This window comes from Molossus molossus, unplaced genomic scaffold, assembly GCF_014108415.1.
Source record: "Molossus molossus isolate mMolMol1 unplaced genomic scaffold, mMolMol1.p scaffold_m16_p_16, whole genome shotgun sequence".
Taxonomy (NCBI): Eukaryota; Metazoa; Chordata; class Mammalia; order Chiroptera; family Molossidae; genus Molossus; species Molossus molossus.
In genome coordinates, this window is record NW_023425351.1 from 59,468,155 (window position 1) to 59,540,243 (window position 72,089).

Sequence of the window (72,089 nt, forward strand, 5' to 3'; positions counted from 1 at the left end):
CAAAGATGAGTAAGACAGTGACCTCCCTTAAAAAACACATGTTCAGTGGAGGAGAGAGGCATGAAAAACACATGTTCAGGGGAGGAGAGAGGCATGTAAAACACATGTTCAGGGGAGGAGAGAGGCATGAAAAACACGTAAATTGCAAGTGGAACTACAAAAACATTAGCAGAGCACAGAGGACTCAGATTTTCCAGTGTTAATGTGTTTATTATATTCATGACACATTTTCAGAGTCCTATTAGGGAAGAAAGAAAAAAAAATAGAGCTGAAACCATTGATTGTTGGATTCAGTCAACAGATATTTGCTGAATGACTCATTCTGTTACGGTGCCAGGTGTCAGGGATACAAAAGTGAGCAAACAGTAAATGATAAACTTCAAAGGTCAAAAAATTCATTCTAACAGCCCCAGGAGCAGTAGTTCACCGCGATTCATACAGCACAGTGCCCGGATGGTACAAGGTAGTCCTTAGTCCTGTGGGGTAAGGCCGGAGAGCATTCTGTGTGCATAGATGGGAGTAAGCACTTTAATTTGTGGCTTTGGCTACATGGTGCTAATTCCATTTTGTTTTGCTAAAGTGAACAAAGATGCATGAAAAAGGAGACGTGTTTATGTAAGGCAGGTGGCTCTGCTTGCGTGGACAGTGACCTGGCCTGCTTCAGAGTTTCCTCAGGCAAAGATTGCACGAGTCAAGTCAGCCTTCTGCCTTCTCCGGCTACTGTCCCAGGCAGAGGGACATCGTCCTTGTTGGGGCTGAGTGTGTGCAGATTTAATGCTATGTGACAGCAGAGCAGAGGCTGGTGATGAAAAGTCAACGAACCACCATAAAGCTTGAGGGGAGGTAGATTTAGTCGTTTTCTTTCTAAGGCAATAATGCGGCCATTCGAATCCTAGAGATTCTAGGGAAAAGCAGTTTTGGACAGTTCTTTCTTTCAATCCCCATGAGGAAATATATTGGGCAATGAGGTTGTCTCTCTTCTCATCATTTCTTTTATTCTTCCCTCTAAATCAACTGGAATAATTCCATTCTTCTCACCACAGTGACTGGTTCATTGGCAGCCCAAGAGGCCTGCATGGAGGAGGAAGATTGAACACAGAGTAGAACTTTGATAAGTGTTCTTCACTTTTGAAAACAGAAATATACCAGGTTTGTTCAGAAACTGTGAACAAAGCTTTTTAACTAAAGCAACATGGTACATTGTCTTTATTCACCAGACCTGCCCAGGAGATTAAACTCAATTCTGATATTCAGTAAGCAATTATTGAACAGTGCATAGTACTGTATTAATAGAGTTCAAAAGAACTTATACGTGTAGGGTGAGCAACTCCCCTACAAAGATAAATGCATTGACTTTAGAATTAAAAAGGCTTAAAACATAATCTGGCATGACCCATTTGTTTTCAAGTATAGAAACTGAGGCCCATGTCATTGAATTGATTGAAAGCAAGGCATGCAGGGAAAAGTACCCGTGGCCAGAAGTCACTTAAACCCTCTTATTTTAATTTCCATCCCCGGAAAAGTGTCAGTAATAGCACAAGAGGTGATTGTTGTGATTCTGGGAGAGAGCATATACAAAGTATCATGCACACAGTAGATACTAAATGAATATTCCCTGTCTCTTCTTTCTTCCCCTTATTGATAGTAACATAATAACTGTATGGCAGAGGTAGGATTTACTCCACCTGGTTTCCCAGGAGAGCTTCCTCCTGCACAGCCTGGCAGCCCACTGATAGAAATCCGAAGAGAACAGACCACAGGGGCCTCCAACTTCCTCCCAACCCGACCAGATATCATCACAAATTCTGTTACCTTGTCTTGTGCATGTACCAAGCTCATTCTCTTCTCTAGACCTGTGAACACCTTGATTCCTAATCTCTACCCCTGTAGGAATATCTTTCTTCCTCTTTTCCACTTGTCTCAATTCCTCTCATTCACTTCTTTTTTTTTTATCCTCACCCGAGGACATTTTTCCATCTTTTGTTCAGATAGAGCGGGAGGGAGAGAGAGGAAGAGAGAGAGAGAGAAACATCGATGTGAAGGGACACATCGAGTGGCTGCCACCCGCACGACCAACCAGGGCCGGGGACAAACTGCAACCGAGGTACGTGCCCTTAGCGGGAACCGAACCCGGGTCTCTCTGTACCGCAGGCCGACGCTCCAACCGCTAAGCCAAACCAGCCAGGGCTCATTCACTTCTTTATTCACTCAGACAGTCAGTCTGAATGGAGTCCGGCAGTTATTAAACATTTATTGAACACCTACTGTGTGGCAGACACTAGGACAGGATTCATGACTACAGCAAAGTTCTGCCTTCGAGAGTCTAGCTGGAGCACAGATATGCTCACTCCAAGGAAGTTAGGGGGTAAATTTGTGGTTATGAGCGTGATATCTTGGGAACACCAGGAGAGGGAAGACTAAGTCTGCCTGAAGGATCCCGGCCATTATTCTACCCCAATATCATCCATCGGCCTCTTTTCTGCCTCCTGTTATACTATTACATACAGAGATGGCCACACATCGTCGGTCCCGAAGTGCACATACTGCTTCCTAACAGTGCAGTGATGCTAGGACGTGGATAGGTATCAGGTGTATCCAGCCAAAAAGGACCCTGGCAACCCAATCCAGCACAGTAGGTCAAAAGGTCCCCATGATTTATCTCGGAAAGCAATGGCTCATGCCCAGGTATAGAGGATGGATAATCCCTTCACAAACACACTTTACTAAGGGCCGACTGCAGTGTCTCTCAGTCTTGGTTGGACATCAGAATTATCTGGGGAGCATTTGTAAACTACAAGTACCTGGCCTCTATCCTAGACATAGGGAAACAGGATGTTTTGGAATAAAGCTTAGGCATATGGATTTTTAAGTAACATATGGTTGGTCCTAATGGTTAATTAACAGAGGTTAGGAAGCGCTGGTCTATTCTGTGCCAGGCATTTGCAGAACACTGAGAAGAGAGACATGAGTAAAACCCAGCCAGTCCTATTCCTGCCTTAGAAGACAAGTCTCTGTTCTAGGAATACATATAGTCAGGTGGCAGACACTGGCACGCAAAGATTCACCATCACCCAGATAAGATCTTTGATGAAGTTTGGTAAAAGGGGCGTTGGAACACGGTGATGGGCAGGTCTAACTCACTCTTAGGAAGGGAAAGAAGATTTTCAGTGGATATTGTATTTGAGATGAGAAGTAAGGAGTCTCTCAAGTGAACGGGATGAGGAAGGACACCCCAAGCATAGGATTGAGCCTCCAAATGGCATGGGGCTTAGTCAGCAGGCCGGATGATCTGTGAAAGAAGTCTGAGAGGGAAGGTTTGGGGCCCTTGTGTCCTGGGACAGGGCTCGTAGGTATGTCTGAGGTGGAGACGGTGACACTCATCCATTGTATCACTGGTTTCTAACTGTTTTAAATGTCATTTTTTGTTCTTTCAACCAAATATTTACTGGGTATCTTGGACCTAGGAGACAGTTATAAACAGAATTTGCATGGAAATTCACTAAAGGTACAGCACTTCTCTCAAATTTAAAGCCACAGAAAAGATTGCTGAGAAAGATGATCCTGAGGGAAGTCAAAAGAATTAAATGGGCTTATCACCCAAAGGGAGAAGGGCAGAAAGGGGAGAGTCATTCTGCAAGTGCACAGCGTGGAGATGACAGTGGACTGAGCACATCCAAGGACCTTCAAGTTCAGTGTGGCTGGAGCAAAGCATTGTGGGAGAGAAGGTGGCTGTGGATAAGATGGGAGGAAGGCATGTGCCAAAATGTCCGGAGTGTGCTCTGCTGGAGCCTAGCTTCATCAGCCGGCACTGGGGAACACCGGGTATTCCATGCAGCGCGGTGGTGACTGAGCCTGAAAGGTGACTGAGCCTGTGCATATGTCCTTCCTCCAACAGAACTGTAAGCAAGCTCTTAACAGGGATCATATCTTCACTTTTTAAAAATCACCAATAGCACTTAGCAGAGTAAAGGACATACATTGAGAGGTCAGTCAGTAATGGATTCATTAAACAACTGAGAGGCACAAACCCCTGCTCGAGTTCATGCTGTAATGTGGCCACTATGTTCTCTGTGGTGCCCTGTATTTAGAGAGTTCAGACACTCTTAGGCTGCGCTTCTTCGTTTTCACATGCACACAGATCGCCTGAAAAGCTTGTTCAATGGAAATTCCAGTTCATCGTGTCTTGGGTGAGGCCGAGATTCTGCCTTTCCAACAAGCTTCCAGATGCTGCTGTTGGGGGTATAGATTTGCCCATTTTGAGTGGCGAGGATCAAGTTCAGGAGCCTTATTTGGGAAAGTTCTGGTGGTGAGATCAGCTGTGAACTGGGGGGCTTTCCACAGCGATTATGGAGATGGAGAGGCTTCACCATGAGAAAGTGAGTTCCTTGGCTAGGACTCGACACAGCTCCTTTGGGGTTGGTGTTAAAGGCAGTAGCATGTCTTTGAGGCCCCTTGGGTAGACAGTGAGGTTATTTGCCTTCAGGGAGTTTCTGACGCTGCTGCCAGCTCCTCCGTGTGCTTCCCAGTGTGGATTCCACCAGAAAATCCACGAGTAACGGTGGAGCTGATCCAGGAACAGCGCTGAAGGTCAGAGGCTCTGGAATGCTCATGCTGTCCGTGTGCAATTTGTTTAGGGTTAGAGACAACATGGTCTCTTCTCGGGAATTTTCAGGTTTGAAGTTTGATGATGGGCCAGTCTGTGAACTCTTGATATTTTCCTCTTTTCTCTCTTCCCTTTCACACACTCGTTGTCATAGGACAGCGGCCTGGGTGTCCTTAGGACCTCACCAGTGTGTACGCGTGCAGACAGCCACGTGGCCGAGACCAGTGGTTTTCAACCGGTGTGGTGTGAGAATTTTTAAAATGTGCAAACCCGGACTATTTAGTCAGGGGCACGGACCTCTTTTCCCTTAGACTGTCAAATAGAAAATGTCAACGGCCAACACAACAGTCACCATCCAGTGTGAATGAATCAAAATTACGCCTTTTGTTTTTAGTGTCAGATCAGCAAAAAATGTGTCTGTTGGTGTGCCACAGAATCTCAGTAATTCGTTTATGTGCCATGAGATGAAAAAGGCTGAAAATCACTGGGTCAGGCTCAGTTCTCACTCATTACTACGAGCAGGAGCTTGGTCTTCATTTTCAGGGGCCCTGGGTCCTCTCGTAGCTCTCAGGGGAGCCCCGGGTCACATCTCTCGTCACCCTCGATATCCACATGGGTTTGGGCCTTGCATTTCTCCCGTCATTCAGCAATGGACCCACAGTGGCTTCTCCATCTCAGACAGCTCTCCAGGGCACTCTCTGAGGACACTGTGCTTGGCATCCACTCCGTGTATGGTGTGCCCGCTGCTTGCCTGGACCAGAGCTGCTACCCCCTGTGAGCATAAGCTGGGAGGTGGTTCAGGGTAGCAGCTAAGAGAATTTTCTATGGAGACTGAATGATGCCTGTCAGCTGTGTGAATTGGGCAAGTTATTTAGCTACTCTAAACCTCAGACACTCTACCTGTAAAATGAGGTTAATCGGAGTTCTGTATTCTCAAAACTGCTGAGAAAATAAGATAATCCACTAAGCTCCTAACACTTCATTACTGGCAGGAGACATGCTCCATCGTGTTAACCGCTATTCTCTCTCGGTCGCTCTTGGTCGCGATGGTCCTTGCCTGGGCTGGTTACATCTTCATTTCCTGCTGCACATCCGGGACCAGTCAGTTAATAAGATTTCCATGACAGGCTGATGGCTCTGGGATAAGAGAAGGGACTGAAAACTACTATTTATATGGAGACTCTCAGAAATAATAAGTCCAAGGAGGTCTCTGGGATCCCTTGCAGGGACCTGCCTAAATAAATGCCTACAGGACTGCCTTTCATGTTAGAAGACATTTTCCCACGTGTCAAAAAAATGACCTTGAACTTACCTGGACTCCTCGGCATGCAGGCTCAGAGACACGTTTTGTCATCCTGGGCTCCGTTTCCTTTCCCAGCACCAACTTCTTCTTCGGGTTATTGATGGTAGGAAGCTCCACTCCCTTCAAAGAACCTTTACCTGGCTCAGGGGTGCCACCTTATCTTGGAATGGAGGCCCCGGTCTCTGTCCCCTTCCCAGTCTTGCCCCGGGATGGACCCTCTTTCCTTTGAGAACGCTAGGCTCAATTCATGCTCGGTCTCTGCTCAGGTCCGCATGAGTGATAACCTCTGATGATAGCAACAGCAATCCATGTTTCTCTTGTTCTCCTTGCTCCCCTGCCTCGAAAATATTCTTTCCAGTATATGCTTCTTTATTATTTCACATCCTTATGAAAGCCATTGCCCCTCAACCCAAGAAAAATTCTGCAGACAAAAATTTTATTAGCCTAAGAGGCTCTTTGTATGCGCTGGTCTTCCCTCCGGAGATGCCCTTTTCTCCTTTGGTTTCTCAGAGAGGCACATCCATCCAACCTTCACGGTCCAGCTGAAATCTGACGTCCTCTGTGGGTTCTTTCTAGAACCCGGCTGGCACCCCATATCCCCAGTCATCAGCCAGGCTCCTCCTCCAGGCCCCCATGACACTCCGCACACAGCTCCATCACACTGCAGCCCCTAATGATTCGCTTCCAGTTTTGCACCCCTCCCCCACCTTGAAAGAAACCTTGTGACAGCAGTGTTTATCATAAGGGGAATAAACTAACATTTACCTTGCACGTTCCCAAGCTCCTTTTCCTCCACCATTTTTTTTTTCCTGGTCCTTCCTATAGGTTCGTGAGGTAAGTAGAACAAGTATTATATGATCTGCACTTGATATATGAGAAAAGGAGGTTCTGACAGCAAGGTGACCAGTCTGTAGTCACAAGTGGGAGAAGAGAACAGAAAACTCAGACTGAGTTCTTTGGACTTTAATTCCAATACCCCCGTCACTACTGTTTATAGCGTCCTTTTGATGGAAATTAACCCTGGTAGGAAAAGCATAAGATCTCAAGGAAGACAAGAGCCATAAGGCCAAGGAAGACGGCGGGCAGATGGCCACGTGTGGAGAGACCTCAGCTGCAGAATCACTAGGGCTCGCAGGGGGAAGCCATTGGGCACGATGAGAACCTGGGCACACGGGTGACTGACTTGGAGTTAAGGAAGATGCTCTCCGTCTGAAACAAGGTGGGTGGGAATGAGGGTGAAAACAACAACAGTAACAAAAAAGCAGATTCCACTTAAAATCTGCGCCACCTCCCGGGGTCATTCCGTCAGCAGTCCTCGGGGCTGCTCTAAGTGGTGATGGGCAATTTCATAAAAGTCCGGGACAGCTGCTAAGTCTCCTTTCTAAAGCTGAAAGTAAAACAAACAAGCATGACGTCCCACAGAGCCCAGCGCAGCGAGAGCGGCGGAAATAGTTTCTGGGATGGAGACGGAGATCACAATGTACCTTGTTTCAAACCCCACAAGCGTTGTCACTTCACCCACTTGCACGTCCTGTGGGCAGTCTGAGCTCCGCTGAGGGGGTGGCGGGAGACGCAGGATGGGAGGCTTGGAGCTATTTCCGTCTCAAGGCCGACGTCCACGGAGACCTTGAGTCCCGTCACTGCCACTGTCTGGACTTCAGGCCCCTTGTGCCAGATGCGGTTTCCAGAAAAAGGATCCGCCGCATATTTGGAAGCCCATCAACCAAAAGTCGTCTCGTCACTTTCTGCATGAGATCTTTTCATTTGTGAAGAGTGTATTATTGTGCTTAATTATGGGCTTTGGGAGATGGTGCAGAGCAGCGGAAAAAGCATGAGCTCAGTGGCAGAGGCCTGGGTCTGAATCATGGCTCTGCCCTCGCCAGCTGCGGGCCGCTGGCTGCCCGCCTCAGTGCCCTTGTACATGGCGGGCACTGCTCGTAATAGTCACCTGTGCTGTAGGGCCGCCTTAGGGTTAGATCGTTACTGCACATCAAGAATGTGACATTGTTCTTCTGTTCAGATATTTAATAGTCAGTAGTTAGCATTAATAAAGTGACTTTTATCACAATAAGGTCTGGCAAATGAGATTTCATTTTCATTCCAGAAGTAGTATATGTGCAGTGGTATGTTTATACATATGTGTGTGTATGTATGTGTGTGTGTGTGTACATATACATATATATATATTAATATGTGTGTGTATGTATATACATATTGCTTTTCTTATAGAAACTACTGCTTATATTAAATTTCTATTTCCCAGTGGAACTTTCCATGATTCAAAAATACCTCACTAAGCCTTCTTTTCCTGGAAATATTTTTAGATGAAGTCTTACTGGTACCCTATGGATGCTGATTTTCATCACCTTGAGAATTTATTGTTTTTAAAAGCCAAGTATAATGTTTTTAATGGTTTATTAGATTTTTTTTTAGAGAGAGACGGAAGGGAAAAGAGAGAAACGACGATCTGAGAGCATAACAGATTGGCCGCCTCCAGCACACTCCCTACCAGGGATGGAGCCTGCGACCTGAGCATGTGCCCTGACCAGGAATCGAACCAGCAACCTCTTGGTGCACGGGGTGATGCCCAAACAACTGAGCCACGCTGGCCAGGGCAAGAGAATTTGTTGTTTTTAATTATTTATAGCTTATTTTGTAATCATCTATGCTATGGTTAATTCTACTTTTGTTAAGGAAGGAGTGATCCAGAACATGGATTCGATAGAAGCCGTTTTCTCTGTCACTGAGTCACTCACTGCCTAAGACCTGACTCTTCATCTCAAGAATGGGGATAATATCAGACCCATGTACCTTAAAAAGATTTTTCCCCTGAAAAGAAACCAAATAAGATCATAAGTGGGAAAGGACTATATAAATTAAACAAGATACATAGATTCAAGTTATAATGATTTTTGCCATAGATCCTTTTGCAACAGATGGGAAAGTTCTCTGTGCTATGACCACTTGCCCAATGCTGTCACCTGGCTGGCGTTTGATGCCTGGGAGTCGCCTGGAGGTTACTTAGAGCCTGTCTCCACCACCGGATGCCAGGAGATTGGGCAACATTCTTGAGTAATTGTCTCCTCTGACTCATGTTCCTTGCAGCCCCCATAATAACCTGTGCACTATTCAGGGTGAGCAAGGAGTTTCCTCTCTAGAGTTGTTTAAGGAATTGCCCCAACTTTTGGTTTAGTCTTTTTTTATATCTCTTCCGATACTACCTACCCGAGTTGCCGCAGAACAAATCTGTGCTGCTCTGGATTCAGGTTTGCTTAAAGGTATTTGGAACAGGTACTCTGGGAAGGGTGCAGAATCTCCACTCTCCAGTCAGATTACGTGCAAGGATACCTGTGTTTCCTTAAAGGCCTACTGGGGGTGAAAGAGCATAGTCTTACAGAGAGTGAGACCCAAGAAGAGGTCAAGAGATACATTTTAAGTGTATGTGACTATTTTTCTCTGTTTCTGGTTTCTCCTTCTTCCCCCTCCTTCTTTTTTCTTACTTTCCCTTTTCTAGACTCTCTTAAATAGACCCGCCATGGCCTCCCCAACCATAAGTCATTAGCTTCATTAGAAGTAGTCCAATGCCACAGTTGTGGCATGTGGTCCAGATTTCAGATTCTCATCCCTTGCTGTGTATTGTTGTTCCCTGGAGAGCTACAGGAAACTGATGCTTGGGCCGCCACTGCATTAATATCTCTGGGGGCAGCCTCTGGCACTGGTAATTGTAAAAAGTTTCCAAAATGATTTTAATGTGCGCCCAGGTTATACTTGGAAAAACAAAGATATGAGCAAACTCTTCTAAAAATAAAATGATAAAAAGAGTTACGGCTCAAAGAGCTGCAATCACATGGTTTGGCCACGGTTGCTTATTATCCACCAATCAAATAGCAAGCACTTTTTGAGGACCACAGAAAGAGGGGTTGGGCAAAGCTTCTAGGTGAGTTTCAAAGACATGGGGAATGACGATGCAACACTCTTAGAGCTGGTATTGTTTGGGAGTGTGCTCTGAGCCATGAGCTGCACTAAACACTTTCCATACATTACATCATGTAGTCTTCTCAAGAACTCTGTGAGGCATTGTTATTCTTCCCAGTTTACCAACGAAGACACAGAGGCACCAAGTGATTGCTTAAGTAACTCAAGATCTGACCGCTAGTTAGAAGTAGAGGCAAGAGATTTGAATGCAAGCAGTTAGAATACAGTCTTCCTTTTGATCATCCTATGACTCTTCCTCTCTACATGAACAGATAAGATGAAAACACAGAAACGTACTGGAGCCTTGGTTCTCGATCTTGGCTGCATACCAGAATCAATGGGAGAGCTTTTGAAAAAGTTATTGGCTCAAGAATGGGACCCTGAAATTAATACTTTTTAGAGTGCCATAGGTGAATCCGGTGTGCAGACAGATAGAAAACGACTAGATTTGAGCAAAGAAAACACTACAGGTGGTAGTAATCAGGGAACGCTTTATAGGTAATATGTTACCTGAACTTGACATGAGATAGAATAATGCCAACTTCATGCCAAAGAGATCCATATCCTATTTTCTGGGACCTCAGAATATGTTGCTTTATATGACCAGAGGGAAGCAGGTGTTCAGATGGAATTAAGGTTGCTAGTCAGGTGATATTAAAATGGGGATTTAGCTTGGATTATCCAGGTGGACCCAAGGTCATAAATGGGTCCTTAACAGCAGAAGAAGGAGGCTGAAGAAGGAGAAACAGAAATACGGCAGCTTGAAAAGCAGTTGGCCCAATGTTGTTGGCTGTGAAAGTGGAGAATGAACTTAAGAGATGCAGGTGGAAAAGACAAGGAAATAAGTTCTACCCCACAGCATCCAGAATGAACACAGCCCTTCCCAACACCTTGATTTTAGCCCAGTGAGACTCATTTTGGATGTCTGTCCTCCAGAATTATGAAAATTAATTTATATAGTTTAAACCACTGTTTATGCTCATTTGTTTCAGCAGTAATAGAAAGTTAATGTAGTGCCTTAAAAGGGAAGAATTTGGAGAAATGTGTAGTAAAAGTGAAAAGTGCCTATTTAAACTGCAGATTCGATTTTCTGTGTATAATCATCTACATACTGAGTACCTCACATCTCTGCCCTATGAAATACAATGTAGGCATCCATTAGCAAAAAAAGATTTGTGCTAATGGAATGACGCATGGTAGCATGAGGGTTGGTCACAGGAAAGACCAACCATGTTGCCTAGTGTTGGGAGTTTGAGCTATTAGCTCCTGGGGCATGGAAGAGGACTGGAAATTGAGGTCAACCAAGCACACTCCTTGAAACCCAATAGAAGCTCTGAACAGTGGCTTCCTGGTTGGTTAACACATTATTAGGTGCTGGGAAGGCGATGCTTCTGACTCCACGTGGAAAGGGTGTGTGAGCTCCATGTCCAGGACCCTCCCAGCACTTGCCCCTGGGAGTCCCCTTTAGAATAAACAGGAATCCTAAGTATAGCACTTTGCCGAATTCGAAGAATCACTGTAACAAACGATCAAACCTGAGGGTGTTGTGAGAACCCCTTTTCTGTAGCCAGTCTGTCAGAGTATGGGTGGCCTGGGGACCCCCATACTCTGGGGACTCGTGGCTGGCCGCTGGTCTCTAAAGAGTCTTGTGGAGGACTTCGCCCTCACCTTACGAGCTCTGTACTAACGCTGGCTGGTTAGTGTGAGAACTGAGTTTCTGTTCACCCACGTGGATGGAAACAGAACAGGTGGACGCTAAATATCTGTGGGCAAAACTCAGAACTGTGTGAGGTTCCTGTCAACACTGGGGCAAAACGGAAAAGCAGAGAACGTGAAAGACAACTTTGAAATGCCCACTTCTAACTGACTTCCCCAGTCTTTGGGCCCATGAAATCCAATGAAACATCAGGAGTTTTAAAGACCAAACAGAGCTCCAGTTCTGTCTCTGTTACGTACTCGCTATGAAATGGGGGACATGTAACCTGTTCTCTTTGGGCATAGTGCTTTATCTTTAAATGGAAATATCAAGGCCCAATTTGTAAAGCTATTAAGAGAATGAACATTGAAAAGGTAAGATCCTGGCACATGACAGATGCTCAGTGCATACTATTTTCTGCTGTCCTTTGGAATTATTCCCAATTGGAATGGTTCTTTCTGAGAGAGATGGTCTTTTATCTCCATTCATCTAAAGGAAGTCAGAGAGATTGATGTGGCTTCACGGAACACCCCATAGACTCTCTGACTTCGGGGGATGTGCTGACTCAGCCTCTCGAATGTTAGAGAGTTTTGTCTTAAAGAGGGTCTGACTGTAATGGAAAACTCATGATCTCTGCTGTGCAGGTGGAGGGGGAACACGCCCACGATGCCTGCAAGGGCTCCGGGCCCCATTTGTCACGAACCACCGCGCGCCGGTCCCGTGTCCAGACTCTGCCCTAAGCACACAGTGCACGTCATCGTCTTCCCCGGGGGGCCCAGCTAGTCTGGGGCCCAGCATGAGAGCCAGGCCTGCGGGTACCTCCTTGTTTCTTGAATTGCCTTCTCCTGCCCGGCCTCTCTTCCGCTGTGTGGGGAAGCGGTTTCTGCTCTGAAGCAAATAACCAGCAGGGTTTTCTGGAGGAATGCCCCTTGGTCATTCTCTCAGAACAGTCCCACGAACGGCTGAGAACGTCCCTTGTGTAAATGCCTCTCTTGTGAGAGAGAAGTGTAAAAAGAGCATGCTTCCTAGGCCAAGCACTGCGACAGGAACATGGCCTAGCGAATTAGTGCATCGATGACGCAGGCAGGGAGGCTGAGCCCCGAAGCCATCGCTGTGTGTAGAAGGGACAGGACTGGAAACTGGGTGTCTCACTCCAAAGCCCTTTCTCCTTCCCTAAAGTTTCATCGTCCCATGTGGGCTGCTCCTGAGCAAGACAGCTACTTATTTCTGGTGGAATCCGCTCCTATTTTCTTTGTATTCCCAGAGTCCATCAATTTTTCCCCCCCTAGGAACTTTATTATGCTAGTTTTTAGATGTGGCTTAGTCAACAAAGCTAATTTTCAAATAATTAGGGAAAGATATACAGTGCCGGTTATACCCAAACACGAGTCTTCTGGCTTTAATTTTTTTAATATCCCCAGTTTCAAATTCATGGTTTGGGTTTAAGCAGAAATTGATTCCGGAGGCTTCAGCAAAGCTAGCTTTTCTTGCCATCCCCTCTCGGAGGCGTATCCTGGATGCTCTCCTTGCCACCGGAGCTTGATGAGAGCACTTCTTGTCACCGTCTGAAGCAACCCTTGTGAGTGGCGTAGTCGCCTGGCTGGAGGGAACAAAAAGCAGATGGAATTTTCCATACAAAACCGTTACTCTTGGACGCCTGGCTGGTTTTCGGAATTGTGACTTTTTCTGCCTTGACTTTGCCGTTATCCTATTTCAGGAGTGATGTTTGGTGGCTTAAGCTTAAATCCAAATGTGTAATCCGGACAGATCCCTGTCCGGTGTGTAAGGCTTGGGATATCTGGGACTAGATCAGCAAGCAGTAGATAATAAAGAGATCCCAACAAAAGAAAGGGCATGTCAGGGGACGTCATCGGCTGGGGCTGTTTAGATTCAGTAAAATGGTGCTGATATAGTAAGTTGGCCAGGGAGAGTCAGCTGTTTGGGTTTTGGGGATTTGATGCGATGACGTCTATTATGACCTTTAAGCGTAGGCCTGTGTTCCTAGCAAGTTCTCAATAAAGGGCATTTACTGTGAGTACCAGGGTCAATGTACAAGCAATGGAAAATCTGAAGATAAATCAATGACTTCCTGGCTTTTGGCTTTATGAAACATTGTTTTCTAAGAACCTAAACGGATCCAGAAATCGTTAATGCATGATAATGGTTATTATTATTGCTGTTGCTATTATTTCCATTAGGATTAGCATCAAGGGAGACCATTAACTAGGGAGGTGCTGACGGCACTGAGCGATACATGCACAGCGATTCAATCACCCAAAGAGGAACAGCTAGTCCTTCCCCATCTTCATTAATAGAAACACGAAGTGACCCAAGAGTCTTTGCAAGACGAGGAGCTCTGAGTTCTTCCAGCAGCCAAGCAATTTAATTTTGCCAGCCTCATTTGGATCCCCCAGGACTAGATACAGTATTTCCCAAAACTGTCCAGTAAGAACTCTAGCACCCTGCTCCTGATCCACGGTATCACAAGCACCCTGAAAGGGTGCTAGGAATGTGCATTTTGAACAAATATCCCAAGTAATGCTTATGATATATACTCAGAGTAACATATAAAGGCCCACCGGCTCACCCTGGCCAGTTTGGCTCAGCGGTTAGAGCATCGGCCCACGGACCGAAGAGTCCCGGGTTCGGTTCCCACTGGGGACACGTGTCCCAGTTGCAATTTGTCCCCGGCCCCGGTTGGGGTTGTGTGGGTGACAGCCACTCAATGTGTCTCACTGTTTCTCTCTCTGTCTCTTTCCCTCTCTTCCTCCTGCTCTATCTGAAGATGAATGCAAAAATGTCCTTGCGTGAGGATTAAAAAAAAAAGGCACATCGGCTCCAAAATTCCAAGAAAATAGGAGTTTCTACTAAAGAAATCATTTTTGCCTGGTCTCAATTTTCGTGAGAGCTATTGAATCCTGGAATTATTCTACTGGTCCTGTGTGTGTGTGTGTGTGTGTGTGTGTGTGTGTGTGGTAAGGGAATAAAATTATTTTTATTTATTTATTTTTTAATCCTCACCCAAGGGCATTTTTTTCCATTTGTCTTCAGATAGAGGGGGAGAGAGAGAGAGAAACATCGACATGAGAGAGACACACCGACTGGTTGCCTCCCGCATGACCCCGACGAGGGCCAACCACAACCAAGATACGTACCCTTGACCAGAATCAAACCTGCGACTCATTGGTCCTCAGACCGACGCTCGAACCACTGAACTACCGACCAGAGCATAAAATTACTTTGTAAATGCTGAAATCCGAAGTCCTCTTTCTCCGGGATGATTTAGGAATGGCTGGACCAAGCAGGAGGGGTGAACAGATGACCTCATGTTGTCTCTCGGAAATCTACGATGCCACAAGAATGACACAGGTTTTATGCATGATCTGCCCAGTTCACCTCCTGTTGTCTGAAGTCAGTGAGTCACGAAAAACCAAAATTGCTATAGAAATGTCAGTTTGGAAGACGTCTTTGTTTTAGTTAGAAGAATATTTGTGGAAATCTGACTTAAGCTTTTGTGTCTCAAAAGATGAGGTGGATTTCCCTAGGAAAAGACTCAAGAAAGCCCACGGAAATGAGAGACTTATTTTGTATTAAATACTTGGAAAAAGACAGGAATCCTGATCTGTTAGTCATAACCAAATGTCCTCATCTAGTGACTCTTCTGGAAAGACTAATGGTCCTTTAGTGTGACCTTTCCTGTCCCCGCTGGTCCCCCACCTCCAGTCTGAGTTGTCTGTTTACCTTGTGCCCAAACCATTTTAATAGTCAGTTCTTTTGGGTTAATTAATTGTCTCTAACCTCTTTCTGTTCCAATCCATTCTTTACTCTTCTGCCAGAATAATCTTCTTGAAATGTTGCTTTGCAAACATCAATACCTTTCTTAAAGCCTCAATGGCTCCTATTGTGTTTATAGGTAAATAGATAATTAAAGAGTCTTGGGTGGTAAGGACCTCACAATCATCAGAGTGAGCTCCTCAAATTCAAACATTTCTGTTGGATACCCAAGGACCTCTTATTTACTGTGCCTATTAGTCAGGACTCTCGTTTGGGAATGACAGGAACTGGCTTGGATGAGAAAGGGAAATCAGTGGTTCACAAAACAAAATAACAGGAAGAAAAGGTGTGGCTAGAACCAGGGGCTTGAACATCACCAGGATTCCTTGCCTGGCCTTTCTTCCCGGTTCACTCTGCATCATACCTTCTCTGTGGCCTCTGGTAGCTTGAGGTTTACATTTTTATAGATTTTCACTGGACAGAGAAAAAAAATCTAATTCCAAATGCACAGATCCTAAGAAAGGTCTCTTATTGAATACCTTGGGGTAGCGCTGGTGAAGGATTGGGGTGAGCAGAAAAACAGGATATGGGGTGGGGTGGATGGGAGAAAGCAGTTCCCTAGAAGAAGGAGCTGCTTACCAGACTAAACTGAAAAGTTCTGGGTAGACAAAGCAATTAGTCTTTCTACTACAACCCACAGTGTGTTAGTAATAAATTTGTATGAGCTTATTTTATAATACTCTTTGAATTCTTATATAAACTGCACGAGTCTAGACAATGTTTTCTTAACATGTTATATACATTTTAGCCTCTATGACTTTTCCAGTGCAATTTCTTATTTCTAAAATATCTCACCTATTTCTCTCTGCCCAGATGTGTCTAGAAGACACAGCTAAAGAGACTGCCTCTTGGCCTGCCCTGGGCTTCAGTTATGACATTTGATGACTGAGCCATGTTTATACAACTCAGTTGGCACTAAGTATACACAAGATTATAACCATCTTCAGAACAGAAATATTTAAACTCAATTACAAAGACTATTTTTGCACACTATTATTACTGTTAAATCCCTCTTTTATAGTTCCCTAGGTATGAGGAGAGAGAAATTTGGAAAACATTAGCAAGAAAGTCAAAGAATTGTAGTGGTATTCAATATCAACAATCACAGTTACACTAATTGTAGCCACTGTTATAAACTTGGATCAGGGGAAGAGAGTAGTAAGAGTTTATCCCTCAGATTGGGTGTGGGCATCAGTTTAGGGAACATCTCCAAAGGTGCGAAGTGTTTGGAAATGAGCTGCTTCCAGGGTATCGATCTCTGCATTGGTAAAAGTGCAGAATTCTGTGTTCTTGGAGCTCTCCCTTTCTCTGACGCTCAGCTCCACACCTTCACAGAAACGCCACTGTGCTTGACTCGGATGGTTTCTCAAACAGCAAATGAAGACAACCCAAGATTATGCTCCAGAGAATGGCAATGGGTTGCCAGTCTATCCCTTGCTTAGAACTGGGTATGAAGTTTTTTGAGTACTCCGGACACTCCGAAGTATTTTTTCACCGAATTAACAAATTAGATTTTCAACATGTACATAAAATACTGAAGATGGTCTATTAAATAAGGTGCTTAATGCAATAGGTAGAATAGAAAAGCATGGTTTATAAATGAAGACTTTATAAAATATTTTTCATGACCACTCTAGAATAAGGACTTTGAAATGGTTTCGTGGTCTGAATCTGTGAGTCCATAATACTGACTCATCAGAAATACTTTAAGACTTGGGTAGACTTCCGGATGGACAAGAGGAGACAGTGGGTCTGGACTCACGAGGAGCTTCCCAGGTGAAATCTGAAAATGATCCCCTTCACACACACACAGGAGGCAAGGAGACACCAAAGCAAAAGGCAGACTACCCCAGATTGGTAGGGGGCAGGGTTAATGAGAAAGAGAACTTACATTCAAGGCTTGAGTGACCACAAGACAAATAGATCTCTGCATCTGCCGTCCAGAATCTAAAAGTTTGTAAGAGGCCTGGCAGGTGTGGCTCAGTGGATTGAGCATCATCCCATGGACTGCGAGGTCTTGGTTTGATTCTTGGTCAGGGCACATGCCTGGGTTTCAGGCTCGATCCCCAGTGTGGGGCATGCAGGAGGCAACCGATCAGTGTTTCTCTCTCACATCAATGTTTGTATCTCTCTCTTCCTCTCTCTCTAAAAAATCATTAAAAACATATTTTAAGAGTTAAAAAAATAAAAAAGAAATAAAAGTTTGTAAGAGGCCTTAATGGGATGCAGTCACCTATTCAGTCCAGGTGGTCTCCACAACACCTCAGTCTCTCAAGAATTCATCCTCGAAACAGCTCCCATTGGGAGGACAGTGGGCAGCACATGGGTCCCAAGGACAGGAGAGGGGTTTGGAGCCTCTGGTTGACTGGGTCCAGCTTGAGTGTCAAGTCCTCTTGACAGCCCTCCAGCAGGCTCTTTGCAGGCTCTCTCTCATGAAGCCCACTGAGCACTCACTGAACAGAAAAATGCCACAGATATTGGAGGGTGGACAGTATCCCTGCAAAGAGGGCGAGACACTTCAGCCAGAAGAACAAAGGCAATGACCTGGGGTGGGGATATGAAGGTGCTGGCCGTAAGGTGATGGTGAACACTTGTTGCTGCTGGGGAAAGGGGACTGGAGCGGGGAAAGGCCATTCCTGCAACAAGGGTTGGGATTGGGTGCTGAACCCGCAGCTGCAGCAGGGAAGGAGCAGGAGAACGGAGACACAGGCATGCCTGAGAGCCCTAATCAGAACACAGCCGCACCTCCTCCCCCACCCTGAAGCTAAGAAGCTTCCAGTGGCAAATGACAGCTAAATACTGCTGGACCAGGAACGGGAGAAGGACAAGGATGTGCAAAGAGAACCTCTTTGAGGCACAGCTCAAGGGGAAGACCTGAAACTCAGACTCAAACAGGCATTGATCTCTTACACATCCACCACCCTAGATACAAGCTATAGGAGTTTGAAACCTATGATGCTCTGAAACCGTAGCAAAAACAACAATGACAAAAACTCATCCAATTACTAACTGAATTAATGCAAGGCCTTCCATCGCGGTTCTAGCACAAGGAAAGGCATGTTCAAGTCCAGGTATAGAAACCACACACCTTAGTTTCTACTGGTTTACACAATACACTTGGCTTTTAACCAAAATTTAGGAGGCATACAAGAAAAGCAAGTAAAAAACCCACATGCTTCCAAATGCCAGAGTAATGCTAAGAAATAATTTTCAGATTTACTATAAAGTGACAGTAATTAAGTGGTATAGGTCAAAAAAATAAATTTATAGATAACTGGAACAGAAGAGAGTTCTGAAATATACCCACACAAATATAATCAACTGATTTTTGACAATGCATATCTTACATCTTATATAAGAATTACTCAATTATCAGATTAGTATCAACAGTAATTAGCCATGCTGATATCTTCTGCCCCTGATATGATGTGAGAAAGGACATTATCTATGTGATATTCTTTCCTATAATGTCAGTTTATTCATGAGAAACATCAGACAAAATGATTGGGGCTTTTTTTTGGTTAATGTTCACCTGAGGATATTTTTTCATGAATTTTTAGATAGAGTAGAAGGGAAGGAGGGAAGAAGAGAGAAAGAGAGAAACAGAGATGTGAGAGACACATCAGTTGGTATGTACCTTTGACTGGGGATTGAAACCTTGACCCTTTGGTCTGCAGGTCGACGCTCCTAACCACTGAGCCAAACCAGCCAGGGCTGATTGGGGCATATTTTACAAAATACCTTACTACGGATACTTTATACTATCTTTTCCATGATTCTGTGCATCTAAAATCATTTAAAAATTAAAAGTTTGAAAAGAGAGAAACTGACATGAACTAGTATATTATATCTCCCTTGGAGGAGAAGCTTGAGGTAGACCTAACCCAACGGAGCATTTCAATGATTTATACTCGAGATCATTAACTTTCAGACTTTTCTTCAACTCAAATGATGGGTGTAGGTGACTTCATTACTTGTAAATGGGGATTTGGGTGGAGAAACAGGAGCTCTGAAGGAAAGGGCAGGCTACGAGCTAACTTCTGTCCTTCTGCTTCTCCCTGCAACGCTTAATTTCCACAGTTTTCTCCATTTCAAGTGTTGCAACATTGGGGCTCTCTGGGTTTGAGCCTCTTGACTTCCCCTCTGCTTTTTATTTCCCCAGAGGAATGAGTTTGTGTAGTGTCTACCTGGATCTGCTCTTCGGTCAAAGAGCCGAGACCGATCTGATGTCACAAAGGCAGGCTTGCTCGGTGCCCACGTTGAATTCGAAGTCATCGTGAAGTGAGAGGAAAGACGAACACAGGCTGGGGATGGATGGGCCACAGTGGGCCCTGCTCACAGTAGCCCCTTCTTGGGGATTGCCACTGGCCATGTCTTTAAACCAATATAGGACAACCAGCACTTCTCTCCTGGGAATTTGAAATTTTGAACTGGAAGATACAGAAATGTTAAGATCAGGAAACAGTGCAGGATTTCTGCCCACAATGGTGCCCAAGTTACCTTAATTCTGCCATTTGCGAGGCTTGGATACAGCTTATATTAGTTTCCAGTGGCTGTTGTAGCAAATTACCACCAACTGGATGCCTTAAAACAACAGATTGATTAATTCTCTTGTAGTTCTGGAGACCAGAAGTCCAAAATCAAGAAGTCAGCAAGACTGCTCCCCAGAGGCTCCAGGGGATGGTCTTTTCCTTGCGTCCCCTCACTTCCTTGGCTGATGATTAAATTACTCCCACCCCCATCTCTGTCTACATCACCTTCTCTTCTGTCTGTCTCCTCTGTGTGACTCTTACAAAGACACTTGTCATTGGATTCAGGGCCCGCCTAAAATCCAGGATGATTTTGTCATCTCAAAATCCTTAATTACATCTGCAAAGACCCTTTTTCTAAATAAGGTAACAGTTACAAGTTCTGCAGATTATAAAGTGAACCGATTTGGGGAAGGGGCACCATTCAACCCAATGCATCACCCTTCCAATTAATGTTTTCTTAAACTAGGTAGTGACAGTTTCTATAACTTGTAACCAAAATAACTGACGTAGTTGGCCTCACCATGCTCACGTCAGCAGTTATAAGGGCTTTGCGCAAACTTTATGCTGCACTTGACTTCAAAAGTCCAGTTTTTGTGTAAAAAGTGCTTTACATCATGTTGCAAGTTTCTGCTCTTCTCCCAAACTGTATCGATAAATTAGCCCAGAAATCTGCATTTTTAACAATTCCCAGACGTCCTTGTGTATAAGAACAGAGACACTTATAAAACCTCAGACCCCATAATACCCCATTCAAATAAAAACAGAGAAAAAGCAATGAAAAATAACTTGAAAACTTTAATGATGTTGTTTATATAGCAAAAACATAAAATCTTTTAAATAAGGTACATTCAATTTCTCAGCGCATCTAATATTCAGATAATTTATATTTCAAACAGTTTCCAACATTAAACAATTGACTAAATAACGCATTTTGTGTAAAATGATACCATAGCTTATTTAGGTAAAATTATATTACAAAAATACTCCACACAGGAAAAATGGCAGTACCAGTAGGAGACGCTACAGACTTTCCATTGAAAAATATATTTAATCTCTTTCATTTGTCATAATAAACAGAATATATAAATTTTTTCTTTCTAAAATTAAGTCCACACAATTTTTCTTTAGGATGATAATATGTACAAACCTTACATCTGACTGAATATAAATAGTAAATACTGTAATAGTGTTACAGATATATTAGTACTTTTACAGGGGGAAAAAATGGCTTTCTAATAAAAGCTTCTAGGCAGCTGAAATCTGAAATTATTTAAGTTAGACATTCCCGTCTTTAGTAAGGCACAATGGGGTCTAGTTTTTTATTTCCAGTTGAATTACTTCAAGCAGTAACAAGGGAAAACAGTCAGTAGATATTGGACCAGATCTGTCAGTTGGATAAACTATTTGGGGTTTATTGAACTTTGGGGGGAGAAGTTAGTTCTTTCTCCATACCATAGTTTTTGTTTGTTTTGTTTTGACTTTTGGTGCCCTGGGGCCAAATCTAGCCCTCAGCACGAGAAAGAAATCATGTACCCCCTGGACTCCCTCAAGTGCCTGAGAAACAGTTCACTCCTCCATCAGATCTGGTCCACAGTGAGCAAACAGCCCAGTGGCCCTTCCCAGTTATAAGCAGCTTATTTTTACTGATTGGACCTGGTTCCCTATCATTTCTAAAAACAGCTTCTGATACAGTCTGTACATGGTGAGGCTGTGGAGGAACCGGATGGTCTTCTTCAGGCTCTGCGCGACCGTCTTGGGGAAGCGGTGCGTTTTCAAGTGCTTCAGGGCGTGCACGAGGCCCTTCAGCGTGTCCTGGTCGCCGTTTCGGAGTCTCCACAGGCTGAGCAGCTTCAGGATCTGCTGGCCGGCTTGGCAGGCCTCCCTCGTGGTTTCGATGTCTTCCGCGGTGACCTTCTTCCCGGGCAGGCTGTCCATCAGGCTGCGCAGCTGCTCCAAGGTGAGGTTTGTGTGCGCCAGGTGCCTGTGCACGCTCTTTTCGCAGAGGTCGATGTCTGCAGAGGCAGAGACACAGTCACGCGTCGTCTTCCAAGGCCACCACCCCACCCGAGGCAAGGCCGCCACCCCACCCGAGGCAGAGGCTCTCCGCGTCTCAGAACTTGAACGATAACCTTTTCCTGTACTTATGTATTTATGTATTTATTTTGCAGGGGGGCCGGGGAGGGGGCTTAAGTGATGTTAGTTATTTCTGAGCACTGAGATGAATGGCGTGTTGGGTTATTGTAGGATAATATGCCATACATCCTAGGCTTCCGACAAAGCTCGGGCAGGAGCCCTCATTTTGGAAATCACTGGTAGAAAATTACTGGCATTGTCAGTTTTGTTAAAAAAAAACATTTGAGAAAGGAAAACCATAACATTTCAGAGAAACAGAAAGTATTCAAGTTAGTTGTTTCTAATATAAACTTTCATTCGTTGACATCTAACATATGGGCTGTTTTAAAAGACGCAGTTGCTTCAGATGGTCTTTGATACATAGCAGGAGAGAATTACCACCACAGAGAAGAAAATGTAAAAGCCCAGTAGGATGAGGCCAGGAATGTGGTGATACACACCGCCTGCGGAATATTTCTATTTCCATAATGAGCGAGGACATAAACATAAGAAGGAGTAACTAATGTTTCTATTAATGACACGAGTCATTTAGTATCTGAGCCCTAAGGCACGGCAGTTCATCTTTCTGGGTTGAAATGTCCTCCTTTATAAAAAAGGGATTTTGTCCCTTCCAACGCTAAGTTTCTGATTCTCTGTTTCCCTTTCTTTTTGCTTCAGGGCTAATTATACTTCCAAAGAATACATTTTGTTTGTGGAAAACAGAAGAAAAGTTTACTCTTTGCACAAGTCAAAGCATTTAGCTGTGAAAATGTTAGCCTCCTAACATCTGTTGCCTCCGTTTTAGAGGTTTGAGGCTTTTAGGGTAGGCTCCTTGGTCATTTTGCTCGAGTGAAGAGAATGAATTTCTCATTGACGTTGTCTGCCTTATAAAAACCTCCTTCATTTTCCTCTGCCATGTCCTCCCCTTGCTGATTGAATTCAGAACTCTTTGTGCTGTATAACCTAAAGCTTCTGGTCCACAATGTATGAAATTGACTTTTCCCTTCGGAGTCTCTCATCAACATCATCACCTCCCCACAAACACACGCGCGCACACACTCACGTGCTAAAGGAGATTCTTTAAAAAACTCTAAAAGTGGTTTTAACTAGCCCTGTTCTCCAAGAAACTCAAACACTTTACAGACCTTATCTCATTAATCCTTACAACATATGCTATTAAAATGGTAATTTTAAAATAGGCTATGTAGTGAGGATTAATGAGGCTATCTGTAAGACACTGGGAGGCTCTCTAGAGAGAATTACCAAATAAATACAATGGAGCTTCTTGGTGGAAATGCAAGGTAAGATTCAAAGTGGTTAAAGAACTTTTAGGAAGGTCGGAGGGGACACTAATAAAACCGCTAAGGAAGTTAGAAGAAGATCCTGAGGTCTAGCCCTGCACTTGAAATGCATCAGGGCTTCTTTATACACTAAAAACATAGAGGCGGGGGGTGGGGGCAGGTGGGGGCGGGTGGGGGTGGTGAGAATAAGATCCTGCACGACTGCTCAGGGAACAGTGTCTACACCATCATTTCGTGAAAACTTTTTCATCCCATAATAATTTCAGAAAGGAAACATCATCCACACAACTAAACCCATGATTAAAGGGTGTCTCTGATTTCCGCTCGACTTGTTTATTTCAGGATACCATACCTTGAATGATCTTCTTGACCATGTCCTGGTCTTTGTTTTGATGTTTCCATAACTTCAGCAGCTGGAAAGTCTGTTCTTGTGAGCTGTGTCGTCTTTTTATCCTCTCTACACTCTCTGTGTTTACTTTGGTGCCAGGCAGGTTGTCCACCAGGACACTGAGCCAGTTAGGGGTAAACTTGGTAGGGACAGCAAACCGGAAGAATGCCTCCTCGCACAGGGTGACATCTAAAGGGAAGTGGGAAAACCGAGATTTACTCAACAGTTGGATGCTTGGAAGCCTGTTGGACAAAATCCATACGCTAACGTGCAAAATGTGAATCAAATCAGCCTTCTGTTGGCTGGTCTTAGTGGTAGGTTGCCATTCAAACGGGGCTGTGTCTTCTCTAATGTTCTTTTAGGGCATTTGCAGAGAGAAAGTTTAATAAATGTTTAATAAGAACACAATATTGCTATAAATAAATTACAGCAAAAATTCTATGATTTAATGTAAATATTAACATTCTGTGAAAGGTTATTTGATATTTCAAGGATATTTCAAGATCATAGGATATTTCAAGATCAGTGCCAAAACAAATGCAATCATTGCTTTAGAAGGAGCTAGAAAGTGATCTGGAACAGTGTATTATTTTTGTACAAACACAAACACATAGTTTACATTTTGGAATAAGTATATATATAAACATATAAGCATATCTCAAATGAGAAAATAGTCACACTCGAAAAACCATGTCATCTAGAAAAGAGGTACAATGGCCCAATGTCGGGGTAGGGTCAGTGTATCCCAGGGATTACGAGTTTGTCTTTGGACTCATCAGGCCTGGGTTTGAACCCTGGCTCTGCTCTTCATGCCCGATATTGAACTTGAGCAACCTTCACAGTGTCTTTGTAAAGATTAAAGCCCATATTGCAAAGAACCTGGCATACAGTAAGTGCTCAGTGAGTGCCGAAAATAAAAGTTTAAAGGTATCAAAGAGGATGTTGAAGTTAGAAGTCACTCCTCTTACTACCCGTTCCCTTATTCCATTTTTTTTAGATAAGAAAGCAGAAAGGCTGAATGACTCGTCTAAGGTTGCGATTACACAGTGAGACAGTGTTGGGACTGGGCTGGAACCTTTCATCTCCTAGTCCACATTCCTATGCCTCATACACGTCTGTGTCCTACAAACAGATCGTGGAGGAGTCGAGCTGGTTCATGATGCTGTTTAGCTAAATGCTAAGAGACAGATTATCCTTAGTGCAATGAGACCTTGGTAGAAGGTGTGAGATTAGTCTAGTGGTTGGAGTGACAGGGTGAAGACACCAATCTGATTAGTGGCATTGCCAACGTGAGATACATTCCAATAACTCAAGCTTGGACCTAATGACCCTCCTGAATAAAGAGTTTGACACAGAGGAATGTGGAACCTCCGTGCAATCGATGCAGCATACCACAGGGAAAAGCCAGTTTTACATTTCTAATTTGTCATCAATTTATGTCACTGTGCTTCTTAGTTGTCAATGTACACTTTGGTTAATAACACAGGTACTCTTAAAAGTGATAAAAATGGCACAGCCGGTGTAGCTCAGTGGATTGAGCATTGCCCCATGGACTGAGAGGTCTGGGTTCAATTCCCATTCAGGGCACAAGCCCGGGGTACAGGCTCGATCCTCACTAGGGGGCGTGAAAGAGGCAGCCGATCCATGTTTCTCTTTCACATTACTGTTTCTAACTCTCTCCCTCTCTTTCTAAAACATCAATAAAAACATATATTTTTTAAAAAAGTGATAAAAATATATAACAGAAAATTCTGCTAGGGTTTAGAGCATGATCTATGAGAAGACGAGGACTTTTTGAAGGACCCTGAGTTGTGGCTTTCCCAGTGATGCACAGAGAATGGTCTTGAGTAGAATGCAGGTTAAAACGCAAGAAAGAAAATATGAGCTTGACGAAGAAGGTGGCCAGAGGGTCTTGTGTTCCTCCCCGGCGGTGGAGGGCTGACGTTCTGATTGATAGTTACCTATGCCACATTTGTGCGTCGACTCACTGCTTCTGGAACATACACTGTCGTGCGTCGCATTTCCCCTCTGAGTCAGAAGGAGACCGAACGCGCTGCAGTTGGTGTGTTTCCTACAGGGTGCTTTGGAGGACGTCTCATTCGAGAAGAACCCATCTGGACATCTTCCGCAAACCGTGTTTCGCTCCGGGGTTCCTGCGGAAAATACCGAGCCACTGAGCACCTTCTTCTCAAACACTGTCACAGCAGATACCCTCTCGACAAAGTTTGAGAAAGACTTTTCCCTTAACTGCTGTGTTGCTATGCTTTGATTATGAATGCTGCACCAGACCGCAGGCATTCCGACTTTTCACTTCGTGCCACGGACAGAACAGAACTGCAGATGGCGGTCCCTCGGCAGGCTCCCCTCCTAGTCATACAAATGCAAGTTTGTTTCTCTGTTACCTACTAAACACTTCGGAAATGTGAGAGGGGAGGGAAGAAGGGAGGGTGTTCCTCTGTCCTGAGTGATCTGCAAGGCCAGTAGGTCTCGTCCACCACATTCCTAACACGTCATCCTGGAAAAGCATCAGGGGAGCTGCAGTGGAAGTGAGGTGACCCCTTCTCCGAAATCAGTGCCCACTGACTGCTGCATTGTTAAATTCCAGTGTTAAATTCCTACCGAGGTTCTTTCTTTCCCGAATCATAATTGCGAAGCTACTCATAAGCATGCTAACCTTGAGAAGTAAAAATTTACAGCATTATCATAAACTTCTGAAGGTGGCAATAAAGTTGGCCGCTGACTCCAAAGCGTCAGCCTGCAGTTAAGCTCCACAGTAAATGGAAGATGATATACCGTTTGCTTAAACTGTTGAGTTTTAAAAGAGGCTGGTCGTTAAAATTTCAGGGCAGGGGGACTGCAAGGGCATTTTATTTCACGGTGGAAAAATACTTGACAAATTTGGAGAAATCATTGGTAGGCAAACTTGAACCAGTCAACAACTAAAGATGCCATTAAAACGAAATACCTTCAAACCCTTGACTCTGTTATTCATGGATAAATCATACATTACAGTGCATTTGCATATGAAAATACCTCCATCTAGTGTAAGCTAGTTGAACAGATTTAGACTCCAGTGTTCAAACGGGGCTTTTACAGGCCAATTCTCGCTTATGCAAGACAACAAATGAAAGGGGACAAATGAAAGCTATGGAAAGTTAATAAACTTCAGTTATTACGAATTCGAACCTTTCACCTCATTGTATCCAATCTGGGGGAGGGGGGGAGGGAGAGCAAAATGGTTTGCTTCTAGTTTTATCTCCTGCTTCTTCTAAAGAGAGTAATGATGCATTGACCAGCAACAAGGACGAAGGGCTGGCAAAAGAAAAGAGAAGAGAAGCCAGAGGCAGACAACCTTCACATGTGCAATGCCACCTCCACTGTTACAGTGACGACATCTTGGGAACTGACGTACAGAGAGGGCACATTTTTTTTAAAGTACTCTCTTACTATATTCCTCTTTTTAAATGACATGCAACTGCACACCAAATTCTATAACAGCTTGAGTGAAGGTATTTGGGCAGGGAGTCCATGGTATTCTTTCATGGCTAATATTCTGGAAGTAAGTGGACCTGGACACCAGGATCCAAGTCCCCCTTTGCCACCTGCCACATGTTCTGGAAAGCCAACTGCGCAAAGAAGTTGTCATTCTTCAGACACACATTGATGGTTTGGGTCTTTTTTATTTTATTATTTTTATTTTCTGGAGGAGAAGGGGGTGGTGAGGGGGAGCTTGGATCTTTATATGCACCCCAATGAGAAAGTCATTGGTGTAAGACATTCTTTCCGGTAGCTTAACCTTTAAAGTTCTTTAACAAAAGAAATCCAAAAATGATAGAAATCAAGTTTCTTAATGTCTCTGGAGGCTTTATATAATGACCTTGCTGAATAGGACTTTCCAGTTTTACGACTGGTAGAATTTTTTTATAAAGGAAGATTTATCCATCTAAGTAAAGGATGTTACCTTACTAATATCAGTGGAAACATACAGCGTACAATCTGGCAGGTCAAATGTCAAATATCATAATGATGAGAGAAGTTAGGTTCTACAGCTGAGAATTTCACCATGTTGGTCATAACTAATGACATAGGAATTATAAGACTAACTGATAGCCCTGGCTGGTTTGGCTCAGCGGCTAGAGCATCCGCTGGGTCTGGTTCCTACTAAGGGCACGTACCTCGGTTGCAGTTTGTCCCCGGCCCTGGTTGGGTCATGCGGGTGGCAGCCATGTCGCTGTGTGTCCCTTTCATGTCGATGTCTCTCTCTCTCTCTCTCTCTCTCTTCCTCCCTCCCACTCTATCTGAACATGATATCAAGGTATGTCCTCAGGTGAGGATAAAAAAAAAAAGACTAACTGATAACATAAAGTTAATAAAATATGGAGACAATCTGATGTCAAAACAACAACAACAAAAAAGGAATGGTTAATGAATACTCTCTAGAATAACATGGCATAGTACTTCCTTCTCTTTGGGCTGGAAACTCGCACTGTCCATGAGGAACTCCTTGGTGGACTTTAGGGAGGGGCGGTGGAGAAGCCCCACTGTGAATAAACAGAATAAACGTGTGTCTTGGCCCCAGTTGTCTGGCTGGCAGCTTGCTTCATTCTGCAAGCAGATTCCCATGTTTACGTGAGAAAAATCCTTGCTATTTCCATTATTTTTTTGAAACTTTCTAATTTCCAAGCTGCCTCGACCCTTCATTAATTTTTCTAAATATACAACTTACTGAACTGAGTTAAACAAATTTGGTTTTGTTGGATTGGCTTTTCCCTTCTACAGCTTGGCTTAGCTTTTGCGTCCCAAAGTATCATCCAAGAAAAACTAGGAAGTGCCACCAATTATGCCCTCGAATACTCCTCCGAGAGGTATTTTTAAGGAACTCTCATGCAATTTGGACCTTCTGTGATTAATCTGACAAGATTAGCAATTTAGGAAACAGTCGATTTCAATTTTTGAATATGTTTGCTTTGTATTTGCCACCTAACACATTAAAGTCTGTACATCTTTTAATTTGAAAATTAAAAGAATTCCAAATAATTAGCATCCTCTAAAACAGTGGTTGTCAACCAGGGGCAATTTTGCCATTAGGGCACAATTGGTAATATCTGGAGACATTTTCGGTTGTCACCACTGGGGGGTGGAGCATCTAGTGACTAGAGACCAGGGGTGCTGCTTAGCACTCGACCATGCACAAGACTGCTGCTCCAAAAAGAATTACCCTGTCCAAAATGTCAGTGGTGCAGAGGCTGAGATACTGCTTCAAACTGAGTGATCAGAATCTGTACTGATGACTATTTCCTCCAGAAATTAAGTGAATTACTCTTCACTTGCCCAAGCTATGAGACTACATGGAAGCTTTGTGAATGTGATAGAAAAAAAAAAAAAATGTGGGTTGCAGCTTTAAAAGATTCAGTGCACACTGGCCTTAACCTATGCTGTGCAAAAGGTACTTTGTTTGTAGACAAGTACTTCCTCTTGGCTTGACAATCTGTTTTGTCTAAGATAAAGAAAAAGCTCATTGACGAGATAGGGCTGCAGTCTTTATCCTCCCAGACACTCAACTCGCATGTCAAAGGAAGAAGTAGCTTCATTTTTTTTATAATGAAATGCATTTTCCCTAACCATTCTCATTTTTTGCATAATTAATTACAACTGCTCATTGTTAGCATTGCAGAGCCTCGTCAATATCAGCATAATGACTCTCTTGGTGTCAATTAAGATTTCTGATGTCAAAAGGCACCGCAGTTTGAAGCCGTCCGAGCTGAAGTGAACCATAGCGGCATCTCTCAGCTATAAACAGTGCAGCTCGGAGTGTGTCCCTTTAAAAACACTATCCATCCTGCATCTCATTAGAGAGCAATTTGCTGCATTTGAGATTTGTCACTAAATCACCCTGGAGTGGCAGAGGATTCCTCTGAGAAAGAGTCGTCTGGCAGCCATCCAGACAGATGCACAGCACATATCACGCAGGTTCCATTACCTTTGCCATTTGCTATCCTGACTATCATCAGACAAAAGTGTTGCCTTCAGCGTTCCTGCTACTAGACTCCGAACGATGCTAATTCATCTTGCTGCCTGGACAGCCGCTACATACCAGCTTGTACCACGCCGAACCCGGGCGGGCAGCTCCGGTGCTTCAGGCAGAACTCCACCTCCAGGTACCGCCCTTCCTCGCACTCACACACGCGGTTGTGGGTGCGACTGCACTCCTGCTTGACGTGCTGCAGCTCCTTGCACGCGGTGTTGCAGTACAGACACTCGTCGCTGGTGTGCCAGGCGTCCGTGTAGTAGTTGTCAGCACAGGGCGCGCACACGGTCTTCCGCCTTGCTGTGCAGTGCTGTTTTAAGTAGGTTCCAGGGGGACACTTGTCACACATCAGCTGGCGAGAGGTTTCTGGGTCATAATGAAGGTACTTCGGAGGAAAGGCTTCCTGGGTGGTCCATTTGATGGAGATGTCCAGGAACTAGAAGGAGAAAGACAGTGGTGGCGATGTCAGCATGGAAATAGGGTGGTTCTTCGGGGCAGAGGTATCACAAGAATCAGAATCCCTTACGAACTTCCTGCCTCCTGAGCGGTTCTACAAAGTAAATTCAGAGGCCGTAATTCTTGCCCTCTATTAGCTGAATCTCCAAGACCGAGGCAGTGATGGCAGCACACCTGTATTAAGTAAGACCTGCTCATAGATAACTGGACCAGAAAGCTTATCAAAATAGAAATTACTCCAGTTAGGTGCACTACGAAATAACCCCATGGCCTCAAAGACACCCCATCTCCTTGGACTTCAGGGTTCTCTCTAGATGACGGAGTTGGATGGACTAGTGGTTCTCAGAAGGGCCACACCACACTCCTTGGTAAAAATGGAGATTTCTAGGACCTGCATCCCTAAACATTCTGATTCCACAGGTGTGGAACTGAGTTAGGGATTCGAGAAAAACTTTTGCAGTGATTCTGATGGATGGAGTCTGTACTCAAAAATTATTCTTTTGTTTATTCACTTGATAAATAGTCATTGAGCCCTTACTATGTGCCAAACTCTGTTCTGGGCCATTGGGAAGCATGAGGGAATAAAACAGGCAAGAAACCCTGCTGTTGTGGAGTTGACAATCCATTTGGGGGAGTGAGGAAATAAATAACAAACTTACAGATAAGTCACATATTAGAAGAAAAGTGTTGTAAAAAAAAAAATTAGCAAGTAAAAGATTGAAAACTTGGAGGTGATGGGAGAAATTACAATATTTAAATGGGGAGGTCCCAGTAGCCATGTTTAGGACTGAATGATATCTCCCTTTTAGTTCATCCATTCTAAGACTTGATGAAGTAAAGAGGTAGGGATGTGCAAAGTGTATATGATGATATCATCAGTCATCCTGATCATTCATTCATTCATTCATTCATTCCACAGATACGCTTTGAATGCCTACCAGGAATATACCAGGAATATGCTGGTGAGTAAGGCATAGTCCCTATCCCCACAGATCTTGCAATCCACTGGAAAGAGTCCTAGAATGTTAAGACTGATGTTTCCTCCGGAACCTCACTTAGCCCAGTCTTGACTCTCATGGGTCAATGACGTCTAGAAAATTAAATGACCACCTCTTTTCAGGTTCACTGGGAAAAACTTCAGGGAGCAGACAGGGTTTCCTAAGTATCCATACATATGGCAGCAAGAATTCTATGCAGCAGAAGAAGGAGGATTTTGTGAGCAAGGCTGCTGCTTGGAAGGGCAGCTCCGACTAGGTGTTGTCTTCTAGTCTAGATCTCAAAGGGTCTTCCAGGAGCACGGAAGTCGCTCTTCACGCTAACTGCAGGAAACACACGCTCGGGAGAAACCGTTAATTGTGTGTAGGGGTGCTTTGTTTGGTTTGTATTATTTGTTTTTGGGAAAGGGATCAACACTGACTATTTTCAGGCTTTGGGGAGGTGGCAGACCAAATACAATAAACTTTTCCCAACTCTCTTCTTTGCAGAACTCAGGAAATTTCAAAGAAACCCCTTGACCTGGGAAAAATCATACCACACTAGAGAAACGGCACTCCCTCTGGAGTTAGGAGGGACAAAGGTAAGTGGCATTTGGTCATTTTAATCCGAGTAATTTCATTCACTTCTTATTGGAACCCAACAAGCATTGGGGCTGACCGAACCTGCTATGAGCTGATAAACCAGAAGGAAAAAAACAAAGTATCTCACTTAGGGCCATGGACCGTCTATCCAAGATACATTTTCAAAGTGCTGTGATGTGAAAGACTCCTAACCAACAAAACATAGAATACAGCACAAAATCAGGGTGACACCCTCATAACCTGAGGTTTTCTGGGGGAACATATTCTTAAAGTTCCTAGTGGTTTCTTATTGGCTCAGCTGGAGTGGGTGGACATTAGAAGAAAGAAGTGAACCAGAACTGGGTGCAAGTATTGGTTTGCTCTCCATCTTTCAGGAATAGATGGAATCTATTCATCCAACACCCATGTATTGCGTACCCACTGTATACCAGGCACTGGAGAAGGAACTTAGCATATGGTAGTGCACAAAACAAAGATGGGCCATGCCCTCTGGAGCTCACAGTCTAGCGAGGAGGCAGACAGCAGAGAAGAAATAAATAATTACAAATAATGATCAGTGTCGTAAAGGAAACAAAGCAAGATGCAATGACTTTGTGGCTTCTTGGTCATTTGAATATATTATGCCACATCTTTCAAGGCCCCTTGTGCAGAGTTGGCTCACGTGTTTCTAAAATCCTCAATGCTAGGAAAAAATTTCTGTGGTACAACTTGCAGAGACAAGGAAAGAAATGAGAAATGATTCTTTTCTCTTGCTGTTCACTTTGGAAGGATCCGTTGCTTTCAAGATGCCTGTCTTGCAGGCTACTAAGGAGTGAGCTCCACCCTGGTAGAGCTGCAGTCCTGAGCCCTCCTGCAGCCCAACTTCCCAGCATCCCCCCTTTCCCATTTCAGTGCGGTTCAGCTGTGCCCACTTCCTCAGTGCTGACTCTCTTCTCCCTTATCAAGAAGTGGTGAGGCCCGGCCGGGGTGGCTCAGTGGTTGAGCATGGACCCATGCACCAAGAGGTTGCCGGTTCAATTCCCGGTCAGGGCGCATGCCCGTGTTGTGGGCCTGATCCCCAGTTGGGGGCACGCTGGGGACGGCCAATCAATAATCTCTTTTATTCATGTTTCTGCCTCTCTTCTCCTTCCTCTCTCTCTAAAACCAATAAAGAAAAAATTTAAAAAAAAAGTGATGAGGACAGGGCGGGAAACCCCCTAGATAATGCCTGTGTTCCTCTCTGGAGGAGCCGTGCACATGCAAATGCAAGGTCCGACCAAGGAGGCTGCATCGATGCGTGTTTTCCAGGCCATTGGACGTGATACTGGTGGTTTCCTGAAGCCATGCTTTGAAAATGTGTTCCCATTTCTTCAAACTACAGAGAAGTTGTGAAGGGAATCCACAGAGAAAAATATAAACAAGGTTGACTTAAGGAATAGAGAGCAATTGTATCGTTGTAGGCAGTTTCCCCAAGGCCCCTGCGTAGATCATCCTATATATTTACACACAAAAAAAAAAAAACAAAAAAAAAAACACACAGGAAAGCCTTCAGGAGCTGCAGACTTGTTTCCGCAAGTTCCATGGGGCCTCTGGGTTTTACTTGAAAATTTTCCACTTTGGTAAAAAGACAGAACTCTCTGTGGCCAAGATTGGATGTTTAGGTCTCAATCTCTGGTTAGCCCCAGTTCCCACATGAAATTTCTGGAAGGGGTTACTGTGCAGAGGACGGGCAGGATTAATAGAACTCTTCATCAGCCCTCTCTCTCACTTTCTTTGGCATCTCCTGGAAGTGCACTGAAAAGGATGCCACAGGAAGACAGGCGTCTTGACACTGGCTTTATCCCTTTTGCCAGCTGGTAGGGTTTCAAATCTGATAAGAGTTCAAAACTGTTTTCAGTGTACATTGCGTCTCCCCGGAGGAACTTCTGCCAGAGTCGGGACACGCACGCAAGTGTGTCTACAGAGGTATAAAGTGCTGTTTGCAGAACAGGCCATGCTGTTTTGGGTCTATGCTTGACTTTAAAAGAAAAAATTAAACCCTGACTGGTTTGGCTCAGCGGTAGAGCATCGGTCCACCGACCAAAGCGTCATGGGTTCGATTCTGGTCAAGGACATGCACCTTGGTTGTGGTTTGGGCTGCAGCCCTGTCGGGGTCATGCGGACATCGATGTTTCTCTCTCTCCCACTCTATCTAATGATAAGTGGAAAAAAGTATCCTCAGGTGAGGATTTAAAAAGAAAACAGTTAAATGGAATTTTCTCTCCATTTTCCCTTTCTTCCCCCTCCCATCCCCCATCTGTCTGTCCTTTGGTGCAGACCACCTGGGCTTGAAGGGCATGAGGACCACTCGTCACTGGTCCAGGATGTCTTCCTGAAGCGCCCGTGCCTCTTTCCGGGAGAGGACAGTTAAGGCTCCATCTCGGAGAGCTTTGTTCTTCTTCTCACCTTCCATGTTTCACGTTGGACAGAGTTAAAGGATTTTCCATCTCAAGCCCAACAGCTTGCCTCATCTGGCAAATGTCTGCAGATGGTTATGTGTAAGTTGGGGGCTGAGGGGCCGAACTGATTGTTCTCTAAGGCCTTCTCCAGCTCTCCCACTCTCGTATTCTGTGCTTGGACAGAGCTGAACTTAGGCACACAGGTCTTGCTCTAACACCCTTCCTACCTCCTTGCTCCATCACTTTATTCGCGAAACCCCTGTGACTGCAAAACTCTCTCCGATCTCCACTTCTCAGATTCACCCATGCCTTCCTTTTCTTCCATTGCGCCCGCACCCCAAATTCTCAGCTCTGCCTTCTCCGCTAGCATGCCTGCTCCCGCCGGCCCTTCCTGTGGGGTTGCACGCTGGTCAGCTGCATGCGTGAGGCTGCATCTGCGTGTGCTCGTGGTATATGTGCATCTGTTTACGCTGTAGTGTAACAATCATTAGGTCGTTCAGCTCACTCTTATGTAAGCCAATAATCATGGGTGTGAAAAAAGAATTACTTTTGTATACAAAGTAAATGGAATGCTCTGGGCGGTGACTTGACAAAAATGAGCTACAAAAATGGAAAAAGCAAAGGAAAAAATCCGACCGTAAATTTGAGGCAGCTGAGACAATTGTAAAAGCAAAATGGTGAGAACATCTAGAAGGATTATGTAACCCATTTACTGCATAAATGTCTTTAAATTCCAAAGCTGAGATGAACGAGCTGTACATGACAGATGCGGGTCCTGTCTGAAAGGCAGCATGGAGTCCCGTGTTGGCGAACACACATTCCTAGAAGGCCCTGGCCAGATCTCAAAGTATAGGCGAGTAAGTGCTTATTTAAATGTTTTAAGTCAAAATAAAATGTTTATGATATATTTGTATGATTTTTATTATTAAAAGCTTTGCCTGGTTTTTCAATTCATCACCCAATTCTTAATCCCGAACACATACAATTTCTAATGAAAATTCCCCATTTGGGAAGTAGAGTGATGCGGGTATAACCTGCGCAGGCAGCCGAAACGGGAACATGAAGACAGGATTCTGTCCTGTCTATTCCATTCTTACATACACACGTTAAATCTCTAGTCTGTGCCTGGCAGTGGACTAAAAGATAATCTTTATAATATTTTGGTGTGTAGCTACTCTAGGATGTTTTACCATTATCATCAAGTCTCTACCAGCTACAAAAAATGAGTCTTAGAACAAATAATTAACCATCCCTGGTCACAGCAATTAGCAGACACAGAATTCAAGCCCGGGGCACGTGCCGTAGAATACTATTTTTTGGCCAAATCCTTTAACATTTACCAAATGCTCTCCTTTATCCTATAGGCTTCATGCAGTCCCAAAGTAGCCCTTAAGGGCTATTTTTTTGTTTTATTTAGACTCAAGAGCATAAAGTTTGGAGATCATGAAAGTTAGAACATCAACCAGAGCCTTCCCAAAGTCCATATAAACTGATGCTGACTTTTCTTTCTCTGTGCTAAGAGCAGCTCTTGTCCACAGCTACTGAGAAGGACATTTCTCAGGTGATAAGTGACTTGGCTACAGCCTTCTACTGGTGCATCCTTCTTCCTGAAGGACAAGAGAAGAATGCATTTCCTCCAGCAAGTTTATTTTCACGTTATGCAACGCAGCCAATCCCATACCACTGGAGTTGCCCTCTGGTATGCGGAACCGTGAATGACCCAGGGGTTTCCATTTATGGAAAATTCATTAGAAGGAGCCCACGCAAAGCTTGAAATAACTACTTGGTTTGGGAGTTCCTTCTGTGATCCCTCGTCATAATCGTTGCCGCAGAAAACTATTTGAGGACTACCCCGAGTTAGGTAAACTTCTGGTCAGTTTGGGAACCATGCCATTTTATAGTTCATCTTGGAAAAGAAACATTCAGAATATATATCACGGTGAGTTTCCTAAAGAGCTCCTGTAGTACGAACTATAATGCTTATTTAGAAAAATGAAACAAAACATAAAAAACCTTTTCCCCAGTATTTTATATCAAAACCGGCTACAGAATAGAATGAAACTTTTAAATGAGTTCATGAGATAAAGTAATGTTTGTTGTGAGCAGCTTTGGGCTACATGTAAAGGGTTTTATTCATTCACTCATTCATTCTTTCAGCTTCATTCATTTGATAAATAGGCTTTGAGTGCCTTGGAAAAAACAAAGAAATGTTTCCAATGGAGGTTAGCTTATTTGATTTTCTACAGTCTTAAACTGTAGTAGTTCTTTTGTATCTTCCTCCATTCCTTAAATAACTTGTATATTCATTCATTCAGCAAACACTTATTGAAATAATTACCATGCTCTGAAAATACTGCTAAGCGATGGAGGGGAATAAGTTAATGTTCCTGTTTCATAGGAACATTCATCTAAAAACCCAGCCTGATGTAAAACACTCATAAATCACCACAAAATCATTGTCTGCAGAAGAAAGAAGAAAGAGAATCGACAGCGAGACAGGTCAGAGATGAGGAGGGGCTGAAGTTAGACCCTAGTAATGGAGGAGAGGAAGGGACAGATACAATCTGTTGGCCGACTGCATAGGGAGGGGGACAAAAGGGCACTTGAAGGACATGCCCAGAAGTCTAACCATTAGGTATGTGATGTTGGCATCGATTAGTGACAGACGGAGGAGACAGCTGTGGAGAAAGACAATGAATTTAGTTTGGAACATCTTCCATCCATGAGACTCAAATGGACGTAAGTACTGGGAATTCAGGGCCAAAATGCAGCTAAGGACACAGCTTCTGGGGTTATCAACACATAAATGACTCTAGAAGCAAAAGGATCACATGGCATTACCCAAGGATGTTGCATACAAGCAAAAAGGACAAATATGTTCATCTTTGGGACTCATAAACATTTGCAAGATGGGATGAAAAGCAGAATGTTAAAAAAGCAGGGATATCACAGAGTTTCAAGAATGCTAAAGGGGTAATGAATAACTAAAAAGTGTATGGCATGGCAATCAATTAGATCGACGTAAGTTGACAAGGGCCCTCCCAGCTGGGAACCTGCATTTGGAATACGCACCGCAGGGTTCCAAACCCAGTTAGACCATCAGGTTAGTAACCGTGGGCCACTACCTTTCCTCTAAAATGGCAATAATCCTTATTTTACCCATCCTTGTATAATCGTTATATGTTAGATGAGTAAAGAGACACAAGTTAACTTAATAAAGAATGAAGTCCCAGACAAGTATGAGGCATTATTACATAAGCTAATCACACAGGATGAGAGTAATGGGAGACATTTTGAATCAGACACATTTCTGGAGATCTTTTCACGTTTCTTGTCCAATAAAAAGCAACACACGGAAAATGTGCCATAAGTTGATTATCTATGCTGTTCTTAACGGTGTCCAGGAAAAGCATTTCTGACGTGTTTTTAAAACCAGTTTCAGTTCTTCCCGACTGAAATCCTTTTCTTGGTTTGGGTGAAATGCTTCAAGGCAGTTCCATAGGTTCCCACAGAGAGCCCTGATGGAAATGTATTTGTCTCCAGACTCCTTAAATGCTTAGCATAGTGCCTTACACCTAGCAAGTATTCAAGATAGCGAATTTAATTGTATTCAGTTCCACAGATATAGTGAAAGAATATCTACTATGTGTAATTAGGACCATTGATGATTCTATAGACCCAGATGAATAGCCACATGTAAAGGATACATTTGCAAGGACAAGCACAGAATCTGCAATTTTCTCATCGTAAAATGGTAGTGATGACAATTAGCCTAAAGGAAGGTGTTTTCAAAGCATCTTTCATTGTGCATGAACTGTCCCATTTGTATTTAGCTTCCATGCTACAGGTAAAAAAAGCAGGCTGTTCATTTCAGGGGTGTATCTGTGCTGCCCGCTCCCTACCTGAGGGTCTGTCACTTGCTTAATAATTTTCACAACAGCCCGTTGTGTGGCTGAAGATTATGTCTGTAGGTAGGAAGTAAGAGCAGCTGAATGAACTCTGTCCATCTATTCAGAGCTGATTTTCTCCCAAAAGCTTTTGCCAGGCAAACAGCGGAAAGGAAACACAAGCAGTTATGATTTATTAGATGAATCGCTGGGCCAAATTCTACACTATTTTGCTTCCCTTGGAGCTGAAGAACTGTCTCCAAGTAAAACTTAACTTTAAAATGCGATTTTCTGGTTCCCTTCAGACTTTCCTTTAGTTGTTTGAAGGCTTTTAAATTAATTAGCAGTAGCTTGTTTATTTTTGGAATCAACCAGAATTGTCAGGACAGATTTGTTTATGATGCTTTGGGTGCTTCAGAGGAGTGTTACACACAATTAACATTTGACAGATTAATAAATAAAAGGGGGGGGGGGGGGACTCTGAAAAGAAGAACTTGTAATGCAAGTAAACACTTAAAACTTTCCAAGGAATGTATGCAGAAATCTCGCATATTTTGGCTCCCAGGTCTTAATATTTTTTCTCTTGAGCCTCTGTTAATCACCAGACTTGAGATCTAACATCAATTCTAAAAACTTCAACTTAGCAGCAAGGCTGGTTGAAATTGTTCTGATGTTCATGTCCGTTCAGGCCCACCTGATCTGCGCAGAGGTGGATCAAGACAGAGTTTTCCATCTACAGTCCCTGGCATTTGGGGCTCAGACTGGCAATGCATTTAGTACCTTGATAGTTTTGCACATCAAATTCCATTTCATTTCTACAGTGTTTTCCTTTGAAGATAGTACATGGCTCACAACATCTTATGAATCCCCTTTGGTTGCTAATGACCTGGATTAAAGCCCAATCAGTATATGGTCAAGGGCAGCTGGTGAAGTTAGAAAAGAAAAACCATGGTGGTTATGAAATAGAATAGAAACCAGAAGTAGAAATGAAGTAGAATAACATCTGATTTAAATATGTAGACATTTACTGTGTGCCTACAACATGTAAAAGACCATACTAGAAACCCTGTGTGGTATGGTGAATAATAACAGCTAGGATGTCATAATACAGTGGGCTCTATACTAAGCCCTTTCTTCAAGACCTCCAACCATCATTTTTTGTTTTAGTGAGAGAGATAGAGAGAGAAAGGAGGAGAGAGGGAGAAACATCAATTCGTTGTTCCACTTATTTATGCATTCATTATTTGCCTCTTGTATGCACCCTGATCATGGATCGAACCCACGACCTTGGCATATCAGAACGATGCTCTAACCAACTGAGCTACCCGGCCAGGGCTCTCTCCAACCACCTTTGAGGAGATAGGATTATCCCCATGTTATAGATAAAGAAACTGATTTGGAGAAGGTAGGTGACTTTGCAGAGGTCACAGGGCTTATACACATTCCAGCTGGGATTCAAGTCCACTCTTGTTTGAATCTAAGTCTTTAATAACAGACTGTTCTCCCTGGGGACTTCCATTCTTAGAAAGGAGATCGGCATATAAATGATCAACTACAATACACTGTAACATTCAGTAAGATCTACCGCTTGTCTATCTATTGATCTATTGTGAACAAACAAGGGCTGTGTAATAAACCTGACAAGCTCAGGGGAATACTTGGCAAGCCTGCAAGCTTAGTGACCAAAAGTAACCACACAGGATGGTCTGCTGGTAAATCCAGAACTGTGCTGGCCACGCGGGTAGTCATGTCCCAGGCTTACCGCTTCCTTAGCAAAGGTCAGTCTTTACCTTTAGTGATCCCTTTCCACTGTTCCTATGCACCTAGGATAACATACCTTTGAAGTGTCAGTATGCCTTTCTTTTCTAGACCCCTCAAAGGCACAACTGCAGGCACCAGAGAGCCCCGAACCCCTCACCTTGTCCCCACAGACCACCTCCATGTACTGTAAATGTTCATTATTAACTACTGTACCCACCAACGTAAAATGTGTGCTTCTCCAGTTTGCTTTTTATACAACCCTAGAGCTCCCCCTCGCTTTGCTTTCTCTCGCCTCCTTGATCCACCAGTGGATTTCATGTACCTTCCTTATGTTTCCTTCTTTGATTCTAAAAGCATAAAAGGCACCGCAAAACCGCCATGCTCCTGGGCGTGTTCTCGGTCCAGGGAGATTTTGCTTCTGGGCGTGTCCGCAAAATCTGGGCTCAAAAAAACCTCTTATAAAACTTTTCTATCAGCCGGACATTTTTTGTCAGCTCCATCTATCTGTCTGTCTGCCTGTCTGCCTGTCTGCCTGTCTGCCTGTCTGTCTATCTGTCTGCCTGTCTGCCTGTCTGTCTATCTGTCTGCCTGTCTGCCTGTCTGCCTGTCTGCCTGTCTGTCTATCTGTCTGCCTGTCTGCCTGTCTGTCTATCTGTCTGCCTGTCTGCCTGTCTGCCTGTCTGCCTGTCTGTCTATCTGTCTGCCTGTCTGCCTGTCTGCTCTGGTGGATACAGTCTTGTCCCTCTCCCGCCCTGACAGACAGTTCGCACAGCCTCTCAGGAGCAGGGCCCCGTGAGGTTGAGGAACTGGAACTTCACCCGAAGCAGCAGCCCCCCAGCCACGCGCCCCTCGACGCTGCTCCCCTTTCTCCTCTGCCCACACGCTGTCACTCACTCCTCTGCGACTGCACGTTTCAATAAGGTCCTGTAACCACACGTGTTTGCCTCATGCTCTGTTCCCTAAGGAATCGGACTTAGAGCTCATGTCCAATAAAGAGGCCCAGTCATTTAATTAAAAACAAAACAAAACACCACGGTGGCCCCCGGAGCTGAAGGAAGGAAAGGGGTGAAAATACATTGGCATCACCCAGCCTGGGGATTTGGCCCTCTGAGTCCCACCCTGGGGCACTGTCAACCCCGGCAGAGAAGAGAACTCTGGGATGAGGGCACCCACAGGGGCGCGGCTCTGACTGATGGGTATTTTCCACTGGACTCGGGAGCTCGAGCGAAGCTCCTTTAGGGCAGAAAAACTTCTCAGCCAGGTAACCAGCCTGAGGAAAAATTACTCCGTTTTCACCTCCGTGAAATAGATATTTATCTCTGTATAATAGGATTGTTGTGACTTTCATATATTCTAAGAAGGGTGTCCTTCTGTTTTGTGGTCTCCTCCTTTGGCTTAGCGTAAACAGGTGCACGGTGTCCCAGCAAGGCAGGTGAATGAGCCTCCACCGAGGGAGGGCCAGTCGGACACAGGAAAAGAAACACATGAGCCCTGTCTGTTTACTCTCCTAGACTAGGGTGTTTGATTTACAGTCTCCTGTTAAGTATCTGTTTACCTTCTCCTTTTGAGCCAGCTAAGCTTTTCTGCAATCTCTAAATTTTACGTAATCCCTAAAGCTTGAATGTTCAGCATCAGAAGTTCTCGCACATGAGTCCTGCTAACCATACCTTTGATGGAAAAGGAGTTTAGATAGGTCATCTAAAACCATTGATTTTAGTCATTTGTGATTTTTAAGTGTTCTCTGCAGTGACTGCCCCTCCCTGACCAGAGCTATGACTGGGGTTTGGCTACTGGGTTAGTCCAGACTGGCTGGGATTTATGCTGCGCCACCCACTTCAAAAATCTCCGTGGCTTAAAAATAACAAAGGTCGACTTCTCACTCGTGCTACATCCCTCATGGGTCCACTGGAGGCTGCTCGCATTGGCCTTTGCCCAGGACTTAGGATGATATAGCAACTAATATCTGGACCATGGCTGGCTCGTTGTGGAGGAGGGGAAGAGAAAAAATACATCGGGGGTCATATGTTGATAATCGAGTGCTCTAATCCAGAAGTGACTGATTGGCCAGAAGTGTTCACACCACACCACCCCGCTTCTCCACCAGAAGGAGGCTGTGAGGTGCAATCTTACTAAGTTTCTGGGAGGAGAAATGAGAACAATTTACAAATAGCATTAGCAACTACATCGTCGCTCAATGACCACCATTCATACCTTTTAGTTTACCTTTATTTCAGCACATTCTAGTTGATTTTCTTCCTTTCACTGGGTATTGAAGGAAGAGACAGGTATTAAAAGAAGAGACAGAGCAGAGGGTTCTGTCGACCGCCAGGTGGAATATTCAGTGTAGTATTTAATGGTCATGCCAACCTCCTCCTCATTATGCGTACTCCGCCTGAAGGATTGGCATTTATTCTAAGGAGAGGTAGGCAATTGTCAAGTACTTCCTTGTGAATACAAATTCAAAGAACATTCTGCTCAGGGAGAATAAGGAGATTGCCAGTGACCATAATTATACCTCTACAGTAAGTCCTGGGGGAATGTCTTGGACCCGGCTTCTAACTAAACGAAATATAGAAAACAGGCACATTAATGACTTCTGTGCATACTAGCTAAAGACAACAAGAACTTGTTTCGGAATGGGGAAATAGTTTTTGGTTTCAAAGAATAATCTTTGATCCTAAAACAAGTCCTACTACTTAAAAGTGGGTGACATTTCGAAAGCTGCTTCCTCTTGTGATCTCATTGATCTACACAGAATTCCTTATACCTGAAGTCAGCTGAGCAGAAGAAACTTTGACAACTGCAACAAAATAGACTTAAAAAAAAAAAAGAGCATTCCTTTAGGAACAAGTAAGTTTGCTTTAAATATTTATTCTAAAACTTCAACAATAATACTAAAGTGGAATAAACATTTAAGCATTTAAATACAAATACTTATTTAAATACTTATTGTTTAAAAAGTCCATTTGATTTTTGCATGTGTGGAATAGTAAATAATGCACAGTATAATCGATCATTTTTCAAATTCACTTTTTCAATGACAGAGCTTAAAACAGAAAAAAGCCTTCTGCGTGCACCTGGTCCAACACCCTGTTTTAGAGATGAGTAAAGTAAGACCCTAATGAGTGGAGTCACCAACTAGACCTGAGTCTGAAGCAAGACAGAGACATTACATCTCTTGCCTCTTGTCTGCTGCTGTTGAGATCTATCATCAGTATGGCCCATCGTTGAATTCCTAAATTACATTTCTTTCTATTTAGTGGTGGTGGTGGTGGCAATTAATGGTAGGGGGAACTTTCTAAGGAATAGGGTCCTGACACCCATATTCTCTAAGAATAAAAGAAATAGTTTTTGTTTTTTTTTTAACAAAATAACATTACTACGTGGCAAAGGAATTGAGGTTGTTGGATCAAAGACCAGAGAAGAAAATTGAATTTACCGAAGGCAGTCACAAAGCTTAGATGAATTACTGTCTTGCTTTACATCTAAATTAATCTTGACACCTATTTTTCTATTTTAGAGTTGATTATTTAAGAGGCACTTATAGAAAATGCTTCCAAGGTACAGACTATAAATGGCAGTGAAAATCCTAAAGCGATTCTTTTTATTTTTATAGAAGATGATTTGAGGAAATTAAACAATGTTTTCAGAGTATTAAAACTATAGCTTAAGAGAGAGAAACGTTATTTAAATCACAGTAAGAGGTAATAAATAGAGCCCGTTAGGAGCACATTACATTTTTTTTTTTTTTTTGGAAGAGCTTCAGGAATGACATTGCATTTCCTTCTACATCTTCTATCCATTTATGGTCAGGCTGACTCAGGTGCTTCTGTGAAATGGGGGCGAAAAACAAATCTACCCAACCCCTGGGAAGTTATGTCACCTTGTCATTGTGAAAAGCCATTTTAGTGCATCTGTAGACTCTTCCGGCCTTGGGAACATTAATTTAGAGCGACCAGATAAATGCAAGAGGGAGTGAGTACCACACAGCTTCTTACCTAATGTGTTGTAACACTATTCTTATCCCTCACAACTGTCTAAAAGAATTCTTTTTTTAGACATTCTATGCTAGTTACCCCAAAATATTCTGTGGTAGTGAGTTCCAAAATCTAATTACATGTCACATAAAAATACTGTCCTTGTATCTATTTCAAGTTGGCCATACCTCACTCTTTCTTCTTCACAGATAGTTTACAGATGTTGCTAGGATTTCCGATCCACTAGTTCCTGCTATTGTGGGTTGCTGGGTTTTATTTTGATTTTTGTTTTCTTTTCTAAGCATGGCTACTATTATTGTTCATATTTGCATTTTGTTCACCAGACTATCAGTATCAGAAATGTGCTCTGGACCTGCTTCTGGCTCTCTTCTCTTGCCATGTGAAATCACCCTTCCCCCTATGCTTTCAAATCCCACTCTTTGCTGACAACCTAGATTTTTATATCCAGCTTGGGCTTCTGCTGAGCTCGAAACTTTTTCAAATCCAAATGCCTACTTGATAGCTCCATTGGCACATTTTACAAACATAAAATATATCAAAACCAAAAATGAACACTTGATGCTTGAATCAACCAGATGGGATGGTCGGAACACAGGTTCAAATGACCTTAGGCAGCAACACTAAGGGTCAATATTTGAAACTAGCTCATCTTTGTTTCACTCGCTTAAGAATGGGCCTTCATACAAATTGGTCGCTAGACTGACAAACCTCAAAGGGAAGGAGGTAGCGGGGTGGGAAGCAATAAACCAAAGAACTTATATGCATAACCAATGGACACAGACATCCGTGTGGGAAAAGGCGGGAGGCAGGTGGGAGGGGGGCGGGAGTCAATGGGAGAAAAATGAGGAATATCTGTAATACATTCAACAATAAAGATAAAAAAATAAATAAATAAATAAATAAATAAATAATAAGATAAGCTTTTATAGGAATTTGGATACAGTAAAAAAAAAAAAAAAAAAAAAAATGGGTCTTTATGAACTCCATAGTCAAAATGTACAAAACATATTTAAATATCAGTCAGGGTGTTCTATTTATATCTTGAAAAGGATCAAAGCCAACATTAGAATGTTAGGTCTCAGTGAGTAAGCTAAATTCTGTTGGAACATCCATGGAAACTTCTGGTAGATTATACAACCCACTACCAAATCTTGTCATAGCTCCTTTGACTCAGCGAACACACATTTAGTGTCAGGGACTGTGGAGACCTGGGGGTACAAATATGAAGACGATGAAAATCTACATTTGCAAAGAGTTCATACTTTGTTTGTTATAAAAGTGGTGCTATTCCCTTGAAGTTCTGGACATCTGTGGGAGAGTTCTGTTGTTAGGAGGGCTGTGTTCTGCTAGGTGTCCTGAATGATCAAATAATCAACAATAAGCCCGTGTCACCCTGGCTAGGTAGCTCAGGTGATTAGAGCATATTCCCAATACCCCAAGGTTGTAGGTTTGATTCCAGGTCAGGGCATATACAAGAATCCACCAATGGATGCGTAAATAAAAGGAACAACAATTTGATCTCTCTCTCCCTCCCTTCATCCCTCCCTCCCTCTCTCTCTCAAATTAAAAAAAAAAGAATTAACCCATATCACACACACTTTCAAATGTCCTACTGACAAACCTATTTATCATTATCTGAGCCTAGATTTTAATTCCATTTTATATAGACATAAAGTGGTTTTTGCATGCTTTTGATACATACTGAATTTTCCCAGAATCAACAACATAAAATTTGTAGAAAGTATTTTGTTTTGTCTAAAATTTTAGTAAAATTTGTCTACCATTTCAAAACAACATAGCACCAAAGCCGATGCTGATCATGGCTTTGAGCCCAATGAGACATGATTGGGGCTCAGAGACTGGGGTCTCCAGTCTTTGTTCCTAAATGTACATAAAGCTGCCAACATGTCATTGTTTCATTATGTCTTCTAGTGAAGCTTATTTTATTATAAGTTACTTTCCTTTTATTTCTCCCTTATAGTATGGTTATACTGGTGTATTGATTTGCCAAAATTATGTATATAGGTAAAATATATATACTCTAAATTATATTTAGAAATATATAAATTATATTTATATATTTAAGGAAGGTAAGGGAGTTGTTACAAAGGATTTACTTTAAAAGTGCTTGGGAGAAGTCTGATATGATCGAGATCCACTGTCCTCCAAGGTAAAACATACATAATCGCTGATACTCTTCCCATCTCTGCTCTGTAGCAACAACGTAAGGGATAGCCAAGCATCCTTAGGCAAGGCCTTGAATAATGCAAACATAAACTTTTATAAGATTTCTTTTTTCCCATCTATTTCCCAGTCCTCTTTTTTGGCTACAAAGGGGAAACTCAAGCTAAAGGAAATGCTGTTGATTAATGAGATGCTAATGGGAACAATGCTTTTCACAGAAAGCTCTCAGAGACGGGAACACGCAGGCAGGGGGCTGAGGGTTCGAAGGGTTGCTTAAAGCAAAAGCCAGGAGGCAAGCCAGTGACTGGGAGAGCAGAATATTTGAGGGTGTGTTGAGTGTTCCTGTGACAGACACTGCCACAGCCCCCTTCTAGACTTAAGTGGATACGACATCTGGCACAGAATGCCTTCTTCTGAACCCATGGAATTTGACAACTGTGGTTTAAGCCTGAGAAGTAAAATGAAAGACCACATTGAAATTAGGAATTGTGCTGGAGGTTGCTAGGCGACAGAGGCCAGGAAGGTTGCTAGGGACAGGGATCAGGGCTGTTTTGGATTGCGTATATGTCCAATCCTCCTAGAAACTTCACAGTGATCATTCTCGTAAAATAAATAAACAAACAAACAAATATATAGGCTAGTGAAACACACACACTCAAGGAAGGGAGGGAAGGAAACCAAAGTAAATAATAGCAAAACAACCAAAAAAATCTGAAAGAGTATTAAGAGTATTGTCCCGAAGGAGAATCAGCAGATCAGGCAGTTGTTCTGAGAAAAAAAATAGCTACTCCCTCCTACCCTTCTCCTGCCTCCCCCAAGTCCTGTTATCATAACATTCATTCAGAGCTCAGCACTGAGAAGGCCAGTGGATGGTCCTAGCATTCATGATGGAAAGTTTCGGCCACCAGTTAAAATCTAGACCAAGGCCAGGATGTTCCCAGTGGTCCCAGGGCAACCATGAAAGAAAAGACTTGGTCATGTGACTACCTCACTTTGCAAAGAGGTGCTCTGCTTAGTCCCATTAGTGAGCACTCCAGAAAGCCCAGGACCGTGGCATTAACCTCAGTGGTCACACCCCTCACTACTTGCCTGCCAGCATACCCTCTGCTCTCATGAAAGAGTCCAGAATTCTACTTTGCCACAGAATGTTATTTCTCCTGCTTAGGTTTCAGGACACCCTGATTTTTATCTCCAACAAGGAAACCTTCTACTCCTCCTTCAAGGTAATGGTGAGTGGCCCTTTCTCCCTCCTCAGAGCATTATTAACACTTAATGTAAATAATTCACTTGGTTCTAGATTGTCCTGTAGTTATCGATGAGCATAATGCTAGGAGCTGGGACTAATATAAAGCCAGACCTTCATGTGGTTATCTAGCATGTGTGCATATCATTATCTCTATCTTCAAGAAGAGAAAACTAAAACTCAAAAGAGATGTAACTTGTGCACTGCAATGTATCAAATAAGTGGTGGTACTGGTATTTGATTTTGGTCCACCTGATAACCGCTGCACTGCAATTTCCCTTAGAAGTCCTAGGGAACAGGATCTTTTCTATTCCCAAGTTACCCAGCACTTCCGCACTTGTTACTCTCGTTACCTGTACAATTGTCCGACATCTGCTTCTCCATTAGTCTGTGAGGTTCATGGCACAGGAATGCCCCCCCACCCCCGTCCCTAGTGCCCAGGAGCATGCCTGGTACAAAGTATTAAATATCTGTAATGCTTCCAGATCCTAGAACTGCACCTCAGTATTTACAAAAGGGCATTTGGGCTCTTTATGTGTAAGTATAAAGTGTCCGTTTCCAATCATTTCTAAAATAAAGTTCACCTCAGAAACTTCAGAAAGGGAAAGGAAAGTCTTTCATTTTATTTAAAGTATTTACTATGTTCAAGATACAAAGCTTTCTCTTTTGATGATGCCTTATCATCCATAATTAGTATTATTTACATACATATTTATCTTTCCAAACAGACAACATATAAAAACATTTGTCTACCTATTATTTAGGAACACATTATTAAGTATATATAGTATTTAGTAGAAATTCTGAAATGTAATTCATTGACAATATGTATATCATTAATTAAATCTTTGACAGAATATAAAATGCTAGCCAAAAAAAAAAGAGACCCCCCATATTAATAGCAGGATTACTTACACTAGCCAAAAAACAGAATAAGTAAATAAATTATGGTGTGCTCATACGATGGAATACTATACAGCAATAAAAATGGATGAACTACTGTACATCCAACAATGGAGATGATCTTACAATAAAACTTTAAGTGAAATTAGCCAGACACAAAAAAGTACATGAAGTCCATTTATATCAAGTTCAAATACAAGCAAAACTCATCTATTGTGTTAAAAGTCAGAATATTGATTACTCAGTCCATGAACAGGGAGCAAGCCCAGGAAGCTTCTGGGGTGCTGGTAATACAGTGTTGCTGATTCAGGTGCCAGCTCACAAGTGTTTACTATGAAAACTGCATTAGACATTATAATTTGTGCAATTCTCTGTGTGTTATATTTTAATAAAGGTTTATTATATTTTATATAGTATTATATAAAATTCTATTTTATATAATTGTGTTATATTTTAATAAAGGTTTACTTTGTAAACCTTCCTTCTCATAGCATCCATATTAGTGAAGACAAAAATTAGTAGACAAAATTAGTAGACAAAATTAGCATACTTATATGTGGACTCCTGACCAGCCTACCTTTTCTTTAGTAATTTTTCTATCTATTTATTATTTATGTATTTATGTTTGTGTATCCCAGGAACTAACTGGAAGACTTCCTAGCCTTCCATTCACTGTGGGTTGGGTGTTGAAATTTCAGCATTTACTCCAACACGTCCAAAATAATATATAGTTTAAATAGGGTTTTCCTATCCTATTGTGAATGTCTGACTCATATCTCAATCTATTCCTCGCTGTAGTGTCATAAAGGAAATAAGCCACTGGTCATAGAATAATCTTCAGATTATATTAACTTATTGGTCAAATATTTCTTTAAAATTTTTTAAAGAACCTAAACCAAGTCACAGAGATTTCATTCTGCTTCAAATGATGTTGAGAACTTTTAGCCCTACATAGTGCTCAATTTTAATTATTTAAATCTATTTTAGAACATAACTAACATTATTCCACCAACATTGCCCCCATTACATTGGAATTGAGAACTGGAATAAGCCATTCTAATAATAAAATTGTATTAAGGTGTTAAATTGCAGTTAAGCAGTGAGTGTGTGTGGTATTTTCTCTTGGGCCAATTATTCAAAGTTTCCTATAACATTTGCTTAAGTGGAGAATGAGCCTAATGCTTTATCTATCATATAACTGTATCCAAAGTTTATTCTAACTATAACAGTTTTCAATAGACTGACATCTCCCAACTTACTCTGATTCTAAGGGACTACTTTATTGTTGATAACAAGATGACCAATTGACTAAGCAAAGATGGTATGAACTGCAGGAGGGCATTAATTTTCTGAGATGAAGAAAGACAGTCAATAAAAAGGATGAAAATCATTCAGCTAGGAAAGGTCTACAGCTCCTCTCTCTTCCATAAACCTAGCAGGATCTTTCCAACGTGAAGGGACACCCATGCACATTTAGCTGGAGAGAGGTCTCTGGTTCCAGACTGAACCCCAGTCTCTCCTGGGAGAGGGAAGGAGTTGAGCGTTGAGCCCCCCCATCCGCGGGGAGGTCTGGAGGCCAGGAGGCAAGCAGCCACCCCTGGAGCCCGCCAGCACCCGCGTCTCCCGGGCAAGGGACTTACCACAAGGGCGCAGCACAGCAGCTTGTTCATTGTGGTCCCCGGGAAACCTCAGGCGCTCGGAGGCGGTGGCGGGGCGAGCGCTCCGGTGAGTCTCCGCAGCCGGGGCCGGCATCACCTTATATATAGTGTTGCAACAGGAAGTATCGGCCTGGCTTTGATCATTCAGGCCCTATCTGGACAAAACTTTGCACCTTTTTTAGGAACCCAGGGCGGGAGCGGTGGGGGCGGGGGACAGCACGAAAAGCTCCACACTCCTGGGTTAACGCTTTCAGAGCCGGGCCGGGAAGGATCGCCCGGGGAGCTGGGCGTTGTGGCGGGGGTGGGGATGCCGGGCCGGGAGGGGGAATGCCCTCGGGCTGCCGAACAAGGCGCTCCTGTCTCCGCGGCTCTGAGGTTTCCAGGCCCCTTCCCGCCAGCGGGCGGCCTCCTGGCAGCCGTGACCAGCGGTGGGGAGGCTGGGGAGCCGCTTGGGCTCCTCCACCCTGACAGTCCCCTTCAGCCGAGATTCGGGCACAGCCTGGGGTGCGTCCCGGACACTTTATCCCCCTCTTGTCCTCACCCCATCTTCCGCAGTTTGAGAGATCCGATGGCAAGGCCTCTCGTTTATGCCCCACGTCGTCTCAGAACACAGGGAGTTTGTGATCGTCAATCCCCAAGGGTGCATAGACCCCATGCAAGCAGCTTCTCCAGCTTCTGGTTCTAAAGCTCACGTCTTCCCCTCTTCGCTTCTGGCTTCCTGGGGTGGTTAAAGCTGGAGGGGATCAGCGAAGGGAAAGGAAAGAACTTGCAGGTAGATACCCGGGCTGCTTGGTCCACCAACACCTTTATCACTGAAGGGCTAGCGGGACCTTGATGTCCTAGTACTGAATTTCTGGAATTGCCACTTCGGGGTTGTTCAACTGTCCCCAAGTTATGGGCAGAGTTTAGTGCTTTCCTAAAGGGTATTTCCCTTCCCCATCCTCTCCCAAAATCTGCTTGTCTGACAGTTGGACCCAGTGACTTCTAAAGTGAAGTCCCACCCTGGGACCTGTGATTCATCAGTTCGTTCTTGAATTTTCACCAGAACTCTCTGCTTACAGATGCTGGAGACACCACTGGAGAGCTTGCTTCCCCAACGAGGCCAAGTGTTCAGTTACATGTCTCTTGAAAAGGGCACGTTCTGCTCTTCACCAAGTTCAAGGATAAAAGGTGAAGAATCGGGAAAGGGGGCAAGTATGGCCAACAGGGATCAGAGCTTCTGCCCCTTCAAATGGGCATGGTTCCCTTAGGGTTCCCAAGTAGATCTGTAGACCAGTGAGAAAATATTGATAGGAAGAGAATGTCAGCCTTCTGCTGTGATTGTGAGTTTTAAAAAGACAGAAGGTCTTATTCATCGTTCTCTCTCCAGTGCCAGAACGCAACAGCATGCTGGTTTCTTAAGTGACCTAGTGAATGAATGAAGGTCAGTAAGTGAGGACAACGCTGTATGACTCCAGACCTGCTCCTCAACTTTTGAACTTCAGTTTTGGCATCTACGACCCGCCCTACTAACACTTAGACTCAACGTGAGACTTTGAATAAATTCAGATGTTAGTAGTGAGACATTATATAAATGGCAGTAGTATTGTTTTTACTAGGGTAATGTTTGTCCAGGATATCATTTGAAGGCATTTTTCTCAAAGCATAATAGTGTCGATGTAAGAAACATCCAAACGTGTGGAGAATTTTTATGAATTTATGTGAGCCAAACTGACAATTACCAGGAAGCAACATCTAAATGGATTGAAAAAATGCTCTGGAGAATGGCAGTTTTGCAGTTTATTTTATACATTAGAATCAAAGGAGAAGACATAAGGAGGGTTACATGAAAACTACTGATGGTAGGTTAAGGGGGTGGGAAAAAGCAAAGCAGGGGAATCTCTAGGATTGGATGAAAAGTAAAACAGAGACACATACTTCTTTTACATTGGTAGGTTGGGATAAACACAGCCCTCGGAGATGGTCAGCAGGGGATAGGAGAACAGTGAGGGCTTCTGTGGACTACAGCGCTGGTGGTGGTTCTCTGAGGGGTCTGAAAAAGAAGATGACTCTGACATTCCGAAGATATGTTATCTAAGATGAAAAAGACAATATACATTCCAGCTAGTGTGGCTCAGTGGATTGATCCCATGAATGAAGAGATCTGGGTTCGATTCCTGGTCAGGACACACGCCAGGTTTGCAGGCTTGATCCCCAGTAGGGGGCATGCAGGAGACAGCTGATTGATGTTTCTCTCACATCAATGTTTCTATCTCTCTTTCTCTTCCTCTCTCTCTCAAAAATCAGTATCAATAAAAAATAAAAAAAACATTATACAGGCTAGCTTAAGTAAAAGATTGACCTCTGTCAAGGAAGCTACAGGCCTAGGACGAAACTACCACCATGACCCACTTCCAGGTAGGAATTTTTAGGTTGACCCATCCTGTGTGGTTACTTTCAGTCTCTGGGTTTGTAGGACCCGCCATGCAGGCCTCCCCTGAGCTTGCGGGGTTTAGTATGTGGCCCCTTCTTCATCTATAGTAGAATGCCAATACACAGGAGCCACACTTGGAGAAAACTGACCAAGGTTTGAATTTTTCAGTAGTCACCCAAGAAAAATCTCATGTCTCACTAAGCCTCTGTTTCCTCCTCTGTTAAATAGAAATAATACCGATATAACAGAAATGTGGGAGGGAACAAATGGGAGCATTTATAAATAAAGTTAATCACTAATTATGAGCATTAAATAAACTCGTCCATGTACAGTAACAACACAGTGGCTGGCTCATAGGACATATTTACTAAATTATATCTATGATTGCCTAGGGCAGCAGTTTTCAACCAGTGTGCCCCAAGAATGTTTAAAACATGCAATACCAAACAGTTTAGTCAGGGGCACTGACATCTTTTCCCTTAGACTGTCAAATTTAAAAAATGACGACGACCCACATAACAACCGCTGTCTGGTGTGAATGAATCAACATTATACCTACTTTTTTGTTAGAGAGGTAAAAATATCTTTTGGGTGCGCCGCAGACTTCTAGTAATTAGTGTATGTGTGCCATGAGATGAAAAAGGTCGCCCGCCTAGGGGAGTACCTAAGATACTGATCTTGGAGCTAAACACAGAGATTTGAACTCCGGATCGACTACATCCTAGCTTTGTGGCCTCAGGCAAGTTTTAGCTAACCTATTTGCGTTCCTGTTCGGTTCCTTTATCTGTATAATAAGGATAAAAATTATACTTGCTCAGAGAATTATAAAGGTTATAATGAGGATTACGTTGGATAAAACACATGAAGCACTTAGAATGCTGTCTACCACACACAGTGAGTGATCATTAACTGCCCCTGATATGCTTGTCTCAGGGGTGTGAACACGAGCCCAAGACGGAGTCTGGATTCCAAGCTCCTGAAGGCAGGAATCGGGTGCTTTCCTATGGTGTTTCTTGAAGCATTTATTGATTAATTGATTTAAATATTTTTTCTTTATTGATTTTAGAGAGAAAAGAAGGGAGAAAGAGATAGAAACATCAATGAGAGAGAACATCGACTGGATGCCCCCTCCCTGCCCCCCACTGGGGATTGGACCCACAATCTGGACATGTGCCCTCACCGGGAATCGAACCGGTGAGCTTTTGGTGTGTGGGTCGATGCTCAACCAGCAAGCAACACCGGTCTGACTTCCTTGAATCTTTCAGCTCAGCCTTCAGGCTCTTGTAACTACTCGGTAAATACTAATAGCAAGAGTGGTGGTTGGTGTATGTGTGTGTGAGAGGGCAATTAGCTGTAATCTTGAGAAAAGTTGAGACATCATTTATCTAGAACCACAAAATAGACTGTGCATTGATGCTGTGTCTCAGGGCCTCACTGTAGGCAGTTTATTAATCACCCACTGACAGGAAACGGACAGACACTGTGAGTTATCGGTCATTTCATTTCCTGGAGCAATCGGCCAATCCCCTGGGTCTTCCCGTGGGACGCCCTGCTGTGGGCTGCACCCCTCAACACTCTGAAGCTGGAGTTCATCTTAAGCTTGAATTGGAATGGACCCAGAGACTCCTGACGGAATCCACAGGGGGCCGGCTGAACACTGACTTGGCAGACTACATTCATCTTCCTGTGACAGATCCCTCATTGGCAGAGGCCATCGGTGACATTAAACAATGTCTTGTCCATTTAACCTTATGTTTCTGGGCACCAGCTATGGGTGATGTTGACTTTCCAGGTGACTCCTCATCTCCCATTCCCTGAACTCTTCTGAGTGAGGCCCCAAGTGAGCACATGTTCACTGCCCGCATTTCTGATTCAACTCGCCCCCATTGCAGCCACTCCTAAGGCTTAAGGAAGTGGCGCCTGCCTATTGGGAACTCCCACGAAGAAACACCTCCTCTCCACAGCACGGCAGCAGAGCACCTGGTACGGAGGGGCATTTGCAATCATCGTGGGAACGGAAATGCCTGAAACTCGGGACAGGGGTTGACGTAGGTCATTTGGGAGACATGGGGCTGATCAGGGGTCTGGGACATCTTGTACCTAAAGCTCCCCCACCTGGAAATTGGAAAGACACCTTCTGAGAGATCACGATGGCGAAAGGCTATTAACTTGCAGAGCATATTAACAAGAGCATATTCCTGTTACTGCACTGCTATGAAAACGAAGCTTTTTCTGATTTCATAGGACAGTGAACAGAAGGAAAAGACGACAGCTGTCATGCACCTCGTCTGCTGATTTTCATTTGTTAGATGAACGTTTGCCAGTTTCTTCACTGACAGACACAATTTTAACTGTATTAACATTCTAGACAAAAGCTAGTCAACTTATAAGGGGTGGTAGACTATGTCCAGAAATGGATGTGTACTTGCTTTAAAAAAGTAAGGTACCGAAGGAAGGTTGCAGAGCCGAGGCAATTTCTGGTTGAGTCACCAGCTGCTTCGGGATCTGTTTGAAAGTGTCAGGCCAGGGGTCAGTAGGTGCTAGTTCTGGGTCCCCACGCTGCGGCTGTGTGTCTCCAGCATTGTCACTCAGCCACTAAAATAAGCACAGCTGGCATTCATCACACAATCACACATATAGATAACAGGACTGTGTGCTGTTCGGAAGGAAAGAAGTTCCAGTGAGCGTACCTGACCCACTGTGATTTCAACCAGCCCCCTGGAAAATGAATGTTAACCAGTGGTGAGAAGGTGTGTGGGACGCACTGGGGAGGGGGGCGGGGGTTAAGCATGAGGGTGACATGATCATTTTAACTTCTAGGGGGTAGAAATTCTCTGACCTCCACCCTGCCAAGCTCTCAGGGTCATAGGTTCAAGTATAGACACGCAAGAGAAGCCCTTCTCAGACGAAATATCACAGCATAAATTGAAAAGTCTTTTTATTGGCGTAACTGGGTTTCTAATTTTTTTTAATGCCTGCATATGGTAAAAAAAAAAAAAAAAAAAGTTCAAACCGGATTCACACAGGCTGTGGAGGACCAGCCCCCATTTCGCAGCAGACCCCCGCGGCCCCTTTACAAAAGCCACGGGAGCCAAGGCTCCCTGCCTGATCCTCCCCGTCACACGCAAACACGTTCACGGACGGAGCCCTCGTTCCGTGCGGGAAGAAGCACACTCTACAGTGTTCCAAAGGCGGTCGTGCGCTCAAACCCGTTTCTGTTTCACACCAGCATTTCGTCTGCGATCTTCAAAAGAGAACTTACGGATGAAGTGGAACCAGAGGCTAGGATGCAGGGGACAGACTGACAGGGGTCAGGGTGGGCAGCCGGACAGAAGGTGAAGAGAGGAGCCAAGAACATACACGCATAGCCCATGGACCCCGACAGCAGACTGGTGAGGCCAGGGGAGGGGTGGCAGGGGCTGGGAGGAAGTGGGCAAACGGGGAGGGAAATGGACATCTGTAACAGTGTCAACGACAAAAATAAAATAAACAGAGAAAACGTAACACCTGGCACGGGTTACCCAGGTGGTAGAACTCCCGAGAAGTCAGAGGATGGGGAGGCAACCAAGGGACAAGCACAGCGGAAAGCTCCGCCCTCCCTAACCAGGGGGCAAAGGCAGGAGTTCCAACCCGGCTCCTGGAGGAAGCTGGTCCGCAGTGGCCCCGTGCAGGGCATCTGAGCTCTGAGCAGACGTTGTTGCTGTTGGAACACTGCCCCCTGAATCTCCTGTCAGCTTCCTGTCGCCACACACAGACATAGCAACCTGGTGACGCGGCAGGCGTTGGTGGGCACTCCTGTGGTACACAGAACGGGCAGGAGGGTCAGTTTAAAAATTTTTTTTTCTTTATTTATTTTTTAGGGAGAGGGAGAGAGAGATAGAAACATCAATGAGAGAGAACATTGATTGGTCGCCTCCTGCATGCCCCCCACTGGGGATCAGGCCCACAACCTGGGCATGTGCCCTGACCAGGAATTGAACTGGCGACCTCTTGGTGCATGGGTCAATGCTCAACCACTGAGCCACACCAGCCAGGCCGAGGGGCAGTTTTAAAGGGGCAAGCAGACCAAGGACAGGCACACACATATATAGAATGCCTTACTCTTTTTCACGTGAATGTGGCATCATTTATTTCACTAGTGCTCCCTGATGGACAAGCCAGCTGCTGCCGGTGTCTGCAGTGGGACACAGTGGCCATGAGCAGCCTGGGCACACGTGTTTGCACACATACGTGAGTGGACTTTTAGGATAAGTTCTCTGAAATGTACCTGGGACAAAGGTACATGTAATTTATATTTTGATAGTTTTTGTCAAATAATCTCTCAAAAACCTTATTAACATTCTTAATATTAACCTTAGCACTTTGGGGGGATAATTAAATAAGTTAATAATATGGCAGATAAGAACCCTTAGAACTATTCTCTCAATTGCCAATTAGGTGCTTCTATCTGGGAAACTCCCTCCTTTAACTAAAACAAACCCTTAGAAACAAAGGTTTTGATGAGACGGTTGTCAGAGAAACTAGTCCGCCACCCATATCACACGGCGTTGGAAGAGCACTGCATTTTTTAAGTGGCAAGTCTAGTTTTTCAAACAGATCTATAGACAGCTTAGCAGTTCAGGCCTTAGCGGCAGCTCTCAGCCCAAGAGCAGTGGAGGAGGGAATACGTCTTCATCGGCTCAGCGGCCATATCGAGATGCCGTGGACGGGTGGCCTGGACAACACCAGTTATTTTCTCACAGTTTGGAAGGACGCCTGGGATCACCTGCCAGCTTCTGGTCAGTCCTCTCTGTCTGGCTTATGGGCGGACACCATCCAGCTGTGTGCTCACATGGCTTCTTGTGTGTGTTCTCTCGCTCTCTCTCTCTCTTCTGATCTGGCAACCCAAACTATCAAATTAGGACTCCACCCTATGACCTCATTAAACCTTAATTACCTCCTAACAGCTTTAGCTCCAAATGTAGTCACGTGGGGAGTTAGGATTTAGCCTAGGAGTTGGGAGGGCAGGTACAATGGCTCTCCTCTTTCAGGACCCCTAATCTCCTACTCAATCTTCAAGGGCTGCAGGCTTTTGAACTACTTGCTACCTAGTGCTCAGTAAGTGCTGTGTACATATAACTGTAGCGTCACTTTTTCTCTCCCTCAGATTTCCTTTTTCTCCCTCCTTTTCTGAATTCTTCAATCTGATCAACTAGCCTCCGTAGTTCAAGCAGTTATGATGCATGCTACGCAACCTTCTAACAGGCGTCACCCATGTACAGATTCTGGCTTCGCTGCCTGTATGCGGTTGGCAAGCTACTAGCAGGGAGGAAATCTTCATGCTTCTTTGATGAAGTATTTTAATAGAAGAGTTCTGTTACATCAAATAGCATAGTATACCCTGCCCACTCGAGCAGCGGAAAACATAAATCAAGCCTTTCTGCACAGACAACGCACATCACAATTTTCTCTTTGAAATTGCTGTCAAGGACTGTGCCAAATCATGATACCTCTGGGTGGGGAAGCTGGGAAAAAGGAACAAAAATCTCAACCGGCCATTACAGCGTTTCTGTTGTGCTCTGCAGCCAGAGGGAGCACATCACTCCTTGCTTGTAAACACTGTGACCTTGTCTGCCAATCGACCGGGCTTTCCTGAAACTCAGATACCCATCTAGTGCTTACTCAGTCCCAAGAAATTGGTTCTTTAATTAAACAGGGACACGTATCCCAAGCAACCATTCGCCTAGAGGCTTCTGAACAAATATAAGTTTGTAGAGAAGAGCGTCAGAGAGGACTGGCTGCCCACTCAGAGTTTCTCTTCAAAACTCCGTCAGGGACTTGTTCCATCTCTAGGATCAATCCGAAGATTCTCCTCCAACCCCCATGCGATTTGCCTGCACCTGGCTAATGAAAATATGGCAGATAAGAACCCTTAGAACTATTCTCTCAATTGCCAATTAGGTGTTTCTATCTGGGAAACTCCCTCCTTTAACTAAAACAAACCCTTAGAAACAAAGGTTTTGATGAGAAGGTTGTCAGAGAAACTAGTCCACCAAGAGATAATTGCCTTCTGGGACAAAAGACTAAGCTTAAAAGAGTTTCTTTAGGGGGATTAAAGAGTGAAGTTATTCAGTTTAGCTGACAGGACACCATTAACAAAATCAGGAAAGAAAATATGTTTCAGTACTAATACTTTATCATTCATTTATTCAACAAATATTCATTTGGTACCTAGTAGGTGGCAGACACCATATCCCTGATCTAGACAAAAGTAGTCCCCACACTTCTGAAGCTTACAGTCAGGTTGGAGGGAGACTCATGAAGTAAACGTAGAAATAAACGCTTCAGGTGGGGATAAGCCAATTTCAGAGAGTGATGAGGACGTTGAAGTCCATAACGTAAGTTAGTGTAATGGTGCATGGCTAGGAAGGGGTTTTGTTGGCTGACTTCTTGAGTCAGAAGAAGTGACATCTGATTGGATCATGGAATGATGGGGACACTGCCCATTCTGGAGGTGTGGTCAGAGCCTGCCAGGGAGAGGGCAGAAATGTCAGTGGCCAGAGCTAAGGGAACAAGAGGGAGATTTAAACCACGTGTGGCCAGAGAGGTGGGCAAGGCCGGCTCAGGCAGTGTCTAGAGGGTCAGAAGAAGGATTTGGCACTTTCGCTGAAGGACAGTGGGAAGCCATTGTCATGTCTTAAGATGTGACGGAGAGATTAGACATGTATGTAAGGGGAGGCTTTTTGGTGGTGGCAATGTGGCTGGAGCAGAAATGGGAAGACCACAGGGAGCCGGAAAGTAACTGTCAGCAGGACAATCATCATCAAGCCCTTCCGTCCTGAAAAGCAGAAGAGTGAGTCTTATCTCTGTCATTTATATCCAAGTGTCTTTGGTCAAGTCAGTTTCTCTGAGCCTCCCAAGTTCCAGTGTCTATAAATGAATATTCTAGTGTCTACGTACTCCAGAAGGATACTAGGAGAATCAGATAATGTGTGTGGTCCTAGAGTGCTATGTGATAAGGAATATTTCCTTGGATCCTAAGTTTGGAGTCAGTACCCCACATGTCAGAAGGATACAAGAGAACTAAATGGTAAAAGAGATATAAAAAAGAAACCTTTATGCTAAGCATACACGAACTTTTACATTTTTTTATTTTCTACATATTATTTCAGACACGAGGTTTAATTGTTATTAAGGGTAATTGTGATGATGATGATGATCACATTCTTAAATGCCTACCATGTCTAAGATACTGTCTAAGTGTTTTGCATTTATTATCATCCATGATATACATACTATTATTTTTCCCATTTTACTGAAAATGGACTGTGGCTCAGACAGGTAAAGTAAGTTGTACAAGATCAATTATTGGTGAATAGATTTGACTCTCATTCCAGAGTCTGTGCTTTTAACTACCAGTTCTGCTGCTTATAAAAATTTTAAGGGTTTTCTAAACCTAGACGTCAATTTTGTCCTGTTGTATGATTAGGTATTAGGTGCATCTTGTTAGCAGCCAACCATTATATAACTGAGGGTATGCTTCTCGGATAAAGATATATTATATGCATAGATATCTGTTAGCAAACAGACCCCAAATGGTCACACAGTGTGATGAAGTCCCAGCTGTCATCAAACTTTTGGCCTTCTGACCATACTTTGCACTCTGGGTTGACCAGAAACATATGTGACAATAGTCAGTGGCAGGATGCAGCAACAACGCCTCCTTCAGGCAAACAAGTAATCTTAGAATCAGGGGTAGAATATAGGACCATTCAGCCATCAAGCCTAGGGCACTAATCCTAATAATGTTTTATTCCTAAGTATTTTACTATTTACTTTTATTCAATACTGTTGTAAAGGAGTTTGCTTTCTTAGTATCTCTTTCAGATAGTTCATTGTCAGTGTATAGATATGCACCTGATTTTTGTGTGTCAATTTGGTATCCTACAACTTTACTGAATTTGTGTATTAGTTCTAACAGATTTTTGCTGGTGTCCTAAGGGTTTTCTATATATAAGATCATGACATCGGTAAATAGAGATCATTATACTTCTTTTTACTTTTATTTTTTCTTGCCTAATTGTTGTGACTAGGACTTCCAGTACCATGTAGAATAGAAGTGGTGAGAGTGGGCATCCTTGTCTTGTTCCTGATCTTAGAAGAAAGAATTTTAATTTTTTACCATTGAGTATGACAACTGATAGCACAGAAATACAAAGAATCATAGAGGCTACTACAAACAACTGTATGCCAACAAACTGGACAACCTAGAAGAAATGATAAAATTCTTAGAAACTTACCAAGACTGAATCAGGAAGAAAGAGAGACTTTAAACAGACCAATTACTACTAATGAGTTTGAATCAGTAATCAAAAATCTTCCAACAAATGAAAGCCCAGGACCAGATACCTTCATAGGTGAATTCTACCAAACACTTAAAGAAGAATTAAGACCATTCCATCTCAAAGTCTCCCAAAAAGTTGAAGAGAAAGGAATACTTCTGAATTCACTTTACAAGGCCAGCATTACCCTGAGGCTGAAGCCAGACAAAGATAATTTTAAGAAAATGACAGACTAATATGTTTGATGAACACAGATGCAAGTATCCTCAACCAAATACTAGCAAACCATATTGAAATGATCATACACCATGACCAAGTGGGACTTAACCCTGGGATGCGAGGATGATTCAACATATATAAGTCAATAAATGTGAGACACCACATTAACAGAATAAAGGATAAAAATATATGATCATTCAGTAGATGCAGAAAAAGCATTTGACAAAATTCAACATCATATTATCATAAAAACTCTCAACAAATTAAGTAGAAAGGCCATCTATGACAAGCCACACCTAATATCATACTCACCAATCCTAAGAAAAATACTTTAGCCCAGTACTTCTCGACTATTTTCTTTATTGCCCTCACAGGAGAAAATTTTAAGTTAACTTAATTTAAGGAGAGAAATTAAATATTTGGTGTAAGATATTTTCAGGTAGGGTTGTGTTTTGGAAGACCATGAAACCCTTACAAAAGCTCAGACTTTTTCACCCTACACCTCCGCAAACACATTTTGCCCTCTTGCAACATACACCACTCCTACTGGGAACGCATGCTTTGGCCAGTCTCGTGACTTAAATACCCATAGTTTCATCAATGAGAGCGCCTTGAATACCCATAGTTTCACCAACGAGAGCCCGTTTTACCACAATTATGCTAAGTAACCACAATTATGCTAAGTAACAAAGTCTCTAGTGTTGCTGGGAAATGAGCAGGGCTGAATCACTGGAGTGTGGACCTTCTGATGATATGTAAATTCTCCTCTTGGGTAATGGGAATCCTGGCTAACGCAACTCTCTACCTGTAAATTAGTCATGAAAATTAGTCTGACTAATGTGTGTATAAGAAAATGCTTTGCTAAAACATTAGAATAAATACAGACGTCATAACAGGAATCTGGACCAGGAAGTGTGCAGAGAAAAGGAGCTCTGTGCAGGGGAATAGCCTAGGAGAGATGAGAGAAAGGATGGGGTTTGGCTCCAGAGGAATGAATATAAACTGTGTGCAAAGCAGCCCAAGTTCTGTCACTACAGTCCCTCCTCCGGTACGTGAGATGGCCTTTGAAGGTTCATATTTCTGTAGACACCACACACAATTAGTGAGAATCGGACAGGTGACAGCCGTGGAACTTGAGAACAGTCAAGTCACCTTTTGGGTCCTGGTAGGAAGGACATTATTTGTGCTATGATTTCTTCTCTCCAAAGGCATGTTGCTTCTGCTGGGAGGAATTCCCATAGAGGCAAAGGCACACTTGCACTTCTTAACCAGACCAGTTGCGCCCGGCCTGTGTGGCTCAGTGGTTGGGCATCAACCCATGCACCAAAAGGCCATCGGTTCAATTCCCGGTCAGGAGACATGCCCGGGTTGTGGGCCTAATCCCCAGTGGGGGGCATACAGGAGGCAGCCAGTCAACGTTCTCATAGATGTTTCTATCTCTCTCTCCTTCTCCCTCTAAAATCAATAAAGAAAACAAGATTTAAAAAATAAAAAAATAAAAAAAAACATAAATAAACCAGACCAGTTGGAAGGGTTTTGCACAGTGAGACCAAAGGCCGGGCCTGGCAATGATGATTGAGTGGCTCTCAGTCCGGTCGGTATCTAGCGGGAACACTTTCTTGGCATGAGAAAGCCCCACGGCTGGGCTTTCCAGGTCATGAAGGCTGCAGGTCTTCCGCAGGAAACTGCACGTGGGCACACATACGTTTTGCAGTCAATTTCAGAAGGTTCATGGCCGATGACTCCAGTAGAGAGATTGATTTGAAATACGATACATCTCTTTGCTGCTCAGTTTTAGAGAGATGTTTGTACTTCGGTTAATCATAATATTGGTGTATCATCATTTACCATCTTTCAATATTTATATTTCCTGAGTTCTGGTCCAGGATACCGATCCTGAATTTTGAATGTTATATAAATGGGGATTGTGTTCTCTTTGCTAGTGCATCATTATACTCACCGAGTCTATAAATGGCCTCGCCCTTTCAAACTGTGTACTCTCGCAACAGCTCAGATCTCAGGGCAGTTGATTCTGCCTGGCAGGTGTGGGATGTGTGACTGAGTCACACTAGAATCTCAAAGAGATATTTGTTAGAGGGAGCAACAAACAGAGGCTGATTCAGTAGGTCCTTGGGTTCTGAACAACCTGGTACTTACCACAATTTACATTGGAAGGCGGCTCTGGTGTGGAGGAGATGAAAGGAACACAAAAGCAGAAGTCCCACGGGAAGGCACAATGGGAAGTGTGGAAGGGGGGTTTTCCTGCGGCCTTTTCTTTTTAAACCCATTTTAGATAAGCCGTAAGTAAGAGAGGATGAAGAGCTGGCGGTTCAGTAGCAAATGTGGTCAGGTCATTTCAGTGAAAACAACGGAGTCAGGTGTACGTCTGGCTCTGAGGCTGGACTGCTTACATTGGAATCCCTGCTGCCATGCTCTGTGTCCTGTCATATCTCTGTGCCTCGGTTTTTCCATCTACACGCTAATAACTTCACTCACTTCTTGGATTATTCTGAGTATTAAATGGGAAAATATATGCAAGGCACTTTGAACAACCCTCCCCACAAACATCAGCACCTATCTGTAATCAAATTCACTGATGTGTTACTTTAGAATGATTGTACCCTGTGCTGTGTGGTCACGCTGTCTAGGCCATTGAATGGAGAGATTTTATAGTTTTAAAGAATGTTCATGCTACAGTGACTACCTATTTAAAAGTATAAAACAGATATTCAAAGCAGAAAATCTCCCAGCAACCATGGCAGTCAAATCAGCTGGAACCTCAGTGTCCAGGCGTGCCTGCCGGGTATTCAGCCCTGTGCTGAGCACTGTAGAAATGTCACCGAAGCCGTTCTGAGCCAGGGGGCTGGTCTTGCCCCGGCATAGTTCGGTCCGGGACCTCCAGGCTCTTGACTCCTGCAGGAAAGAATTCAAGAACGAGTCAGCGTGAGAACTAAAGCAAGTTTTATTCAGGCAGAGAAAAAGAGGCCAGGACATGGGCACAGCCACTGTCTGCTGAGAAAGGAGCAAAAGTAGGCATCTGAGGGGACACAGGCCAACTGATGTATGAGTTGAGTGTGGTCAGTCAGTTCTTGGGATTTTATGTGTTTCCAAAGATGGGTTGTTTCTAAGCCTTGTGACGCCAAATTCCCACTCCATCTTCTGGTTGGAAGAGGTCGGTCTTGTTCCTAATATGGTCCATTCCAGAAATGTCATGGCCTTCGTCTGCCTCATCCCCCCTTCCACTTGTGGTGTCATTTGCCATTATAATGATGGCATAATGGGCTTTTGTGTGGGGTTGTTCTCTGGTCAATTCTTCCTCCAATTTGGATTGATCTGGTTTTAGCTGGTCCTTCTTGTGTTTTGGTTTCTGCCAGTCCCAAATGGGTTTCCTGCCAGAAGCTGTTTTCCTTTGATCATGAGCAGAGGTGGGGGCTCTAGAAAGAGGACCTAGTGGTTTATCAGTCTGTGATGTTGGCTCCCACGTCCTTACTCCCCTTGTTGGGATTTTCCCCTAACTTCTTTCTATCCTGCCTCAGAAACCTACTGAAGGTGGATGTCCCTGCATCTGTCTTCCTTGACTTCTGAGAGATTGGTACCCCATTTTTAAATCAGAGCTTGGCCTATATTTTATACAACAAGTTACAAAAGAAGAAGTGTTACAGGATCATGACACAAGTACGGTATGAAGTCTTGAGGAGTTTATGGGGTGAGAAGGATACATTTGAAATGGGATTGGTGAGGGGTAGTGTCTGGAGAGGTCTCCTGAAGGACAGGTGAAAAATTAGCAGGTCTTTGAGAAGCAGATATGAGGAGGAAGTGGACTCCAGGCAGGAAAAGCAAGGCTACTGAAGGCCCAGAGGACCATACGAGCAGGCTGTGTGTGGATGATGGTGGTGGGGGACGCATCGGTGCTGTAGGGTGCATAGTCCCAGCAGAGGGAGGGTGAGCAGCACGGGTGAGAAAGGACCTTGTCACTGGTGCTGGAGCTGCAGAAAGGGAAGGAGCTGAAGGAAAACTGTGAATGATTTTGAATGTCAGGCGCTACTGCGGTTTAATGGACAGTGGAGATCAAAGGGTTTGTGATCAGAACTATGCTTAAGGCACCAACTGTAAACCACTTGGTTCTTGTTAAAGTACTTTTTCATACTTCATTTTAGAGCAAGACAGCGTGATACAGAAAGAAGTCATTATTTGCCTCATTTTGGCTATGCCATACACACTGCAAATAAAGCAGAAAGATCAAAACTGTCCTGTTCACATCCAGAGAAGGATTGGGAGGAAGGGGATTGGATGACATGGACCACGTGTGGACTACTGGGCCAAGCTACTTTTTTGGAAACAGAACCTGCTTTTGTGTCCGAGGTCTAAATAAGAATGATGTCCTCATTCATAAAGTATATCCATATTACCACGATATCTTTAAAACCTATCTAAAATGCCCATTATTTATGATTTAAGCCATAAGACAAAATTCAACATTTGTACAGTGCTCTACAAAGTATCATTCAGTTACTTACTTATTTGACCTTCCTAATACCTGACAGGTAGATAGGTTAAAATATAATTGATATTTCTATTATGAGAAAACTAGCACTCAGAGAGGACCAGTGACCAGTCTAAGGTGGCACCATTAATGAGAGATGGACTCAAAATTAAATAAAAGCTTGGACTCTAGATTCTTTCAAAATTTCCACAGCCCATCATACTTTGCTAGCTGTGCCTGCTTACCTCAATTCAAGCCAGTATCCATCAGTTGACGGTAAGCTTCTGTAGACTAAAGGGTTCTTTCTACTGTTATTAGAATTCTCCCTGGCCCGATTACTTGAGGACTGTGAGTGGGTGCCAAGATGGAAGACTACAAGTGACTCATCCGACAGAGGGGCCGGTCCCCTCTTCATGGTGCAGAAACTGGTCCACAGCATCTCGGACTCTGCCCTGGCCGGGCGGCTTGGCTCAGAGACAGGTCACAGTTTGTTGATTTTTCTGGCTGCCTTCCTGTCCTCCCGTCTTCATTCCCTCCACTCCTAGGCCAGAGTCGCAGGGAGAGTCTGACACTAGAGTCTGCCTTTCTGGCTGGCTCCCCACCTGTGTCAGCGTTGCTAGCTTTGGTGCCCGGGGGCTGGACTGGAGGCCATCCTTAGGCAGTTGAAATGATTTCTTTGGATTCCTGACTTGTGAAGCCAGAAGAGGTTATTTTTGCCTAGAGACCAGATTTTAATGAGGAGCGTGGCTTTGCACATGTCTCAATGTCTTCCCCGGTTCTTGAGAAATAAAAAGAGCTAGGTCACTTTTAAAGCAATGACTTTGCAGGTTGTCATGTCAGCTCGTGGGCCCACGGCTGAGCTCCTGCTATCCACGGCGTCCTGGTCTAAACAGGGAAACCGACCGCCCCCTGTTCTGTGTTTCCTAAAAGCAACCCTCCCTCGGGGGAGTGGTAGATATAAATTCTGGCACCCAGACAAAAATGTTGAGAACGTTTTACATTCTCTTTAGAATCTTGTAGAGTTGAACAGCTGCTCTTCCCGAGAATATTGTTTGTTGTTCTTAAACTTTTCCCTTCACACTTGCGTGACAGCTGCTACATGTCTTGGCATCGTATCTTAAACAACTGTATTTAAAAAGGCTGAAAGGGGGTGACTTTTCTCAAAATCCTTTTGATCACAGAAAAGAACCACATTCTTGTCCTGTTTCTTCCATTTTTCACTCCAGTTTCAGCACTGTCCTTTATTTATTTATTTTTTATTTATTTTGGGGAGGTGGTATGTGCCCCTAGCGGGAACCAAACCCGGGACTCTCTGGTCCACAGGCCAGTGCTCCAACCGCTGAGCCAAACTGGCCAGGGCAGCAGACTGTCTTTCAGATCTCGGTGGCCATGGTCGGAGCACATGCCCGTGGTTTAAATGCAAGGGAGGCTGGGGAAGTATGTCCCTGGTGTACAGTCCCATATTGGATGGCCAGTGCTCCGTGTGCTACGGGGGAAGCAGTGAACATGTGGCTGCTGGGTAAACCTAACTGTCTTCAAAACAGGAAAAGAAGGAGTGGGCAGTTATTACTGGATCTCATATTCAGGCCCTTTTTGAATTGCAGGCATTCAACTGACATTTGTTGATTGTGGGGTCATTGTCATGGAAATGGAAAAATCAATGTCAGGTCAGGCAAGCGAGTAGCAAAATCAGTGTATTCTTTCCAGGCCATGACTGGATGAAATAAAAAATAAATAAATAAAATTGTGTCACTTCCATGAGTGACTGTTGATATTTCACTCTTGGTGGCTACACTAAAATACTAATTCAACATCAGGAGAGGTAGTGGTGGCTTATTCAAACCATGTCTCATTTGGCGACAGTTATATAATTTAAAAGTAAATCAGGGAAAAAAAATCTGAGTTCAATGGAAAAAAAGACCAGATCCTAGGAAATGAAAGTTTACTGAAAATACCATGCGTGAGATCCTAATGGAAAACAAAAAACAAACAAACAAAACAAAAACAGAAGATGGCCCCAGTGCTATGGAAAAAAATTGAGTAGATCCGAATAAAACGCTCAGCGTTGGTTGATTACACATGGAAAATGACAACCGGGTAGGAGGAGCCAGTACTACATTAGTCCGGGTTTTTTTTTTTTGTTTTTTTTTTGTTCAGATAGAGTGGGAGAGAGAGAGAGAGAAAGAGAGAGAGAAACATCGACGTGATAGGGACACATTGAGTGGCTGCCGCCCTCACAACCAACCAGGCCGGGGACAAACTGCAACCGAGGTACATGCCCTTAGCGGGAACCGAACCCGGGTCTCTCCGGACCGCAGGCCCACGCTCTAACCGCTGAGCCAAACTGGCCAGGGCCATTAGTCCGGTTTTTAAAATTAGCCATATATCCAAGAATATATTCACAGTTATAAAAAAACTTTCTTTGCCTTTCTTGCAAGTATAAACAAAACAGAAAGCAAAAAAAGTTGTCTTCTGATTAAAACAACAACAAAAAGAATATTGCATAGATACAAAAAGACAGGAATCATGGTGTTGAAGGGGTGTAAGTTATTTTAGTCATTCATAGGAAGTAATGCAGAGAGACTTCAGAATCAGTGTGAACATGTCACAGCACACGGATCCTTTGAAATGACTTCAAACCAAGTTTTTTAATGCCATTAAGCCCTTTTCCAGAATGGCGAGAGCTTGCCTGGAGAACGGAAAGCATTAGAGAATAAAAGGCATGGAGTTATTTCCCAATAGTCTTTCTTGAATGAGATGGCTCTGTTTTTAAATGACTGGGGCTATTTAACATCAACCACAATGGATGTTCAGTGTGTTTTTTTGGTGTGTGTTTTTGTTTTTTCTTGTGCCATTCCATCTTACCTTTCTTCCCATGAATGCAAAGGCATGCCATAACACAGGAAAAGAAATCACAAAGGACCATAGGCAGCTGACTCATCTTTAAATGTTTCCAATTTCATAGTGTTTGCTGCGATGTCTCAAGCCAGATACCATATTCCTACTGTGAACTTTTCTTTCCACCTAGACTAGATTCACAGTCTTTTGGAGTCGCTCTATGCTTTTGTTGATTGACCTTCTAACACCACTTGGGAGTTCCTGGAATCCTCCAAGTTTTTGAAGGTAATGATACACTGTCTACATTTTTTAAAGTATCTAATAAGATCTGGTGCGCTGGTGCTTCCTCAGGAATCCATGTTAGAGTTACCTAGAAGACTTTTACCTACACAGAGGCATCTGCTTGCCTTGGCACGCCAAATACAACTCTCCGGTTGGATCTGACAAACATATTTAAACACGTTTTTTGAGTTGTCGTGATGTACAGGTCTTGTTCAAACCATTAGTCTGTTGGAAGTCATAAATTTACCCTCAAAAACAAAAAGAAAATAAATAGAAATAAAAGCAAAGACTACCTAGGTAGCTCTTGAATCTGACTGCTATGGTACCTAACCACAGTGTTAATACTGGGACTTGGCACAAGGTGATGGTTAAGAGACCAACCCCCCGGATTCAAATTTCTGCTCTATAGTGTAACCTACATCCAATTAGTTGGCCACTGTATGCCTCAGTTTACCCATCTTGTAATGAGTAAAATAATACTGTCTGCAGTGGCTTTGGGATTACATATAAGATTAAAAGCTTATAAAGTATTTGCTGATAGACTGGCATAACATAGTTGTTCAAACAATGTCAACTGTTATCTCAGGCTGCTCAGAGACTCACTTACATAGTATGTTTGATAAAAATAAAAAATTAAAGCATGGATGCTTATAAAAAAAAAAAGGGATTTTGTTTAACAGACAAAACGTTTTAAAACCTGAGGTCCACCATGGAATTTTGTTTTATGTCCTTGGTATGGTAAATGTTGGGTCCACATTTTAATTTAAATAATCATCTTAGCATTAAGAATGCCACAGCCCCTCTTAATGGCATTAGTAAAACCCTAAGGTATCCCATAATGACATGTAGAAATTACTGGCTTGAATAATTAAGGATCATGTTATTTTCTGTAGGCCAAGAATATTCGGATTTTATTATCCAATGAGAAGATTAAGAAAGAATTTATTGTATCAACAAGAAGTTATACGAAGAAAATGACAATTCTTAAAAATGAAATTATTCGGTAAAGATATTTCAAAACAAGCATTCAATAGTTATCATGGATAAAATTAGATATTTGTGGTAGCTCTTTAGATTTATTTTGTGCTTTAGAGTTTTGTGGGGTTTTTGTGTGGGGGAGACTTTTGCATGGCATCCATTCTGTTGCAGTCTACTCTGCAGTCTCCGGCCCCAGGGCGCGGTCTCTCTGCATACAGTGTCTGCATTCCTCTAGATAATTGTTTACTCCATTCTTTGCTTATCATTTGTCCCACCTGGGGTATTTACTGGAATTTGCTTCAGGTGGGATACTCATTAACTGTTTCACCTGTTTTTCCCCTATATATTGCGTGAACTCCCCCTGAATAAACGAGACTTGATCAGAATCCTGTCTTGTCTCTATTTCTCGTGTCTCTTGTTCCTCCTCATCCTCACTCCCCCTCTAGAGTCCTCGTTGCTCAACCTGCGGGACGGGTCATTTGTGTGTGTGTGTGTGTTTTTTTAAATTACATATGGGTAGAGGGCACAATAATCTCTTCAGTGCTTGGGCGTCTCCTAAAGTTCTTAGCGTGGTCCTGAGTCAGACTTGCTTCTGGGGAGATGGGGATTCCACATGACTGACATTTTCAGAGACTGTTGTCTAGACAGTGTCCTCTCCTAGTAAATGTTCTTTTGGGGGGAAGTTAGTAGAAGCACTGTAATAAAAATCGTTGCTCTTGTCCCCAAGTGTACGGCATAGACATTAAGCCACAGACAGAGTCACTTGGTACATACATTTCCTTTCAGCAGTGACTCACCATAGGACAGCTGTGCCGGTTTGGTTGGGAACAGACTGTAGCTGCACAGACAACATGACCAGGTTCTCTGCACATTCCCAGCATCAGCATTAGTGGGAAGAGCATCCTGGGACTGTGGAATTGACAGGGGTCCACGGCGAGCCCTCTGAAGATGTCCATATTCTCATACCCAGAATCTGTGAATATCTTAAACTTACATGGGACTTTGCATATCTGATTAAATTAAGGATTGTTAAGCTAATTTGTAGCAATATGTTATAGCAATAAGAGGCAACTGATACAGACCTCACAGATCATCAAATTCAATCTTATTTTTTAATGGAGTGGTATAAGGCCCAGAGAGATCAGTCGTTCATTTATTCACTGGTCCAACAATTTATTGAGCTGCTAGCATGTGCCAGGCACTGTAAGCACACGCTCCATAACATAAACCTTTCTGAACCTTTCTCCCAGGATCTGAGAGGCCCAACCCTCAGCCTCATGCCCAGAAGAAAGCTATTTGGAGCTCATGAATTCTAATGGTGCTACACCTGATTCCCAGCACTGCCCGGTTTCCATTTCTTCCAGAGGCTTGGTAGTTCACTTTCTTTTGGTTGTTGAACTACCAGGTCCTAATGATAAATTCCTTCATTTATGCAAGTCGGCTGGAGTAGTTTTCTGTGGCCTCTCTCACCCGTTGTGGTAAATTATCTAAAAAGTTGATCGTGTCCTCTGATCACTTCAGAGGTTTGTGACAGTGTTATAAACCAAAAATTTATTTTTAGCAAGCTCAATTTACTCCAAGAAATAGTCTGCAGGTCATTAACCAACTGATGTTTCAACCCCAACAAGCTAAGTTCACATCCTAATCTCAGCACTCGGGAGACATTTTTCTCTGTCTACGTGGAAAGAAACATGTCAACCACAGACTGATTTTGCAGTCCTCTGATGTCTGAGCTGCTCAAATTTGTTATGAACAGAATAGTTTTGTTATAAATATGGACTTCATAATAATTACCACGAATATTATCTATCATAAGCAAATTTAAGAATTGCCTTTTCTGGATATCTTTTAGAAACAGCCATGAAGGGATGACGGCAGGTATACAATGCCCTAAATAAATAGTTGTCATCCTATTCAAGAAATAGCAAGTTCTTCCAACAAAGGGAAGGGATCCCTCCTAGAGCAGAGGTGCTGCTTGCTGGCATCGGCTCGGATCTGTGAGGTTTGGTGTAATGATTCCAAGTGCAGCCCCTTGATGAATCTGGCCTGAGACATCCTTGAAACATCAGCATCTCCCCCCACAGACTCTGAGGATAGCAAGGTTCAACAGGTAGGCAAGGGATTGAAGTTGAAATCAGGTTCCACCATCTGATTTTCTTACTCAACTCTGTTAACCACTCTAAGCCTCAAGACCCTTAACTAAGAACTGGGACCAAAAATAGTGTCTACGTTGTAGCTGAATTATATACCATAAGCAAAGGAATATGTGAATGATAGCCATAGAGATGTTCACAAAGATTCTCGTTCACGTCTCTAGGTGAGATTGAACATTCTCACCCCCTTGGGGTAAGAGTGGTGGCCAGTGAAATATGAGCAGAACTGATCCATGTTGGTTCTGGGAGGAAGCCTTTAGCAGATAGTTTTAGAGTCACAGTCCTATTGTTTGCTTCAGCATATCAGTGTTCCAGATGGTGGCCTCTCCATCCACCAGGGTCCTAGAGTGAGGGTGATGTGGTACAGAGCCCCCAGGTGACCTGAAATAAACCTTTATTGTTTTAAGCCACTGATGTATTTTGGGGTTGTTTATATCTACCGCGCATGCTAGTTTGCCCTGGAATCACGTGTAAATCACTTAATGCATAGTGACCCGTCAGTTTGGATGAAAGATGGGGTCAGGGGGATGATTAATCTTTGTTTAA

General features: G+C 43.4%; 1 protein-coding gene across 1 annotated transcript; it reads right to left on the reverse strand.

The window, feature by feature from the left end:
* Nucleotides 1-21,167: 21,167 nt before the first annotated feature.
* Nucleotides 21,168-49,868, reverse strand: TNFRSF11B (TNF receptor superfamily member 11b). Its single transcript, XM_036263843.1, has 5 exons — nt 49,839-49,868; nt 29,839-30,208; nt 25,706-25,897; nt 23,709-23,933; nt 21,168-21,955 (listed from the first exon to the last, which is right to left on the reverse strand). Exons 1-5 carry the CDS (start codon nt 49,866-49,868, stop codon nt 21,567-21,569), a joined length of 1,206 nt encoding a protein of 401 aa, XP_036119736.1. The 3' UTR covers nt 21,168-21,566.
* Nucleotides 49,869-72,089: the final 22,221 nt, after the last annotated feature.

Excerpts from the sequence above, each read along its gene's own strand:
- TNFRSF11B (XM_036263843.1), bottom strand. The coding sequence starts at position 49,868 with ATGAACAAGCTGCTGTGCTGCGCCCTTGTG. Across the intron at positions 30,209-49,838 it reads TGCTGTGCTGCGCCCTTGTG|TTCCTGGACATCTCCATCAA; the intron begins GTAAGTCCCTTG and ends TTCTCCTTCTAG. Across the intron at positions 21,956-23,708 it reads GGTCAAGAAGATCATTCAAG|ACATCGACCTCTGCGAAAAG; the intron begins GTATGGTATCCT and ends CTGCCTCTGCAG.